Below are 62,988 nucleotides of genomic sequence, written 5' to 3' on the forward strand. Positions count from 1 at the left end.
GCTTCCTGTCCCTCTCCCTCTCTTGACCCACCTGAGGATGGCTGGCCCTTGGGAGGAACAGGAGTCGGGCGACCTGGATCCTGCAGGGCTGGCAAGCTCTCTAGTCCTGTTCTCCCTGAAATAAAAAAAAGGTCTTATATATATAATAAGAAATGTTCATAACTGCATATATAAACCACATGTCTGAAACCCCACAGAAAAGGTCCTGAAACCATTTTGTCCCTCCCAAATTGACCTCAAATATTTCTCTGCAAGGTCAAAGGAAAATGGAAAAGCCTCCCCATTGTCTTTTCCTTCACAAATCCTGTCTTAAGGGTATGTCTGTGTATGAATAGGGTGTGAGCCTGTGACCTGGCTCAGGAACTAAGTATTTATCATTACAAAAGACTGGCCAGGCTCCCCAGGTAATCCAATCAAGGGACCATTAACAGGTAACCTGCCAGACGAGATAAACAACACACTCAGATTTCTGTTGTAGATTATCCTTTCTGTGATGTAGGTATGATGTATCTGGGGGTGGTCTTGGATTCCAGGGTGGGCAATTAAAAATGTCTATATAAGGCCTTGCGCGCCATCGTTTGAGGTCCTCCTCCTTTCCTGCATGTGAAGGGGGCACCCTGTTGCAACAGATCAATAAAGATCAGACTTCTTAGCCGCTTTGCTTCTCAATATTCTCTGGTTGGCCTCTGTTCTTTTCTCCTACCAATGGGGAACCCACGTAAGGACTCTATACAGGCTCTTGTGTCCCCCATAAGGGAAAAGGGCAGATTTTTGTTTATTACACCCCAATGACTGATCCCTCCTGAACTGAGGGCCCAGAGCTGCTGTTCTTGGTGCTGGGGAATCAGCCCTATGTTGGCAAAGGGGTTTCCTCTTTCTGCATTCCTCTCTCCAGGGGCTTCTTGGACCCCACAGAACCATCGGCGTGGCTCTGGGCCTGGCTATGCAGAGAGGGTGGGGGCTCCAGTTGTGCGTGCAAGCAGGTCGGGGGGCGGGGAGGGAGGCAGCCCGCTCCCTCCCAGCTTTTCCAGATCTGCTTGCAGGATGATCTCAAGGTGTTTCCTGCCTCTCGGTGGTTATTGATAGCCTTGGTCCACTGGGTCACCAGTGGGGTGGGGGGCATTCTGCAGATCAGGTGGGGGGAGGCCAAAGCCTGCAGACAGGGCCAGGGGGAGGGGCAACCCCAGAGGGAGACAGAGCAGGCTTCTTGCACCTTCCCTGCCTGGAAGTCCTCCATTCTCTTAGGACACCCCCTCAAGCCCCCACAATCTGTATTCCTCAAGGGAGCCTGGATGCAGGTCCCTCCCCGCAGGAACCAGCAGGAATTCTCACAAGACGGCATCAGTTACGTACAGTGGACGCTCAGGTTGCGAATGTGATCCGTGCGGGGTGCACGTTTGCATCCCGCAGCATTCACAACCTGCGTCTGCACGTCTGTGCACGTGTGGGTTGTGAGTTGGCGCTTCTGCCCATGCGTGACTGTTGAAACCCAGAAATAATCCATTCCGGTACTTCTGGGTTTCGGCAGTCCGCAACCTGAAAAAACGCAACCTGAAGCAGATGCAACATGAGGTATGACTGTACTGAGCTTGGATCCTAGAACAATTTTGCACTACTTTCCATGGTAAAGTGCACCTTGGTTTTGGAGTGCTTTGGTTTTGGAACGGCCTTGCAGAGCAGAGTAAATTTGAGAACCAAGGTATCACTGTATCCTGAAGACAGCGTAGTCTCTGCTAACCCTCATTCCAAGGAAACCAATCTCTGGGCCAGGATTGGGACCCTGGGCTCCTCTCCCTGCTTGGAGATTGGGGTGGCTCACCTCAATACGGAACCCAACCTTCCCCAGGAAGAACGTCCCGAATGGGAACACAGCGTGGGCACATGCTGCGGGGTGCAGGAGGGAGAACAGCGACAGGACAGGCATCTCTGGCAGGTGCCTGGAGGTCTCAGGAGAAGAAGGGCTCAGGGCTGAGTGAGCGGGGTTGAGCTTAACCCCTTGGCCTCCTGCCTTCTTGCGGCTCACCACTCCATTCAGGTGCCCTCCTCCCTCCCTCCCTCCCTCCCATCGGCAACAGATCCCACTCACGTTCCCACGCCTCAGAGCTCCTGCTAGGCCAGGCGAGAAATCGTTTCTCTCACTGCAAGTTTATTAACACTCTTCCCCTGGGGAAGCAGGGCTGGCAGCCCCCAGAAATGATTACAGTGGCTGGAGCTGACTGGGATGGGGGCAGAGAAGTCCAGTTGGAGCCCAGTGTGCCCTGGAACATAGGAATGTGGGCAACTGCCTTACGCAGAGTCAGACCTGTGGGAATGCTGTGGATAGCAGGAGAGGATATATTGATGGAATATTATCCTTCCTCACTCACGCTAGTGAGCTGGTAGCACAGCACGTCCCCTGTGTATCGCAGGAAGCTAGTTGAATCTCTTGAGTTAAGCAATCCAGTCTGGCTTGTCCAGATTGGATTGTTCCTGGTAAATTCCCCTTCATTCCCTATTAAAACCAGCAAAGACCCAACAGTCTTCTCTTAAAAGTAATAAGAGGTTTACTTACATTCAGTTCACAGTATGATCCCAAAGGCAGGCTTTAGCTTCTAGTTACAGAAGAGAGTGTGGATTCATCCCATATGGGAATGAGCCCATGTGCTGCTGGCTGAGAGCCAGCAGAGAGCAAAAGCATCAAGAGGGAATAAAACCAGGAGTAAGCATGGATTTCTGGGACGCGGGTGGCACTGTGGTCTAAACCACTGAGCCTAGGACTTGCTGATCAGAAGGTCGGTGGTTCGAATCCCCGCGATGGGGTGAGCTCCCGTTGCTCGGTCCCTGCTCCTGCCCACCTAGCAGTTTGAAAGCACGTCAAAGTGCAAGTAGATAAATAGGTACCGCTCTGGCGGGAAGGTAAAAGGCATTTCCGTGCGCTGCTCTGGTTCGCCAGAAGCGGCTTAGTCCTGCTGGCCACATGACCCAGAAGCTGTACGCTGGCTCCCTTGGCCTGTAAAGCGAGATGAGCGCTGCAACCCCAGAGTCGGCCATGACTGGACCTAATGGTCAGGGGTCCCTTTACCTTTTTAAGCATGGAGCAATAGTACCAAATAGTATGGGAAACATCCTTACTAGAAAAATTAATCAATCAACTGAAACTGACATGGGGACAAATAGAAGAAGACGCCTTCACCCCGGTATGGCTCCCCTTTATCACATACACAGCCCAACAAGACAATGACAAAAATCCACCAACAGCATACAGATTATTATGGCTAACCTGATCCCAAACACGCACTCACACATGAAAACAAAGACCACGACAGCCAACCACAAATGAACAGCCACACCCCAGGCCAACCCCAACCTCTCTCACCACCAAAGGAACACAAGCGAACAGCAAAGAACCTGCACAAGCAACGCTGACCCCAAACCCCACATATATTAAGTAAAATAGAAACATTGCCACCTGACCCCACCCCCATCTCCCCCCCTTTCCCCCTTTTCTTCCTAAGGTCTCAACAAATGAAACCAATTTGTAAAAAAATGTTACATGGGGGGGGGATACGAAAGGGAGACATTGCACATACCTTTGTAAATCCAGAAAATCTTTAATGAAAATACATTTAAAGAAGGAATAAAACGAAGAAGACGGGAAGGTGGCTGCGTGACCAGCCCTTTCATGGGGTCTCCTGGGGTCACGTCCATCTACCTGGTCCACGCAGGGGGAGGATGCTCCAGCCCAGGTGTGACAGGAAGTCCTCCTGGCTGGAGTAACACCCCCCGCTGTGTCCACTCTGGGCAGACAGGAAGTGGTGCACTTGACTGCTTACATGATGTTACATCCCACAAGACCATTGGTCCATTTTGCTCTGTGCTGTCGACACTGGCTGGTAGCAACGGCACTCCAGGATTTCAGGCATGAAGGAGCCTCTCTGAGTCCTACCTGCAGGTGCCAGTGAGGAATGAAGCACCTGCAGTGCTCTGCCACTGAGCAACGGCTCTTGCCGTCTGCAGAGATGATGGGGGGGGGGGCACAGGACTGCTCTTCTCCAACCCAGATCCCTGGATTCTTTCCTGCAGGCAGCTGTGATCTCCCCTGCTGTGCCATCTTCATAATTTAATTAAAGAGGATTGATATACTGCTCAATCATCAAGACCTCTAAGCAACCTCTATTTTAAAAAATCTGATTAATAGGTGTAGTAGTAAAAGAGTGCCTCTGAGCATATGCAGAGTGTGTTTGCACCTGTTGCATTCCTGCACACTGAGGCTGCCCTGGTGCGTTTTCCTGGAAATTCCCCATGGCGCAGCTGATTTCTGCAGGCTCTGTTGCATGACCAGGGAAGGTAAGGACATCATCATGTAAGGCGACCCCTGGTGGATCAGGCCCATGGCCCATCTAGGCCAGCAACCCGTTCTCACCATGGCCAATCAGATGGCCCAAAAGGAAACCAGCAAGCAGGATTTCAGCACCAAGGCAGCGCTCTGTCTCCCTGCCTGTGGATTCCAGAGACTGGTGTTCGGAAGCATGAATTTATCCGTCCAATGAATTCATCTCATCCTCTTTTCAATCACTTTTGTGTGCCTCCTCTGCAAGAGGTGTCTGGAAGGCGGCAACACGAGGAAGGGCCTTTTCTGTGGTGGCTCCCTGCTGGTGAGATGCTTCCCCAGAGAGGCCCAGCTGGTGCCTTCTCTACGTATCTTTAGCCACCAAGCAAAAACCTTGCTCTATAACCAGACCTTTGGCTGATTAACGTTCTATGCCCTTTAAAATGTATTTATGAGAGGTGGGGGTTACTAGCTTCTTTTTGTTTTTATTACGTATTTTGGGTTCTCGTTACGTATTTTTATGTTGCGAACTGCCCTGTGATCTTCAGATGAAGGGTGGTATAATAATAATAATAATAATAATAATAATAATAATAATAATAATAATAATATATTTTTTAAGCCATCCGACTGGATGCCAGCACTGCCTCCTGTGTGAGTCATTGCCATGGTTTAGCAATGCACAAAGAGGAACTTTATTTTATTTGTCTCGAAGGTTCTCCCTCCGCCAGGACCCTCTTCCTGTCTCTCCTCCTCCTCCTCCTCCTCCGCCTCTGCCTGCTGCTGGAGCTCATGAAATCTGCGCTCCGCGCGGCCTCATTTATCTCTGCCTCTTTTCCCAGGGGCAGGAGGAGTTAATAACAATAAAAGTGGCCCCCTCTCGCTGTCTGCAGATTTACTGTTATTTAATCATGACCTTTTGTGGGGAGCCAAGGCCGGAAGGCACATCGGGGGTTAAGCATCAGGCGCCAAAGGTCAAAGGCTCCTTTCATCCTTCAAGTCCCACAGGGCGGGGGGGGGGGGAGCCAGAGGAGGGAAATAATCTGTGCCGTGAATCTGTGCCCACTCCCGAGGGGGCAGACTCTGCCCAGGCTGGAGAGCAGGCAGAATGTCCTCAGTGCAAGCTTTATTCTCTCACACAAATCCTCAACGTTGTCTAAGAACGTGGCAGCTGCCTGATTCAAAGGAAAGGTGGGTCCTTCTCCTCCAGAATCTGGTTCAGCTGCCTCTGGGCAGCCCACAAGCAGAGCACAAAAGCAACAAAAGGCATGGAATAAGAGAGTTGCAGAGTCGGAAGGGACCCGAGGGTCATCTAGTCCAACCCCCTGCAGCGCAGGAATAAGAACGAGAGAATTTTCTACAGAAACATCACTACTTCTGTTTGTGGAGGCAGAAAGCAGAGCCTTCCTGCCTGGCAGCCACCCAGGATGTTTCCAAGCACAATTCAAAGTGTTGGTGCTGAACTTTAAACCCTAAATGGCCTCAAAGGCCCAGTATCCCTGAAGGAGCATCTCCACCCCCATCATTCTGCCCAGACACTGAGGTCCAGCTCCGAGGGCCTTCTGGCGGTTCCCTCACTGCGAGAAGTGAGGTTACAGGGAACCAGGCAGAGGGCCTTCTCGGTGGTGGCACCCGCCCTGTGGAACACCCTCCCACCAGATGTCAAAGAGAAAAACAACTACCTGACATTTAGAAGACACCTGAAGGCAGCCCTGTTCAGGGAAGTTTTTAATGTTTGATGTTTCATTCTGTTTTTAATCTGTTGGGAGCCGCCCAGAGTGGCTGGGGAAACCCAGCCAGATGGACAGGATATAAATATTATTATTATTATTATTAATTATTATTATTATTATTATATCCTTTCCTCTGGCATGAGTTTGTCTAATTCTCTTTTAAAGCCATCCAAGCTGGTGGCCATCCTGTGGGAGGGAGTTCCATAGATTAACTACACCAAGAACCCCTTCCTTTCATGGAAACAGCCTCTGTTGCCTAATGCTTGACAAGCTGAGGAATGGATGGGGGAGGAGGGTGGAAATTCAGCCCCCTTGGTTCTCCTGGACCTCTCCGTGGTCGCGGCATGGCCTGATTATCTGGACTGGACTGGAGAGGCTCTATCTGGAGGAGGAGGTTCTCATCCTGTGTCCTTTGGCCTTTGAAGTACCTCAAGCCTCCATCTTGCTGGGGGGGGGCTTGTTTTTAGCACCCACATGAAAGGGTCCCGTTTGTGCTGAGCAGGTGATGCTCCTCCTAGTTCCATCTACTGACTAATCCCAGGGAGGGGGCAGAATCTCTCTGGGGAGGTTGAGGCCAGTCCAGGATCCAGCAGCCAAGGCATGCTGGGGAAGGAGCGCCCCCTACAGACCCCACAGGGAAGGAGGCCAGGCTTGAGTGTGTATTTTCACACACACACAGAGTTCTATTGTATTTCAGTGTCCTACAGCAACTTTAAAATGTTCAACATTGGAAACCATCCCCTGAAAAACCTTCAAATCCTGTAAGTTATAACCTGTTTATTATTGTATAATTAGATTATTGCAGATTTTATCTTTAAAGAGTTTTTTTACTGATAATTTTATTGTTTTATTCTCTTTGCAAACTGCATTGATGTTTGTTTGTTTTCAATCAAGTGGTGTGTAATTTTTTGAATCAATTAATAATAAAATATTTATTTATAGCTTGACTTTCCCCCTCCGTCAGGGACTCAATGTTCTTTATGAATCTTCTTCTTCTTCTTCTTCTTCTTCTTCTTCTTCTTCTTCTTCGGCAATCACTCGTAGCTGAGTAAGATTGTCTTCCATGAACACAGTCTTAACAGTGAGTCCGTAAGTGACTGTGGAGGCCAATTCTGGATCCACACGTTCTTCCATAGTGGGGACACAGGTTTCTAGATGGGAGTTGATCACAGTGAGGGTTTGCCAATCTTGCCTTCCTCTTAGCACGTTTCTCCCTTGCATCCTGAGTTCGAGTGTCTTCAAAGCCCATGACACCTTTGGTAAAGGCTGTTCTCCAACTGGAGCACTCGCAGGCCAATGTTTCCCAGTTGTCACTGTTTATACTACATTTTCAAAGACTTGCCTTGAAAGAGTCTTTGAACCTCTTTTGTTGACCACCAGCATTACACTTTCCATTTTTAAGTTCGGAATTGAGTAGTTGCTTTGGAAGACGGTAATCAAGCATCTGCACAACATGACTAGTCCAACGAAGTTGATATTGAAGAATCATTGCTTCAACACTGGTGATCTTTGCTTCTTCCAGTACACTGATACTAGTTCACCTGTCTTCCCAAGTGATGTGTAAGATTTTTCAGAGACACCGTTGATGGAATCTTTCAAGAAGTTGGAGATGGCGTTTGTAAGTGGTCCATGTTTCACAAGCAGACAGCAAGGTTGGTAGTACAATAGCTTTGTAAACAATCATTTTGGTTTCCCTCGAATGTTCCAGTCCTCAAACACTCTGCACTTCAATCAGGAGAAAGCCACACTCGCAGAGCTCAGGTAATGCTGGATTTCGGCACCAATGTTGGCCCTTGTGGAAAGATAACTGCCTAGGTAGGAGAAGTGATTAACATTTTCTAATGTTACACCACTGAGTTGGATTTGTGGCGCTGCAGAGGCGTTGTTTGGTGCTTGTTTGTGAAGCACTTTGGTTTTTTGGATGTTGAGCAACAGGCCAAGCTTTTCGTAAGCTTCTGCAAAGATATTTAGGATGGTTTGGAGGTCATCCTCTGAGCGTGCGCACACTACGTTGTCATCAGCATACTGAAGCTCCATGACGGAAGTTATGGTAACCTTACTCTTTGCTTTCAGCCTGCTCAGATTGAAGAGCTTTCCATCTGTTTGATATATAATAGGAACAGCTAAAAACACCGGGGGTGTCATTTAAAAATAATCAAACTTTTATAGAATTAAAACTACATCTAAATATAAAAGATTTGCTAAAAGCATACAGATAATTACAACAAATAATGCCAGCCCTTTAATTAAAAGCAGCCAGTTGGAATAAGGCCTGTTGGAATAAGAAGGTCTTCACCGGCTGGTGGAAGGACAACCAGGAGGAAGCCGGTCTAATTTCTCTAGGGAGGGATTTCCAAAATTGTCTGGGGGGAGCCACCACTGAGAAGGCCCTCTCCTGCTTCCCCCACCAAGCGTGCCTGGGAGGGTGCCAGGACTGAGAAAAGTGCCTTCCCTGGAGATCTTAGAGCCTGGGCAGGTTCATATGAGCTTTCAGATAGCTTGAACCTCAGCTGTAATGTAAATACTGACAAAAAAAAATTACAAAAACATTGTAGAGAACAGAGCAGTCTCTCTGTGCTTACCATTTCCAAATGCTGCATCTTAATAGTGTCCCCAAAACTCACCAACATCTCCCCTCCATTCAGCTCTGGAGACAAGAGTGGCTGTGTCCCAGATCTCTTTTGCAGCGCCAAGTGCACAGCTGGTGCACAAGGAGCGCCTGTGGAACTCACTGTCGCAGGAGGCAGCAACGGCCACCAACTTGGCCAGCTTTAGAAGAAGACTGGAGAAATTCACGGAGGGAAATAGGCAGGGCCGGATTGAGGTTTGATGAGGCCGTCAGCTACTGGCCGCCAGCCAGGGTGGCTTTCCTCTGCCTCGGCAGTCGGAGGCGGGGACGCTTTTCCATGCCACAGTTCCTGCCCAGCACTCAGGGAAGAAGAGAATCCAGGGAAGGGATTGGGAGTGCCTGATGCAGCTTCTCCTGGTGCTAAATCACAGAATGCAGAATCGTACAGCTGCCAGGAAGAAATCCTTCTGCAGCTGCAGAGCTGAAGACCAGAAGCAGCTGCAAGCGGGAGCTCTCAGGTGCGGGCGCGCAGCTGCCCCGTGTGGGGAGAGGCGGAACTGCCGGCTAGAGCATCTTTCCATAGAAGGCCGTTTCTGCTCCCTCTTGTGATGGCCAGAGAAGTCTCAGTCCGCACCGGATCCTTTGCCTCAGGCATCACCTGAACCAAGTCTGGGGCCTGATCCTGAAGAGTCCCAGTCTGCACAGCTTCCCCTGCAACAAGCACCAGCTGGGCCAAGTCAGGGGCCTGAGCCTGCCCTGGCTCCAGATGCGGGGATGACCTCGTTGCCTTCAGCTGGGCCATCATTTACAGCTGCTCCACTACTGGTTGGGTCAGGGGAGGCTGAGGCGGCCCCTGGGTCTAGTCACCCACCGATGTCTCCCGAGCTGCAGAGACTGAGGTCTGAGAGAAGGAGAGACCTGAGTACTCGCAGGAGGAGTGCTTGCCTTTGGGCGAAACAGGGAGGTGAGTTGCTGGGAGATCAGGACCGGCCGTTATCCCCCGTCAGAGATAAAAGGCTGTCCAACCCTGCCCCAGGTTGCGGGAGCAACATTGCTGCTTGCTGGAACCTGCCTGTTACCCTGTGCCTGTCCTTGCCTGGTTTCCTGCCTTGGCCCTGTAGGACTGACTCCTCGCGGAACTCTTGGATTCGGGACCGGACCTGCACCGCGTTACTCGGGTTACCCCCAGGCCCAGCACACCTCCCCAGGCTAGTCCCTCTTGGGCAGGCTGGGCTGCAAAGGCGCTTCTTGCCTGAGCTTGCCTGGAGTGCTCCTGAGGGTGCTCTGGCCTTCCACCTGCTCCTGACCTCGCCCTTGGCTCTGACTAGTGGACGCGCACCACAATGCCGTCCTTCCTTGGCTTTGACCTCCTGGCTCAGAGGCAACATGGAGCCTGAGGAGAGCCTGGCTGCTGGATCAGGCCCGAGGCCCATGCAGCCCACCATCCTGTCCCCCAAAGGACCAGCCAGATGCCTCTGGGGAGCCCACAAGCAGGACTGGAGAGGAACCGCATTTGCAACGCTTGCGATTCCCAACACCCACAAAGAATGTCAGGAAAGCTCTGCTGAACCAAGGCAAAGGCCCATATTAAAATGATCCTTAAAAAGCAGTTAAAACAATAAAAAACTTTTAAAATATAAGGAGTAGGAGAGACATCATCCATTGCTGCCACGTGGACGATGGAGTCAGTTTGTTTTCTGCAGCTCCAAAGGGTAAAACCCAAGCAGATGGATTCAAAGGACAAGAAAGGAGATTCTGAATAAACCTCAGGAAGAACTTTCTGACACAACAGACTGTGGGATGCGGCCCATGAGAGGCAGTCAAGTACAACATTCCTTGTACTGCTAGAGAAAACATGCAAGGGAATGTTTGGTCCAGCCAGTCAAAACTTCCTGTTCCTCCTGGCTGGAGCATGCTTCCTTTGCAGGTGACTTAAGGTGGGTGTGACCTTACCTGTCCAGGTAACAAAGGGACGAGTCACTCAGCACACCTCTCTCTTTTTAGAATCATAGAATCATAGAGTTGGAAGAGACCACAAGGGCCATCGAGTCCAACCCCCTGCCAAGCAGGAAACACCATCAGAGCGCTCCTGACATATGGTTGTCAAGCCTCTGCTTAAAGACCTCCAAAGAAGGAGACTCCACCACACTCCTTGGCAGCAAATTCCACTGTCCAACAGCTCTTACTGTCAGGAAGTTCTTCCTAATGTTTAGGTGGAATCTTCTTTCTTGTAGTTTGGATCCATTGCTCCGTGTCCGCTTCTCTGGAGCAGCAGAAAACAACCTTTCTCCCTCCTCTATGTGACATCCTTTTATATATTTGAACATGGCTATCATATCACCCCTTAGCCTCCTCTTCTCCAGGCTAAACATGCCCAGCTCCCTTAGCCGTTCCTCATAAGGCATCGTTTCCAGGCCTTTGACCATTTTGGTTGCCCTCCTCTGGACACGTTCCAGTTTGTCAGTGTCCTTCTTGAACTGTGGTGCCCAGTTTGATTTCCTTCTTCATCTGACCAGCTTTTAGTTAGGACTGCTCTGCTAGCTCTCAGCTAGAAGCAGCACTGGGATTATTCCCCCATATGGAGTAGATCCACATGTACATATTTGTAACTAAGTCTGCCTTCAGGAATCCAACTGTGGAATGATGTAAGTAAACTTTCTTTTTATTGCTTATGAATAAGACTGTGGTGTCTTTATTCTTTTAAGAGGGATTCAAGGGAACTTACCAGGAATGTACAATTCAATCTGAGACAGAATGGTACAATAGTGAGAGGCTCACACGAGCCTGCAACCAGCTGTCTGCTGTATGCACTCTGCTAGCAAGTAAAGGAACTTGCTAGCACAAGGTAGGAAGGATATTAATAAACAATATATCCTCTCCTGCCACCCTGAACATTCCCACACAGACTCCTTTGGAAGGTGCAAACTCTCATTTCTTAGAGGTTTTAAATGAAGCAGCGTTTGGCTGGCCATCCGTCAGGGATGCTTTAGCTGAGATTCCTGCATTGGGCGAATTCCTGTGGTTCTTTGACTCTGAACCGAGGAGAGAAAGGGCATCTTTCCAGTTGGGCCAGGCTAGTTACGGCCACACCTGGGCAGTGAGCCTGCGCATAGTTTTTGATGGGTGCTGCGTCTGCCCCCCCCAGCAGCGACACCCCAACCTCTTCCTTCCCACAGGCCAGACTGCGGCAACCTGGGAGGTGGGCTGCCGGCCTGTGTCGGCCATCCCGGTGGGCCCAGGGCTGGCTCGTTAGGCTGCTTGCTCTGCCACCCGCTTCCACAAGGGTCTCCCCTCCCTCTCGGGAGGAGCCAGCACCGCAGGGCCGGCGGGGAGCGCTGCCTTTCCAGCGGCGTCGCGTCTGGCGGGGAGCGGAGCCTCGAAGGGAGAGTATTGATCCGGCTGTACGGCGGGTCAGCGATATCATTAACCCCAACAAGGCTGCTGGGCCGCGACACGCAGAGGTTAATTAAAAATAAAAGTTCAGCCAAATACACCGGCCCGTCGCCCAGGCGGCTGGTGCTTGGCAGGGACGCGGGTGGGTGCGGACGCGGCGATTCCCACCAGCCAGCGATGCCCCAGGGCGGCGGATCGATCCTGTCTCCCTCCCTCCCTCCCTCCCTCCATCTCGCTGCCTGGCTGAGCTGCCAGAGAGCGATGGGCTGGTCCCAGTCCTGGCACTGGGGAAGTCTGGCTGGCGGGAGACGTGGCTGCAAGGAGAGGCTGCAGCCGGGCCTGCTCTGCTCCCTGCGCGGAGGGAAGGCGCTCTGCACATGGCCAGAGGGCGGCTCCCCGAACATTTCTTCTCGGCCCCCCCGGGGTTGGGACTGTTTCCTCGTGAGGAAGCCCAGCCTTTCATAGAAGCAGGGCGGGTGAGTCTCTGTGGTGCTTTGGCATGAACCAAATCTCTGCCCTTCCTCTTTCTTTATGCCAGGCAAAGTTGTACTTCCCCACAAGGGCCAGTGAGGCTTCTGGGCCGCAGGGTGGGCGGGCGGGTGCTTTTGCTGGTGGCTTTTAATCACAGAATTGTAGAGTTGGAAGGGACTCTGAGGGTCATCTAGTCCAGCCCCCTGTAAGGCAGGAAGATGCACCTGTTTCGACTCTGCAACCTTGGCATTCTCAGCATCACGCTCTAAACACCTGAGCTATCCAGGAACTTCATGTTGCCTCCTTGATTGGCCAGTCCTGCACTTTTCTTGCTCTTTGTGTTGGAGAAATGTACTTCAGCTGTTATTTTCATATGTGTGCAGCTTTGAATGCTATTTATTTATTTAAGATAAATATCTATTTGGCCTTTTTGTTTCATAGAACCGTACAGCTCAGGCGGCTTCAGTTATTTACCTATAAGACCCCCCCACCCACAGATACAGGTAATCCCACCACCCACTTTGGGAACCCCTCAACTAGCGTAGCCAGGGGGCAGCTGCCCTCCCAAATCAATATAAATACATCACTAAGCTTCTTCCCTCCCCAACCAAAGGCCTGCCCCCCTCTAACAAAAACCCTTGCTATGCCCACGGTCCAGCAGTTTCCTTCCATGTCCCCCAGTTTGATTCTCTGAACACCTGAAGGGTCCAGGGCTGAGTCTGAGCTATGGGGCTGTGGGGGTGTCCAGCTCATGTGGCTGCAGGCCTTCCCAGCCCCTGTGGCACCTCCCTGCAGGAGTCAGGTAGTGAGGGAAAAGAAGGGAACTTGGGAGTGGGCTTGGGGCTCTGTACCTGATTGCCAGCCCCCACCTCAACTCCTGTCCAGTCAAAATTACTCCCTCCCTCTCCCGGGAGATGTCCCTGCGTGCCCCTCCCCCTGTCGCTGATTGACAGGAGTGCTGTGAATTATTCATTGTGACGATATGAGTCTCTTTCCAAGGCATCCTAGGCAATTAGCTCCCAGGCTGGGAAGGAGCCTCTGCAATAAAGGGGGGAATTGATTTAAGGGGTGCCTGAGGAATTGACTTGGTGGGGAAGCAGAGCTAGGGATGGGGCCTCCCCAGGTGGGGCTGCTCCTGCGCCGGGGGGGGGCAGACAGGAGGCTTCCTACCCCAGGCCACTGGCACCCTCCACCCAGCATGCCAACAATGCCAGCCCCCTAGAGAACTGTGCAGAAATGCCTCTGCCCAGGGCTGTCTTACCCACAGGCCCTAGGGGTGCGAGGCCCCTAGGTGTCGGCCTCTCAGGGGCGCCAGGCCAAGAGTCCGGGGAAGAGCCCGTCTGTTGGTGGGGGTCCACGGTGGGCTCTTCTGCTGTGGGCGGCTCTGCGCTGCGAGTTCGGGGGCAAACAAGCCAGTGAGATGCTGAGGCGTCTGGCCAGCTCTGCCCACCTGCGTGGCTGGGACTGGGCAACCGGCGGATCTTTGCACCCCAGTGCCGCATATGCTTAAGCCAGCCCTGCCCACTGGGATGGGGGCAAAGTGGGGCTGTTGACCATTCACAGGCTATGAGGTAGCCCCTAAATGGTGGCATGTCAACTGGCAGGGACAGAACCCCCTGACCCCCATTGCAGGAGAAGCCCTTTCCTTTACTTCCTCTTCCTTGGTTTCTGGAAGACCTTTTGGCAAACCATGAAACGGTTTCCTGCTCCCCCCCCCAGGGAAGAAGGGGCGAGCGAAGATCTACAGCAGGAACTAGCAGGGAATAAAGATCGACCCTGGATCTTCTGCCCCTGTGATCCCTGCTCTGCTTCCACAGTCGGAGGCAGCAATGCTTCTGAATGCCAGTAGCAGGAAGTCACAGGAGGGGAGAGTTGCTCTTGTGTTCGAATCCTGCTTTTGGGTTTCCCATGAGGGCATCTGGTTGTCCACTGTGAGAACAGAATACTGGACTAGATGAGCCATTGGGAAGATACAGCGCCACCAATCTGACTCAATGGTGTAAAGTTGGAAAATGTCAATGACTTCTCCTACCTGGGCAGTTATCTTTCCACAAGGGCCGACATTAATGCCAAAATCCAGCATCGGCTGAGCTCTGTGAGTGCTGCTTTCTCCAGAATGAAGTGCAGAGTGTTTGAGGACTGGGACATTTGCAGGGAAACCAAAATGCTTGTTTACAAAGCTATTGTACTACCATGCCTTCTGTATGCTTGTGAAACGTGGACCACTTATAAATGCCATCTCCAGCTCCTCAAAAGATTCCATCAGCGGTGTTTCCGAAAAAAAAATTATACATCACCTGGGAAGACAGGTGTACTGGAAGAAGCAAAGATCAGTGTTGAAGCAATGATTCTTCAACATCAACTTCGTTGGACTGGTCATGTTGTGTGGATGCCTGATGATCGTCTTCCAAAGCAACTACTCTATTCCAAACTTAAAAATGGAAAGTGTAATGCTGGTGGTCAACAAAAGAGGTTCAAAGACTCTCTCAAGGCATATCTGAAAAAATGTAGTATAAACACCCACAACTGGGAAACACTGGCCTGCAAGCGCTCCAGTTGGAGAACAGCCTTTACCAAAGGTGTCCTGGGCTTTGAAGACACTGGAACTCAGGACGCAAGGGAGAAACGTGCTAAGAGGAAGGCACACTTGGCAAAGCCTCACCATGATCTACTCCCATCCAGAAACCTCTGTCCCCACTGTGGAAGGAGGTGTGGATCCAGAATTGGCCTCCACAGTCACTTATGGACTCACTGTTAAGACCGTGTTCATGGAAGAACATCTTACTCGGCTATGAGGGATCGCCAGAGAAGAAGACAGCAGGGTCTTCTCACGTTCTTATGTCCATCCTACACCAGGGCCCAAAATGTTGATTCCACCAGTACCAGGAAAGGGGTGCATTATCTGAGTCCCAGGTGGGATGCAGGAGGGCTGCACCAGTCCTAGCAGTTGGGTCCTCTCTGCCTCAGTCGCCCCACTCCCTCCCCAGAAGTGGGAGAGGAGCCAGCAAGGATGCAGACAGACTTTCCCTGCCAAGAATAGCTCCAACGACGGAAGACGGGGCTTCTTCCTCCGCCAGATCTCTGCTTCCTTCTCCGCTTCTGACCCAGCCAGGCCCAGACAAGTTGGCCAGGGAACTGCTGAGTTAGCCTCTTGCCTCCAGCCGGAATCGCAGCCCAGCCCCAGGGAGGAAGCGGCCGGCTGGAGCCCCTGTCCTCTTCTGCCTTCCTCCTCCTCCTCCTCCTGGGCTGGCAAGTCGCTGCCATGTGCAAAAGTGGCAACTCGAGTCAAAAGGCAGCTGTGGTTTGGCCCAAGCAGCGGTTTGACCACATGCACTCATGCAGACGGTATTGCGGGTCTCTGAACTTCAAAGTACAGAGATAAGAGCGTGAGAAGGCGCTGCTGGATCAGGCCAAAGGGGGCCAGTCTAGCCCAGCATCCTGTTCTCACAGGGGCCAAGCAGATGCTCCTTCTGGGAAACCTGGAAGCAGGAGTCAAGCACAACCACAACCACAACATGTTGTTGTTGTTATTTATCCCCCGCCCAGTGGGCTGGGTTTCCCCAGCCACTCTGGGAGGCTCCCCACAGAATATCAAAAGCACGATAAAACATCAAACATTAAAAACTTCCCTAAACAGGGCTGCCTTCTAAAAGCTGGATAGTTGTTTATTTCCTTGACATCTGAAGGGAGGGCGTTCCACAGGGTGGGCACCACCACCGAGAAGGCCCTCTGCCTGGTTCCCTGTAACTTGGCTTCTTGCATCATGGGAACTGCCAGCCTCAGTGCTGGACCTCAGTGTCCGGGCAGAACGATGGGGGTGGAGACGCTCCTTCAGGTCTACTGGGCCGAGGCCATTTGGGGCTTTCAAGGTCATTACCAACACTTTGAATTGTGCTCGGAAATGTAAAATGTAAAGGGTAAAGGGACCCCTGACCATTAGATCCAGTCATGGCCGACTCTGGGGTTGCGGCGCTCATCTCGTTTTATTGGCCGAGGGAGCCGGCGTGCAGCTTCCGGGTCATGTGGCCAGCATGACTAAGCTGCTTCTGGCAAACCAGAGCAGCGCACGGAAACACTGTTTACCTTTCCGCCAGAGTGGTACCTATTTATCTACTTGCACTTTGACGTGCTTCCAAACTGCTAGGTGGGCAGGAGCAGGGACAGAGCAATGGGAGCTTATCCCGTTGTGGGGATTTGAACCGCCGACCTTCTGATCGGCAAGCCCTGGGCTCTGTGGTTTAACCCACAGCGCCACCTGCAATGTAGGTCTTTCAGGACTGGTGTTACGTGGTCTCAGTGGCGACTCTGAGCAACTCTCTCCTCCTGCCCTTTCCTGCTCTGGGATTCAGAAGCACCGCTGCCTCTGACTGTGGAGGCAGAACCTTCTCCTCCCCATGAATGTAATTTAACCCTTTTTAAAAGCCATCCAAGTCAGTGGCCATCACTGCTTCCTGCATAAATGAGTCCCATAGATTAACTCCGCGCTACATGAAGGGCCTTCTTTCCTGTTACATGCGCTGGTGGGAATGGGGTGGTGACTCCTGGCAACTGAATTCTCTGCCCTCTTATCTATCGTTCTTCCTTACCTTTCTCTTGGTCCAGATTGTGGGAAAGACCTTGGACCACTGCTCAACTCGAGAAGGGAGTTCTGAGCTCTTTCCCTTTCTCTTAACCCTCCAACCAGCCGCACCAACTGAGAGCCCGAAAATAAGATGGAGAGGACCGGCTTAAAAACCCACCTCTCTGCAACGGGTGTCCTATTGAAAGCAAGGGGCTGGAAGGACTGTCTTGCTACTCTATCCAGGGGTCGCCTGAGCTGGCACCGCACTGCGCGGGCGTCCAGTAGGGTCCCTTTCTTGAGGTTGCAACGATGGGTAGGAGGTTGCCAGGAGGGATAGCCTAGCAGGAGCTGGGGGGACACAGCAGTGGAAAGGAAGCACCCACGGAATACAGAATAGGGAAGGGCGAGTGCCGAAGGTCTGGGGAGGAAACCAGATAGCTCAGGACTCGGGGCCAACCCTGTGAAAGGTCAGTCCATGGAAAAGGCCCCAGACGAGTGGTTGGGACTCGCGGATAGTTTTCAGGATCCTTGTAATTTGCTTTTCCTCTAAGTTTTCATTATCCTAGGCAGCTGCCGAAAGTGGGCCCTAAAAAAGCAAGGTGTTCTGAATCTTCCAGTGGTGACCTTCCCTGGACATCCACGAGTTCTAGTGTGAGTGTGACATTGGATGCCTGGTGTGATGCATCACCTGCCCCCCTCCCTGTAACCAGCACCCCCCCCCAGTCCCCTCGCACTGTGTCTTCTCTGTGACAGAGTCCACATTGCTCTGGGCTGTGGATGCTGAAGCCCAGGCAGGATGCGTCCCGTTCCCCCCACCCCGCCAGCCCTGCCTTATTCCCTGGTCCTTGGGCAGGGGCTGCCCCCCCTCCAGGCCACCTCAGGCCTTCTCTGCAGTCTGGACATGAAGGAACAATGGGCAGGGGCCGAGGGGGTGGTGCTGTGCCAACATTCGTGACTGGCGGCATCCTGGAAGCGGGCAGGAAGCCCGACACTTGGCGCTTCCCGTCCTGGCAGTGCCTGGCTCCCCTGAGAGGGCTGGGAAAGTGGGGAGCGCCGCGGAATGATTCACGGACAGGGCCCCCCCTCACTGGAAATGGAGAGCCAGCGGCTTGAAGCCAACGCAGCCCTCAAGCAGGACCTCTGCCCTAAGACAAGGCTGGCCACAGTTACTCCATCTTAAAGAAGCAGCATTCTGCACATGCTCAGGAACAGCCTGACTTGTATTGCCAGGTGTCCAGGACTGAGGTCACAGGTGTCTGGGGCCCGGTCAAGTTGCAATAATAATAATAATAATAATAATAATAATAATAATAATAATAATAATAATAATAATTTATTATTTATACCCCACCCATCTGGCTGGGCTTCCCCAGCCACTCTGGGCAGTTTCCAAAGAAATATTAAAATACTATAATACATCAAACATTAAAAGCTTCCCTAAAGAGGGCTGCCTTCAGATGTCTTCTAAAAGTCTGGTAGTTGTTCTTCTCTTTGACATCTGGTGGGAGGGTGTTCCACAGGGCGGGCGCCACCACCGAGAAGGCCCTCTGCCTGGTTCCCTGTAACTTGGCTTCTCGCAATGAGGGAACCACCAGAAGGCCCTCGGAGCTGGACCTCAGTGTCCAGGCTGGACAATGGGGGTGGAGAAGAAGAAGAAGAGTTTGGATTTGATATCCCGCCTTCCACTCCCCTTCAGGAGTCTCAAAGCGGCTGACATTCTCCTTTCCCTTCCTCCCCCACAACAAACACTCTGTGAGGTGAGTGGGGCTGAGAGACTTCAGAGAAGTGTGACTGGCCCAAGGTCACCCAGCAGCTGCAGGTGGAGGAGCGGAGACGCAAACCCGGTTCCCCAGATTACGAGACTACCGCTGTTAACCACTACACCACACTGGCTCCACACTGTAGAAGCTCCTTCAGGTCTACTGGACCGTTTAGGGCTTTAAAGGTCAGCACCAACACTTTGAATTGTGCTCAGAAACATACTGGGAACCAATGTAGGTCCTTCAGGACCGGCGTTATGTGGTCCCAGCAGCCACTCCCAGTCACCAGTCTAGCTGCCGCATTCTGGATTAGTTGTAGTTTCCGGGTCACCTTCAAAGGGAGCCCCACGTAGAGCGCATTGCAGTAGTCCAAGCGGGAGATAATCAGAGCATGCACCACTCAGCATTAAGAACATCAGTGCCGCTGGATCAGGCCAATGGCCCTTCCAGGCCAGCATCCTGTTCTCACCAAGGTCAACTAGATGCCCCAATGGGAAGAAGCAGGCAGGATTCGCACACAGGTGCAACATTTCCCCGCCAGCAACTGGTATTCAGAAGCAGCCTCTGGCGGTGGAGGGAGGACAGAGCCATCCTGGCTGGGGGCCTCTGAAAGCTCTCTCCTCCTCCCTGAATTTGCCAAACCTTCTTTTCAAGCAATCTAGCTTGGTGGCCATCGCTGCCTCCAGTGGGAGGGAGTTCCGCAGTTTAACTCTGCGCTGTGTGCAGAAGGCCTTTCTGTGTTGCACTGACAGGTAAGGAATCCTGAGCCTTAAGGCCCAGCCTGGCTAGCCCAGTGTGGATGCTGGACCCCCCCCCCTGGCTCACAGAGGCCCCTTAGACTTGGCTCCCTCTCCCTGCGCAGCCAGCCATGCCTGGGCCGGGACCGAGTCAGGCAAGTTGACAGGCTCCCCTCCCCTGGGCGTGTGTGTGTGTGTGTCTGTGTGAGCGGATCTGGCTGTGCAGTCCTTGAATGCCAATCGGGCACCAGCGGTTGCAAAATTGCCTTTGGATTTTTCTCATTAGCTTCGTCTCCCGTGAGCTCGTTATGCGGAGCCTCTCTTCTGCCTGCGCTGACAGCTCATTCCCGCTCTGACAGCCATATGGCAGGAGCAGCGCTCTGTGGGGGGGAGGGGGGAGTGGTGCAAGGAGGGGGGCACAACTGGCGTCCAAGCAGGAAGGGCAGCAAAAGTGCCCTGGGGCACCTGCAGAGAGCCTTTTCCGCCTCACCTGGGAGGAGTCCAGCCAGCGGCATACAAATCTCCAGGGCACCCAGCCAAAGCAGCAGCTGCCCCAAGGCAGGGGACAGAAATCTCTCCCCCCCCCCGGAGAAAAAGCCAGCAAGAGATGGTACCTTGCTTCTCAAACACCTGGGAACTCAAACACTGCAAACCTGGAAGTGTTCCGGTTTGCGGACTTTTTTCAGAAGCCGAACGTGCTCCGTTTTGAGTGCTTCCGATTTGAGGGCCACACTTCCATTCTGAGCAGGGGTCAGCAATTCATGTTCAATTGCTGCTTTAGGGGTTGTTTTAAAAAGTCTGGAACGGATTAACCCATCTTTCATTACTTTCTATGGGAAAGGGTGCCTTGGTTTTGGAGCGCTTTGGTTCTGGAACGGATTTCCGGAATGTTTGAGAAATCAAGTTTGAGAAACAAGGGACCGCTGTACTTAGAGCCTGTCCTTCAGACAAGCTGGGAGTCAAGGACCCTCTGATGCTATGAGGGATGCCTGGGGGGGCTGGAGGGCCTGTCCTGGCCGCGCTCCTTGCTGCCCCTTTGCCCTCCTCACAGCCCAATTGGCTGGACAGAGGAAGCTGCCTCCCGCCAGGCCTGTAGGGCTTAACTAGCGGACCCTTGGGAAACTCTGCAGTTCTGTTATCCTAGGCTGGCCCCCTTGCGCATCTAGTCTGGGACAGCTCCAGGCAGCTGCGGCTGGGGAAGGAGCCTCGGGGCTGATGCGCGCAGAGCCTCTGGTGCTCTGGCCCTTGCACACACCCAGCCTTCTTGTGGCAGTGAGTTCCAGAGTCCCAGCCTCCCACTGAGCCGAGTCTTGTCTAGGTGGCGCTCAGAGGCAGCCTGGCGCTCCGGGAAGAAGCAGCAGGCCTGGTGGGTGCTTAGAGGGGAGACTGCGCACCAGACACTGACTGTGCGTGTTGCAGACAGCCCAGGGGCCTCTTCCTCACGGCCAGCCCCACCCACTTTGCTGCAACGCAGGAACTTGAGCTCCCCCCTCCCCCCCATTAACTGCTTGCAGGGGGGAGGGGAAGGGGGGCTCAGGTTTCCCCCTCCCTGCAGTTTGGAGCCTGCGGCCATTAGCAGTGCCCAGAGCATGACCAGGGAGGGGGCGATATCAAAGGGCTTCCACGCCTCTCGTCTCCCCCACCCTCCCTCCCTCCATTAGTCATGTTCCATAAAAGCTGCTTTCTCCTGGAGAGTAAAAGGTCTCAGGAAAGAATTCTCAACCGTGCTGGGAATGAAAAGCGGGGGGACTCCTGGGCACGTGCAGAGTGCATTTCCCTCACCACAGCCATAAAAGCAATGGCAACAAAGGGTGTGTGTGGGTGTGTGTGTCAAAATTCAACATGGGCTTTGAGGGTCTCTCCGACAACCTTAAAGAAGCTGGATGAATTCTCATGGGAAGCTGCTTCTCGCTTCCTTAACGTCAGCCGGGCAACCCCTTCCCCAACTCCTAAGAAAGGCCAAGTTGGTTCCTGGACTCTGGGAGGGGCTGTGGGAAGAGGACCTCTTCCCCACCTCCATCCCTCCACCTCATCAAGGAAATGGGCGCAGCGAAAGTGAAACTTTGGAACTCGCTGCCACCAAGTTGGACGGCTTTCAGAGAGAACTGGACAAATTCATGGAGGAGACTCTAAATTAAAGTTTCTAGCCAGGACAGCTCTGCTCTGCCTCCAGAATCAGAGGCAGCAAGGCCTCTGGAAACCCCAGGAGGAGAGACTGCTGACTGCTTGTTCTGGCTCAGCTTCTGGGCTTCCCTTTGGGGGCATCTGGACTAGATGGGCCATGGGCCTGATCCAGCCGCCAGGCCTTTCTGATGTTCTTAGTTTCTCCACTCAGATGTGGAGCACCCCAATAGTTGGTGTAAACAATGGGGGGGTGAAGAGAAACTCTGGAAGCCGCTCAAGGGCTGACAAAACCCCCAGGCCTGGCCCAAAGGGTTAACGTCTGGAGAATTTTTCTTTTTTGGAGTGGATGTTTTGCAATGTCTGTAAAATGGGCACAATGAGGCGGCAGCAGCCTCCCCTTTCAAGGACCCTGCTGCCTTTGCAAGTTCTCTTGGCGTCAGCTCATTTTGAGTCGTGGGGATTAGCAAGGGACAGCTGAGCCCATCCTTGCAAGTACTTAGTGCTGGCCCAGGGTCCTGCAGCCTGATGGTTTTGATCCCTGACCCTCCGACCTGCGTTTCACCAGGTACTTAGCAAGCCCCGGGTCTTCCAAACAGGGGTAGGGGGCGGTGTGACCCCGGCCCATCTCCCTGATGCTGCCAGCGCTGCTGCAGACGGGTGAGAAATCGCCAACAGCTGGTCTGGGTGGGAAGGGCCAGCCCAGGGTAACTGGATCTCCCCTCTCCCTCCCCGGCGGGGGCGTTTGGGGCGGGGGCTCAGGGTCAGCAGCAGCAGCCCTCGCTCAGGGGTTAAGCGCAGGGCAAGAGGAGGGTTAACTACCAGCCAGTGCCCTGTAAATCATTTCACTTGGGGAGGAAACAGCCCGACAAAGCCAGGGCGAGGAGAGACCCAGGAGGCGAGGGTGGCAAAGGCAGAACTCCAGAAGGGGCAGGTTTAGCCTGGAGAAGATGAACTCTACAGCTCTAGGTGGGCCTGGGGGGGGGGGCGGAAGTGGACCTGCTCCCCAAATTGAAAAAATGTTTAATTACTGTTGAAAATGATATGTTAAAAAACTAACAAAAATTTATAAATATGGAAATGCCCAGGAAAACAGCAGGAACTGGGTGACCCCCAGGAAAGACGTGGGGCAGAAAAAGGCAGCAGCCACTGAAGCCAAAGGGGGTCTCATCTGCCGAGACCCCAGGGCCACAGAATCACAGGACTGCAGAGTGGGAAGGGACCCCGTAGGTCATCTAGTCCAACCTCCAGAAATGCAGGAATCACAACGAAAGGATCCCGGTGAGCCAGTGGATAAGGAATGGGGAGGGGGCTGCAAGCTGGCCGGGCTTGGCTCCGTGGGATGAAGGCCTCCTGAATAAAGGAACTGGCCATCTGAAGCAGTTGGCCTACGGAACTCCCTCCCACAGGAGGCAGGGCTGGCTTCAGAAGAAGATGAAACACCTCTATGTGGGACAGGGCTGTCCAAACCTTCTGGGCACGATGGCTCTGCCTGGCCTCCACATCTGGAGGCAGCGATGCTTCTGAACAGCAGGTGCCAGAAACCACAGGAGGAGAGAGGGACCTGGTCTGATCTGCTGCCCCTCTCAATTCTAGAGTCCCAGAGCCGGATGGAGCTTAGATCCCGAAAGCTCCCAAATTCAAGGCTGGAGGAGAAGAGCCGCCACGTCTGGCAGGAATCCCGCCCCCCAGGACTGTGCAATCCCTGAGAAGGGAGGTGGAGCCCCTGAGAGGGTGGGCTCTGCCACTGTCCATTCAAGGCCCCCTGGACCAGAGAGATGGCCAAGACAGCAGGCGCTGAAGGCTGGAGCCTGAACCCCAGAGACCTCGCTCCTCAAATCTTTCTCTTCCCACCATAACTGGAAAACAACTCCTGCCAGGGGAAGGGCAGCGTGGCAGAGCGGTTCGTGTTGGGCTAGGACCCAGAAGGGACCCGGGTTCAAATCCTCCCTCGGCCACGAAGCTCACTGGCTGTGCCTCGGCCCGGCCCCCCTCGCAGGACGGCTGTGGGGATGAAAAGGGGAGATCCCCGGGAGGGAAGGCTGGGATATAAACGCAATGAGTAAATGAAGGGGGAAAGGCTCACTCCAGAGGAAGACATCTCCAAAAAAGCTGCAGGGCCAAGAGGAATTGGCGATGGGATGGAGCCCCCCCACTTGGAGGGCCGGCTCCAGCTGTGGGCCTGAGGCCGGAGCTCAGGGGCACCTGTTACGTTTCCAGGAATCAAAGTGGGCAGGCGGAGGGGGGGGCTGGTTCACAGCCCAGGCTGCATGTGCACAAACGCCCCCCTCCCCAGAAATCCCAAGGACTCTGGGCGGGGATCTTGCTACACGCCCTCCCCCCTCCCGTTTTCTGACAGCTGCCCAGATGGCCCCCCTATTGGCCGCAACAACAGCTCCTAATTGGCTGCGAGCCAGGGGGGCGCCCGTCTCCCCCCCCAAGCAATCAGGAGCTCATGACTGCATTATCGCCCATTATCTCTGGCGGAGGGAGGGGGGGGGCTGAATGGGGATCATTATTTGCTCATCACTCCTCATTGGAATTCTGACACCCAAAAGGGGGGGGCAGAGAGAAGGGGGGGGGCTGACGGAGATTAATCTCCCCAGCCAGCGCAGCAACTGCCGCTTGGTAAACGCGCCTGAGCTGGCGGCGCATTAAATCACTGCACAGGAATGGGGAGGGGGGGTGGGCTGGGCTCCCTCCCTCCCTGCAGGGATTCCAACCTCAAGCCCCCCCCAAAGGCTGAAAACGGGAGCGTCGCTGCCACCCGCTGGCCGATCTGAGAACTGCCACTTCTCTGAGTGGCGCTAGGAGACCCCCCTTCCTGCCCAATTCCCACTGTTTGGGGGGGGGGGGCACATGAGGACAACATGAGAATATTATTTCCTGCTCTCCCAGGAAAACGCTGCTCAGCTCTGGTAGGAGGGACCAACGGGGCGTGTGGTTTTTCAGCGCTTTTATTCCAAAAAATAGACTCGTCTTGAAGAGCAGGCAGGGCTTAAGTTAAAAGGCGGGAGGGAGGGCAGGCGGGGGGGGGGCAGGTGGGGGGCGATGCTGGGGCTGCAGCCCGTCCGACGGCCCCCCTACCTCCTCTTCTCCTTCACGCTGTAGTTGAGCAGCAGAGGCGCCGGCTGCAAAGGGAAGAGAGGGGCGGAGGGTGAGTGTCTCTGATTTTCTGGGGAGAGGGGGGTCACCCCCCACAACCCACCCCCCACGTACCTTGCCAAACCAGCGAGAAAGCCAGAGCTGCTTCAGGGTCATGTGGTCGGGGAGCACCTCGTTGTTGAAGAGGATCTGCACCTGGAGGGGGCGGAGTCCTGTCAGCACCTGCCAGGCGGACCCCCGGCTGCCTCCCCACAACTGGGCGGGGGGCCTCGCCTTCCCCTTTCCTTGCAGGGAGACCACCTGCCCACCCGCCCACCCCGGGGCTGCCAACCTTTTTCGCATTTCAGGTTTTGAGAGGGGGCAGTCACAAAACAGCTGCCATGGGGGGGGGGTTGCAGAGACCAGGCAATGCTGATTTCAGAATCTTGGGGTTCCAGAGCTGAAAGGGACCCAAAGGGTCATCCACCCCAAGCCCCAGCCATGTACCCCCCCCAACAGCCACAGGGAGCAATTCCTCCGTGTTCGGGGAGGGGAATGCAAGGGGGTCACACCCCACATCTCACATAAATCACTTAGGGGGTTCCGGAACCTTTAGCCCCATAACTGTCTTCCAAGGAAGACGAGATGTTGACCGTTTTTTGGTGGTCCTGTAGAAAAGTAAAAGACTTCTGGGAAATGATATATAATGAATTGAAAAAGAGGTTTATGATACCTTTCCCCCAAAAAAACCAGAGGCCTTTTTACTTGGATTAACAGGGGAGGGAAGACCTAGGGACCTGAAAAGCTTATTTATGCATGTGACAACAGCCGCAAGGATGTTGCCGGCCCAGGATTGGAAACAGGAGAAGATATCAACAAAAGAAGAATGGAAAATTAAGAGGAGGGACTATGGCAAAGATGAGAAAAAGTTGGAGTAGGAATGGAAGAGATTTATAGATTATTTAAAAGACCGCTGTAAATATATTAAAACGTTAGCAGGCTTGATGTAACATTCATGTAAGCAAATAATTGGAAATTAAGATAAGCAAGAGGGAAAAACAAAGAATTTGGAGATAAAATGAGGTGCAATAAATTTTGTAATCCAGGGGAGGGTGGGAGGAAGTCTATATTGTTCGTTGTTTTTTGTGATTGATTGGAAAAACATTGAATTTTTGAATTAATGTGATTATAAAATTTGAAAATAAAATATTTTTTTTAAAAAAGAGAGAGGTTGGCTGTTTTTTGGGGGTGGGGCTCAGTGTTGGAGCACCTGTCCAGGATTAGCAACAAAGGTCTTTGCAGCCCGCAGAAGCCAGACTGGCAACCCCTCCCCAACCCTTACTCACGTGTTGTAGCGCCACCTCTAATCGGCAGCACAGAACCCGGCGGAGGTGGCGGATCTGGGCCCGTACCGAGCAGCGAACGTATTTGTGCTGGGGGAGGGAAGGAAAATTGAAAAGGGGGTGAAGGGAGAGGCAGCCCCCTCCCCTCCACCCCGGGGGTGTTTTCTCTCACACAAATCCCCCCCCCCCAGGTCTCCATCTCAAGGAACGGCAGAGACGGTGCCAAGAGAAGGGAGGGCATGTGCCCCCCCCACGCTCTGGCCATCAGCTGCCAGCCTCTCACTGCAGGATCAAGGGGCGGGGGGCGTGCTGAGGGCAGGGCTGTCTTTACCCAGGGGCACAAGGGGTGTGGTGCACCTGGGCGTCAAATTCTGGGGGGAGCCAAATGTATTGGGGGGGAAATGTATACCAGACACTCTCAATTGGTGGCAGTGAAAAGCAATGGAGCGAAAGTGTCCCCCACCCCCCGGTCAAATATTCCCAACGAGTCAGGAAATAAAAGCGGTCATTTCTGCTACGCCGTTGTTACAGGTGAGCGATTTTCCTCCCCCCAAAAGGTCAACAACTTTGAGTTGGCCCCCCCAAAAAAATCTGGGGGCGGCTAAACTAAATTTGGGGGTGCCGGGCGGATCTTTGCACCCCGGCGGTGCATATGCCAAAGATGGCGCTGGCCGAGGGGGAGATGGGAGAGTCGGAGTGGGCCTGGGGGGCCGGAGGTCCGAGGGGGCTCTTATGTTGTATTCTATGCTGTTTTATGCTGTTTTTAAGTTGCATTTTAATCAATGTTTTATATTTGCTGTTAGCCGCCCTGAGCCCGGTTTTTAAACCGGGAAGGGCAGGGTATAAATAAAAAAATTATTATTATTATTATTATTATTATTATTATTATTATTATTATTATTATCCTCCTCCTCCTCCTCCTCCTCCCACCTGGCCAGGTCTCCAGGCCCCCTTGTGCCGCAGCAAGAGCCCCCCCCCACATCCCGGCCTCCTCACCTGCAGGATGTGCTTGTTCTTCTCTTTCCCAGAACTGCAGAAAGAAAGAAAGAAAGAAAGAAAGAAAGAAAGGGAATGAGAGCCACGCCAGCAAGCCATCTCCATGCTCTCTGCCCCACCAGGGGATATGCAAAGGGGGCGACCCACAAGACCCCTTCCTCCTCCCCACGGGAAGTGGGGAAGAGGGAGGAAACCTCCTTTCCTGACAAACCCTGTGTTGCAAAAGAGAACGTCCACCATGTTTGGGCAACACGATGACCCTATACCTACGTAATAGACAATCTTTATAGAATTCTTTCTAACAATAACAAGTTCAAAATGAAATCTTAAGACTCAAAGCCTCTGAAAATCTTTAAATGAAGCGAGGTACCAAACTTTGTATGATGAAAGATAAGCTGTGACGCTTTGTGTATTCCGCAAACATAATGTCCAACATTGAGCAGAGATTCCGGATATTGACTGCTGTTTTGTAGATCTTTGTCAGCGCGGTGGGAGGATATAGAATTGTTTCAGGTAATAATGCAATCACTGTAATGATGTCGTCACATGAGCACTGCTCCACAGCAATTGATATTTTCATTCACATAGATTCATTCGAAATAAGATGGGTTTATGGAACAATTCTATATTCTTTCAGAGACTTTGAGTCTAAGATTTCATTTTGAACTTGTTATTGTTTGAAAGAATCCTACAAAGATTGTCTATTACGCAGGTATATGGTCATCGTGTTGCCCAATCATTGTTGATGCCCTCCTTTCCTGGGCGCCCCCCCCAGCTGGAGAAGAGCCCCTGCCATTTCCCAAGGGGCCCAGCTCTTGCTCTGCGCCCCCCCCCCCAGAAAGGCCGGTGACTCCTTGCCTTGGTTGTGGAGGAAGCGCCAGAGCGCCCCCTAGTGCTATCCTGGGGCACCGCAGCCTGTCCTGGAGGGGAGAGAGGGAAGTGCCTCCCCCCCACTGGCAGGCGAGTTGTGGGGCGCTGGGGGCTCACTTCTCGGCTTCTAGAGGGGCACAAGAAGCCAGGAGCTGGGAAGACCCACCGCCCATCTCTTGCAACCCCCCCAGTGGGAAAACGCCCCCCCAGCAGCCGCAAGAGCCTTGAGCTGAAGACCAGGCAGGGCTGGGGGGCGCATGCCCACTTGGCCGGAAGGCTCACTGGACGGCTGCCCTTCAAAGGATGCCAACAGGCAGGTGGCAAACTCCCTCTTGCCGCCCAGAAGGGTCTCCCCCCCACCAAGGGAGGGGCCTGTGGAGTCGGCAACTCTGGGTAACTCAAGCAAGCGAGTCAAGCCACGTGCTACAGGGAAGGCAAACTTTCACTGCCCCCCCATCCTGCTGCCTCAAGTTTCCCTGGGACCCTGCAGGCCAGTCCAGTGCTATGTCCAGGGCCGGATTGAGGTTGGATGAGGCCCTCAGCTCCTGAAGGTAATGGGACCCTTTATATGTCCAGCTGTCCTTTGTCCAATAACAAATTGTCACACTTTTTTGTGTTGAATACCGTATTTTTCGCTCCATAAGGCGCACCTGACCATAAGAAGCACCTAGTTTTTAGAGGGGGAATGCAAGAAAAAAAATATTTTTAAAGGGAGCGCTGAGCAGAGCCTGTATGCATCCCAGGCTCTGCTCAGCGCTCCTTTTCACGAGCCGCGCGGAGCGTGTGTGCGGCGCTTGGGGGCTTTCCCCGCCTGCCTCCCGCCTGCATTCGCTCCATAAGACGCACACACATTTCCCCTTACTTTTTAGGAGGGAAAAAGTGTGTCTTATGGAGCGAAAAATACGGTTGATGGACCTAAGAGGTATCTCAAGCCATTTGCACATTACAAAACATGTATTTTATCAAATTGTTATATTAACAGTGAAATACAATTAAGAAGTATATTAATAGTGAAATAATTATTAAGCTCTAACCTAAAAATATTTTTTACATTTTAGGGAGCAGGCTAGCAGGCAGGGCCCATGACTTACATCACAGGAGCCTACATAACACAAAACACTGTTGCTGTGTGTAGGTTTTATTTGCTTTTTATCTTGTATTTTGGAAATGTACGTTCAGTGTGTTTTTTTTCCTTTAAATTTTTTGGGGGCCCCAAAAAGAGAGTAGGGCCCTAAGCTACGGCTTGTTTAGCTTATATGTAAATCCGGAACTGGCTGTGTCCCTGAGACCACCTCCTGCCGCTGCCCCCCAGAGACTGCCTGGAGGTGCAAAGGCACAGTTCTGGGCCCCCCAGCAGCTGCACCACTGGAGACAGGGCTGGGCGAGGACTGGAACCTGCCCCAGGTCTGCCTGTGAGAGCCCCCCTCCTTTGAGAGCACTCCCCCCGGCCTCCCCCTCCCCCGTCGCCATCCTCACCTCTGTTTCTCCAGGCACAGCAAGACGTGCTCGTCAAAGCGGTAATAATGGGCCCGCGAGTGGTCAAAGGTGGTGTAGGGCAGGCCCACACGGTCAGAGGCTGAGTCTGGGGGGGGGGCGAGGAAGCAGTCAGGACCCCTGTGTCCCCTCCCTTTCCGCAAAGGAGGCCTGCCAACCCACCCCTCCTCTTCCTCCTCCTCCTGCCCCACACCCCCCAATTCAGGCTCCTTTGCTCTGTTCCCTGCTGGTGCAGGACGGGGGGGGGGGAGGTCAAAAAGAAAGCGCCCCCACCTTCGTTGCTGGGTTGGCTGACACGCTCCAGGCCGCGGGATTGGTAGAACTCACGGATCCTCTTCTCCTCGCCTGTGGGGGGGGAGAGGGGGGCAGAAGAGAGCCGGCCGTCACTGGAGTCAGGGGGCAAATCTCGGCCAGCTTGCACTGACCCTCCAAAAGGGGGGAGAAGGATGGGGGGGGCTTGTCTCTTTCCTATGCTCAGGTAGAGGCCCCTCCCAGGGTGGAGCCCCCCTGCAAGTGGAGGTTTGTGGCCCTCCCGGCCTGGCCCCCCAAGGCACCAGGGGCAGCAGGCAATGTCCCTCTTCGCCTCAGAGGCTGCTGCCCTGACACCTGCCCTGGGGGGGCCCAGAGGAGGCCGGAGGGCCCCCCCGCTCCCTCCCCGCACTTACTCTCCTGCAGGCCCGGCACCAGCTTATAGACGATGTCCTGCATGACGCGGTCCAGCTTGAGGTTGAGCAGGGGCTGCGTCTCGTGGATCTTGGTGCTGCACATGGGGCAGTACTTGCTGGTCTGCAGGTACTTCACAATGCAGCTCTTGCAGACTGGGAGAGAGGGAGGGGGCGCCATGAGCCGTACTGGGGGGGGGGGTCCCGCCCGGGCAACGCTCCAAAAGGCGGCCCGCCCATACTCAGCCACAGGAATGACCAGGAGAGGAAACTCCATTGATCTTTCAGCTTCAGAGGTTCCCAAAATTTTCCGGGTCCCCTTCCCAGAGCCGGGTGATCTTGCGCCCCTGGCAGAACCGTCCAGATTGTGCCCCCCCCCAAGCCACAGACAAATGAGCTCTTCTTCCCGTCTCTCCTCCACCCCCCCTTCCAGCCATTCAATTCACCCTCTATTTAAAACCATTTCTAATGAGGCAATAATCAATATTTATATTTGCGGACATACTTTTAGCCAACTTTGCACCCCCGCCCATCGGATGCGGCCCTGGCGGGGGCCCCCCTCACCGCTCCCAAGCCATGGCCCTGCCCCTCGCCCTTGGTTCCACAGGCTCATCCCCAATGCCCCCCACCCTATGAAAAGTGTCTTTCGAAACAGCGGTTTGCAAGACCCACCAAACAAGATAATACAGTAAAACCCAAAAGAGTTACAATTAGTTGAACCTTTCTTCAAAATCCAGCTGAAGCTATTTAGATTAATTCAATGAAACTGATGAATGTGTGGACCAGTGATACCAGTCTAGCGGTTATTTAAACCCCCAGCACCCCCCCCCCGGTTGCCTCCTTGTCTCTTAGCCCCCCCCTCAGCACCCAAGGGTGCTACCACCTACTTTGGGAACCACTGGTCTCGCCCTCAGATGGCTGTTAACCAGAAGGTTGTGGGTCTGAGCCCCCCAGAGATGGCTTTGGGGCTAGATGACCCTTGGGATCCCTTACACTCTGGAAGGGAACCCCCCCTTCCTGCTTGCGCATGTCAGATACACCCCCCACCTCTGCTTTCCAACGTTTCCCTCCAGGCAAGGAGGGGGAGCACCCCTTTCGCGGTTTCCGTGTGAGAGAGGAAGAGTTTGGGGCGGTCTTAACTTCAGAGCAACAACCTCCACCTCCACTGCCTCCCCGCTGGCTAACTCTGGCCCCCCTACTGCTGGCATGTGGCCCCTGGCAGATTTCCTCCCAAGGGAAGGTGGCCCTCATCGGCAAAAGGCTGCTCCTTCTGGTCTGCCCCGCGGAGGACCTTAAGGTCCTCAAATGACAAAAAGCCGCAAGGTGGTTAGATTGGTCTCAACGAGGGCCAGGGCCTTTTCAGTACTGGCCCCGACTTGGTGGAACGCTCTGCCACAAGAGACTAGGGCCCTGACATCTTTCCGCAGGGCCTGCAAGACAGAGCTGCTCCGCCTGGCCTTTGGTCTGGACTCAGTCTGACCCTTATATTTCCCTCTCCTTATGGTCTTGATTTATCGGCTACTTTTAAAATGAGGCTGCATTTTAACCTGTCTTTTAAATTGGTATTTTCCCCCTTCCCCCTATTATGTTTTTACTGTGATTTTATTGGTGTTAGTCACCCTGAGCCTAGCTCTGCCTGGGGTGGGCAGGGTATAAATAAAATTTATTGTTATTTATTATTAACACACCTCTCTTTGGTCAGGAACATGTCTCCCCCCCCCGGTCCCGCCCCCCCCCGCTTTCCCTGGTGCTACTCACAGGTGTGCAGGCATTCGGTGATGGTCGTGGCATCGATAAAGTATCCGGCGCAAAGGAAGCAGACAATGTGCTCGTTCAGCTCCTTCATCTTCACCCTCACCTCCTCCTGGAGAGGAGTCAGACCATAGTTAGACCACAGCTAGACCATGGGTGGGCAAACTGAGGCCCGGGGGCCGGATCCGGCCCAATCGCCTTCTCAATCCGGCCTGCGGATGGTGTGTTTTTACATGAGCAGAACGTGTGCTTTTATTTAAAATGCATCTCTGGGTTATTTGTGGGGCATAGGAATTCATTAATTTCCCCCCCTTCAAAATATAGTCTGGTCCCCCACAAGGTCTGAGGGACAGTGGACCGGTCCCCTGCTGAGAAAGTTTGCTGACCCCTGGATTAAACAGATTGGGGAGAGGGAGCGCCTCAGCCCCTCCCTCCCAGCCAGCCAAGAGAGCTGCTCCTCTACCGTCTCTCTCTCTCTCTCTCTCTCTCTCTCTCTCTCTCTCTCTCTATAGAATCGTAGTTTGAGAAGGGACCCCCAAAGTCATCTAGTCCAGCCCCCTCCATTGCAGCCCAGGGCCCACTGGTCAAAGCCTTAGCCCCCCGTTTGAAAGAGGGGTCCCAGGAGGCCCCCACCAGCCTGCTGGAGGGGCAGCTTGACCCACCCCCTTGTCCCGATGCACAAGTCCAGATCTAAAAGGCCCGAGTTCCAAACCCGCCTCTGCCATGGCCTCTTTTTCTAGTCTTGGTCCAATCTCCCTCTCTCCTTTAGACACCCCCCCCACCACAGAACAAGCCTCCCCAAATGAAGACGGGCACCGTGAACATCCCTTTGCCCCTGCTGATCGTGTCCCGCCTCAATTCCTTTTTTTTCTGCATCTCCTCTGAATACGGTATTGGGTTGAATTGATGCCGTTCCCAGAATGTCTGTTCTTGTGCCCTTGTGCCCATTTAAACCATCCCCACATCAGGGATCCACCGGATACCCCAAAGGGGTAGGATCCGAGCACAAGAGCAGCCCTCTCCCCTCAAAGCTGGTGGCCATGACTGCCTCTTGTGGCAGTGAGTTCCACCGTTTAACTATGCGCGGTGGAAAGACGGACTTTCTTCCTCCGAGGTACGAGAGAGGGAGGGATGCCAAAGTCTGGACCTGCCTGGCAACAGGTGAGCGGTTCGCCTGCCTTTGCCGTGAGAGGCTTCAAGCGCCCAATTCTCCCTCCAGTGGGCGCCTGGCTCAACAAACTACAACTCCCATCATTCCTGGCCATTGGCTGGGCTTGCTTGAAGTTGGAGTTCTGCAACACCTGGAGGCCAAAGATTCCTCCCAGCCGGCTCTGAAATCAAGAGCTGCCCTTTGGCCAGGAAATGGCCTGAGGTGAGTCAGTTTGCCTGCCTGAGAAATGGGGCCAGCAACACCTTGCTCTTCTCAGGACAAAGCCTTGCGGCACCTGAAAGACCAGCATGTTTAGTCCATAAATGTCACTTCAACAGGCAGCCCCTGATGATGCCCAAGAAATTCACAGGGTCGTTGTGGTAAAATGGAGGAGCGGAGAACCAAGAGCTCCTTGTGGGGAGGTGGGGAAGGTGGCATTTAAAAATAGGAAACAAAATGAAATATCTGTAGGAAGCGCTTCTGTCTGCGGCTAATCTGCCACAAGACTCTTTTTATGGCATCCAACCCATAATGCCACACTTTGAGGTGGCCAGGAAGGTGGAACGCTTTAGGTGCTAAGGCAGGAACAGATTTAGGTTTGATGTGGCCCTCAGCTCCTGAAGGTAATGGGGCCCTTTCTATGTCCAGCTGTCCTTTGTCAGCAACAAATTGTTGCTGTTTTTTGTGTTGAATAGATGCTAGATGGTCATTTATGGGCCTCATAGGTATCTCAAGCCATTTGCACAGCATCTTAAAAAGCAGAGACATCACCTTGGCAACAAAGGTCCGTATAGTTAAAGCCATGGTTTTCCCAGTCGTGATGTATGGAAGTGAGAGCTGGACCATCAAGAAGGCTGATTGCCGAAGAATTGATGCTTTTGAATTCTGGTGCTGGAGGAGACTCTTGAGAGTCCCATGGACTGAAAGAAGACCAAACCTCTCCATTCTGGAGGAAATCAGCCCTGGGTGCTCACTGGAAGGACAGATCCTGAAGCTGAGGCTCCAAGACTTTGGCCACCTCATGAGAAGAGAAGACTCCCTGGAGAAGACACTGATGCTGGGAAAGATGGAGGGCACAAGGAGAAGGGGAGGACAGAGGACAAGATGGTTGGGCAGTGTTCTCGAAGCTACCAGTATGAGGGAGGCAGTGGAAGACAGGAGGGCCTGGCGTGCTCTGGCCCAGGGGGTCACGGAGAGTTGGACATGACTAAACAACTCAACAACAACAAAACCATACAACCAGTCCATGCCAAATGTCAGCACCCTATATATAGAAAGGAACAAACCAGTGATATTTTAGGGAGCAGACTAGCAGGTGGGGCCCAGGACTTACATCATAGGAGCCTACACAACACAAAACACTGTTGCTGTAGGTAGGTTGTATTTCATTTATTTTTTATCTTATATTTTGGAAATGGACATCCAGGTTTTTCCTCCATTAATTTTTTGGGGGCCGCAAAAGAGTGGGCCCCCAAGCTTGTTGAGCTTATACGTAAATGCGGCACTAGGTTAAGGCAACGTCCTCAGAAACGCACGACCCCCGCTTGGTGGTGGCAAGTGGCACCCGAGAGAAGGAAGGGGCCTGCACTGCAGGGGGCTGGACTAGATGTCCCTTGGGGTTCCCTCCCAACTCTCCCATGCTGGGATTCTATGGCCCCCAACAGGAGTGCGGCTCCTGCGCCTTTAACAGGGAAGGGACCCCACGGGGTCATCCAGACCGACCCCAGAACTCCAGTCGGCGCCCTCGACCAATCAGGGGCTCAGAAGCCGAGGGGACTCTCCTTAGCTCCGCCCCTGAGCGCGAGGGGCGGGGCCACGCCTTTCCCCGCCCCCTCTGCGCACGCTGCCGCGGCTCCCCTACTACGCATGCGCCCCGGCCCCTGGCGCCCCCGCGCGGCCCCCGCTTCCCGTCCCGGTCCCGCGGGGGCCTCACCTCGTTGCGGAGCGGGTCCATCTTGTAGACGGCCTGGAGCTGGTTGCGGAGCCGCATCGCGATGGCCATCGGGCCCCCCTGAGGAGGAGACGCCATCTTGGAGCCGCCTCGCCCACTTCCGGGTTGGCCGGGGGCGGGGCCTGTCGCCGCGGCAACGGCAGCCGGCGTCACGCCGAGGGGAGCGCGCGGGGCACGCCGGGAGTTGTAGTTGGCGGCCGGGAGAAAGAGAGGGCGCCTCTCGCCCCGCCCTCGTTAACCCCTCCTGCGCCGGGCAGAGGAGCGGCCGCCTGCAGTTCCCGCTCTGGCCACCAGGGGGCAGCAGCAATCCTCGACGGGGCGGGCGGGCGGGCGAGAGCCGGAGGATCCCCGTAGGATCCGGCCGAAGGAGACGCGGATCTCCGGCCAGGGAAGCCCGCGAGCCAGACGCGTCCAGCCCGGAGGAGAGGGAGCGGGAGAGCCCCGAAGGGCCGCCCCGTCGAAGAAGGCCCCAGCCTGTTCCCCGCTGCTCCAGGGGCGAGACCCGAACGGAAGGATCCCAACGAGAAGAAATTATGTACCGTCTAATTAAATTAAAAAATTGTCCAGTAGCACCTTGAAGGTAAAGGTAAAGGGACCCCTGACCATTAGGTCCAATCACGGACGACTCTGGGGTTGTGGCGCTCATCTCGCTTTACTGGCCGAGGGAGGCAGCGTACAGCTTCCGGGTCATGTGGCCAGCAGGACTAAGCTGCTTCTGGCGAACCAGAGCAGCGCATGGAAACACTGTTTACCTTCCCGCCGGAGTGGTACCTATTGATCTACTTGCACTGGTGTGCTTTCGAACTGCTAGGTTGGCAGGAGCAGGGACCAAGCAACGGGAGCTCACCCCGTCGCTGGGATTTGAACCGCCGAACTTCTGATCGGCAAGTCCTAGGCTCTGTGGTTTAACCCACAGCGCCACCCACATCCCTTAGTAGCATCTTAGAGACCAACTAAGTTTGTTCTGGGTATAAGCTTTCTTATACCTGAAGAAGTGTGCATGCACACAAAAGCTTATGAGATTAAGAGTAATAGTAATAATAATAATAATAATAATAATAATAATAATAATAATAATAAATTATTTATACCCCGCTCATCTGGCTGGGTTTCCCCAACCACTCTGGGCGGCTCCCAACCAAATATTAAAAACACAATACAGCATTAATCATTAAAAACTTCCCTAAACAGGGCTGCCTTCAGATGTCTTTTAAAAGTAAGATAGTTGCTTATTTCCTTGACATCTGATGGGAGGGCATTCCACAGGGCGGGCGCCACCACCGAGAAGGCCCTTTGCCTGGTTCCCTGTAACTTGGCTTCTCGCAGCGAGGGAACCGCCAGAAGGCCCTCAGAGCTGGATCTCAATGTCCGGGCAGAACGATGGGGGTGGAGACACTCCTTCAGGGATACTGGGCCTTTGAGGCCATTTAGGGCTTTAAAGGTCAGCACCAACACTTTGAATTGTGTTCAGAAACGTACTGGGAGCCAGTGTAGGTCTTTCTCCCAGTCACCAGTCTAGCTGCCGCATTCTGGGTTAGTTGTAGTTTCCGGGTCACCTTCAAAGGTAGCCCCACATAGAGCGCATTGCAGTAGTCCAAGCGAGAGATAACCAGAGCATGCACCACTCTGGCCAGACAGTCCGCAGGCAGGTAGGGCCTCATCCTGCGTACCAGATGGAGCTGGGAGACAGCTGCTCTGGACACAGAACTGACCTGCGCCTCCATGGACAGCTGTGAGTCCAGAATGACTCCAAGGCTGTGCACCTGGTCCTTCAGGGGCACAGTGACCCCATGCAGGACCAGGGAGTCCCCCACACCCACCTGCCCCCTGTAGAGTCTCGTGCTCAACCATCTGAGCTATCCTGAAGAGGGAGGCTGGCATTGAGTGGTGGGTGCCCTCACAGGGGAAGCCAAGGCCTCGCCTGGCACGTGGTGCCGCTGGGAATTGAGGACCGCCTGCTGGGTGACCACCCTGGCATCTGCTTGAAGATGCCAAGCTCTGGCTCCTCCTTGGCACCCTATTGCTGAAGCCTTCTCTCTCTCAGGCCTGGCTGCCTCTGCCCTCTGCCCTCCTCCTCCTCGCTGGGGGCTCCCCAGGCGGCACTTGAGACCCGGATTGCAGCGCTTAGCCAGCCCCCCGCTAAGGAGCCCCCGCCAGCCAGGCAGCGCTCCTGCTTTGCATTAGTCGGCCCTGATCAAATCAGCCCCATTAGCCTGGCTCCAGGCAGCGGAGCTGGCAGTGCCACGGGGCGTGGGGAGGGGGTCTGTCTCATCTCTCCTCCCCACTCCTGGCCCAACTCAGCCCTGGGGGAGGGGGCTGCTCCTCTCCCTCCCACCAGACCCAAGCAGAGTCTCTCTGCCCGCCTCTCCCCCAACCCAGGGCTTCCTCTTGCCAGCCTCCAGTGCCCTCCAAGGCAACACTTGGGGGCACCTTCCTCTTCGGCCTCCATGCCAATGTGAAGATGGAGCCGCTGGAGATCACCGAGGAAATCTTTTTAATTTAATTAACCATCTTTTTAGGCTGCCTTTCTGGGCAAATGCCAACCCAAACCTGGATGAAATGCCCATCCAAAGCGCCATAAAACAGAAGACAAAACAGCATCAATTTAAAAAGGGCCAAGCACTTAAATATTGTTTATGAGTAAAAAGTTGTATCTCTCTTTAAAAAAATACCAAAGTGGTTTGCAATAATATCTCTCTATATATAAAAAAGAACATACTAACTTAAAATCGGAGAAGATCAGCTATTGTGGAACGATGTTTTCTTAATTGCCTCTATAATCCTGGCAGCGTAGAAAAGATTTCAGAATGTGCTTCAAGGTTGAGACAAAAGGCTGGATCTCCTTTGGCAGAGTTTTCCACAGTGACGGGGCTCAGGACGACCCTAAATGCTCTATTTCATGTTGAAATGAAATGAAATTTATTACGGTCCCAGACCAGCTTCACATACTGTACCAAGCGAACATAAAACACAATAGAATTAAGTTTGAATTAACAATCAAATGTAACAATAAACAATACGAATATGACAGCCATTAGAAATGTGGTTTAGGTCTTGGTCTCTAAAATATGATCTAGAGTTTGCATCTGAGGCCCAAGTCTTTGTAATAGCACAGCTTGTTCTCTGAGTTTTATGGCAGCCGCACAAAATTTGGCCTCCCTTAGCGTGATCTCTGGATCCTTATCCTCCCTCAGGGATTTTTGATGTCAAATGAGCCTCACTCTGCACACGACCCACAGGCCTGGAGGGCCAGCTGGGAAAGAGACCGTCTTCAGGGCCTTGGGGGAAAGGCTGCTGTGCAGAGAGTTGGCATAGGTCCAGTAGCAGGGAGTTCCATAGCCCCAGGGGCCACCACAGAAGAGGACTTCTCTCTCATGGCCATCCACCTGACCAGCCTAGCAGAGGGTCGCACCAGCAGAGCCTCTGAAGCAAATTGCCCAGTGTGGGCAGCCCAGTAAAGAGCTGGGGAGCAAATTGCTTAGGGCTGTAACAGTCAATGCTTGGAACCGGGCCTAGAAACAGACTCGTAACTCGTGCAGCTGCTTTTTTCTAGAACAATAAAAATATACATTTGAATATATTGTGCAATTATTTCCCAGTTCCTGATTGCCTGACATGGCTTGGTTTGAAAGAGTTGGGCATTGAAGAACTCTGACCGAGAGCAGCTTGTATTTATTGTGGGTTTAGAGAAGCCCTACCAGACATGGGGGGGGCGGGTTCTTGTTTGAAGTATTTATTTATTATTCTGTATTTTTACCCTGTGAACCGCCCTGAGATTTTTGGGTGAAGGGCAATGTATAAATTTAATTAATAAAAAGTAATAATAATAATTTATATGAAAATAAAATAAATAAGTACGTTTCCGAGCACAATTCAAAGTGCTGGTGCTGACCTTTAAAGCCCTAAACGGCCTCAGCCCAGTATACCTGAAGGAGCGTCTCCACCCCCATCGTTCTACCCAGACACTGAGGTCCAGCACCGAGGGCCTTATGGCGGTTCCCTCATTGCGAGAAGCCAAGTTACAGGGAACCAGGCAGAGGGCCTTCTCGGTAGTGGCGCCCGCCCTGTGGAACGCCCTCCCATCAGATGTCAAAGAGAGAAACAACTACCTGACATTCAGAAGACATCTTAAGGCAGCCCTGTTCGGGGAAGTTTTTAATCTGTGATATTTTACTGTATTTTTGGTTTTTATGGAAGCCGCCCAGAGTGGCTGGGGAAATCCAGCCAGATGGGCGGGGTACAAATAATAAATTTATTATTATTATTATTATTATTATTATTATTATTATTATTAAATAAGTGTTTATACTACATTTTTTTAGAATTGCCTTGAGAGAGTCTTTAAACCTCTTTTGTTGACCACCAGCATTACGCTTTCCATTTTTAAGTTCAGACTAGAGTAGTTGCTTTGGAAGACGATCATCAGGCATCCGCACAACATGACCAGTCCAACGAAGTTGATGTTCAAGAATCATTGCTTCAACACTGGGGATCTTTGCTTCTTCCAGTACACTGGCATTAGTTCGCCTGTCTTTCCAAGTGATGTGTAAAAATTTTCGGAGACACCGTTGATGGAATCTTTCGAGGAGTTGGAGATGGCCTTTGTAAGTGGTCCATGTTTCAGGGGTTTGTACTAATTAACTAACTAACTGGGATGCGGGTGGCGCTGTAGGTTAAACCGCGGAGCCTAGGACTTGCCAATCAGAAGATCGCCGGTTTGAATCCCCATGACGGGGTGAGCTCCCATTGCTCAGTCCCAGCTCCTGCCAACCTAGCAGTTCAAAAGCACATCAAAGTGCAAGTAAATCAATAGGTCCCGCTCTGGCGGGAAGGTAAACGGCATTTCCGTGTGCTGCTCTGGTTCGCCAGAAGTGGTTTAGTCATGCTGGCCCCATGACCTGGAAGCTGTACGCCGGCTCCCTTGGCTAATAAAGCGAGATGAGCGCTGCAACCCCAGAGTCGGCCACGACTGGACCTAATGGTCAGGGGTCCCTTTACCTTTTTAACTAACTAACTAAGTTCCGCAGGATCCAAATCAGTAGATTCAAATGAGAAGAAAGGAAATTCCATCTCAACATGTGTTCAGCAGCAGAATGGACTCCTTCAAAAGGTGGTGGACTCTCCTCCACTGGAGGCCTTTGACCAGAGCTTGGCTGGCCCTCTGTCATGGAGCTTCAGCTGAGATTCCTGCATTGCAGAGGGTTGGACTGGATGATCCTTGGTAGCCCCTTCCAACCCAACAATTCTATGATTCTTGACGCACATTCCCAGCCTCTGCCATGGGCTGTGAGCTTGGGCGGAATGTGTTGGGGGCTCCCCTAGAGCTTCTCTCCTGCCTCCTCCTCTCCCCGCAGCTCCCATGCCCATCTCCTGCTGACATGCCCCCCCCCCGCTGGGCCTGACACCCGCCTGCCTGACAGGTAATAATGCTGCGGCCCCCAGCGGCCCCCTTAAGAAGCCCATCCCAGTGATGGCCTGTCAGTCTCCTGTCTGTGGCTGCCCCCCAAGAAACTCATTAAAGAGCTGCAGATGGAAGAAGCCCAGCCCAGGAGAGGCCGGAGGGGCTTCCGGGGGGGGGGGGGGAGCTTGGCTTGGGCCCACTCAGCTGGCTGTGCCCAGCGCAGGACGCAGGAGAGAGCAAAACCCAACGGCCAGGAAATATCTTCGTGGAGCTGAGGAAAGTGGGAAGTCAGCAAGGCAGGATTTTCACTTTGGAAGCAGCTGGTGATCAAACTGGAAGGGGGAAAAATCACTTTGAGGAGGTTTTCAAATTTTTTTTACAAGTGTATAAATTTTAAGAAAGAAATAAAGAAAATAAGAAAGGAGATGGTTAGACATCTGTTCACTTTGCATGCCTCCCCCTCCCCGCCCCCCACTACCTTAGGCCTCAGCAAATACCAGCCTTTCATCACCATCATCATCCTCATTTATTATTTCTGCCCTGCCCCATCTGACAGGGTTTCCCTCAGCCACTCTGAGAAGCTCTCAACAGAACATTAAAAACACGATAAAAGGTCAAACATTAAAAGCTTCCCTAAACAGGGCTGCATTCAGATGTCTTCTAAAAGTCAGAGAGTTGTTTATTTCCTTGACATCTGATGGGAGGGCATTCCACAGGGCAGGTGCCACCACCGAGAAGGCCCTCTGCTCTTTTCATAGCTTCATAACTTTGGGGAGGAGGCTATTTTGTGATCCCCCCCCCAGATATGCCCTCCTGGTGTGTTTTGAGGGAGGCGCTTGAAATGGTCAGTCGTTTCCATTCACTGAGGACTGGCATTAGTTGAGCACTTTGTGTGTGGAAAGTTCTAGCATCAATCCCTGGTGGCATCTCCATTTTATCACCATCATCATTTTATCTGTATGCCACCTTTCCATAGCTGAAACCATGCTTAAGGTGGCTTATGACATGACAAGGTTTACACAATTACAAGCATAACAAAAGTCATAAACATTAAATAAAACACACCAAAAAGTTCACAGCCAAGTGGAAACAATTTTCACATAAATCATAAAATTTAAAACGGAACTTCAGGCATGGGACAGGTGAGGGTGACTTGGGGAAGACTCAGAAGGGCACTGCCAGCCAAATATCATATGGGCCCACAGTCTGACTTGGTCCGAGGTTCCTTCCTTCCTGGTTCAGGCCATGCACAGCCCTCCTTCAGAAGCCCCCATCATCTGGGGAGGGGAGAACTAGGCCTTCCCTCCTGATGCAGAGCCTTCCCCATAAGGACCCCCCCATGCCTGCAACAAGGCATCCCAGCATCCCTGATACAACCAGGGGAGTGACCTGGGGAGGGAGGGGGTCTCCTCTGGAGCCAGTGTTGAGTGCAAGGCACCAAACTGGCCTGAGGTGGCGCTGCATCGCTGGATGGGCTGCAGGGCTGCCTGTTCCTTCTTCCTGCAGCCCCTGGTTCTCCCAGGCTCTCCTTCTTGCTGCACCTTCAAAGGGAAGCTGGAATAAGAAGCTGCAGGCCTGGAATTCATAAGGACAACAACCAGGGGTGCCAACCTGAATAAAATATGGGGAGGGCAGGTAAGCCCCACCCTGCATAACTGATCACATGATGCAACACACATACACCATTTGAATGACAATGCTCATTAATTTGGGGCAAGGCTGGCCCCCTCAAATATTTTATTGGGGCTTGCCAATCAGAAGGTCGGTGGTTCGAATCCCCACGACGGGGTGAGCTCCCGTTGCTCGGTCCCTGCTCCTGCCAACCTAGCCGTTCGAAAGCACATCAAAGTGCAAGTAGATAAATAGGTACCACTCAGGCGGGAAGGTAAACGGCATTTCCGTGCACTGCTCTGGTTCGCCAGAAGCGGCTTAGTCCTGCTGGCCACATGACCCAGAAGCTGTATGCCGGCTTCCTCGGCCAGTAAAACGAGATGAGCGCCGCAACCCCAGAGTCGGTCATGACTGGACCTAATGGTCAGGGGTCCCTTTACCTTTTACTGCTTTCTGGTGGGACCCAGTGTAGCGCCTGGCTTGCGATTGTGCCCAGGCTTATACCCCAAAGCTGGAAGGGCCTTACCCTGGCTTGACCTATAAACCAGTCACTTTGAGGAGGGACCAGTGTGGTTAGAGTGCTGGACTAGGACCTGGGAGACAAAGGTTCAAATCCCCCCATTCATCCATGAAACGCGCTGTGAGGCTTTGGGTCAGCCACTCACTCTCAGCCTAGCAGCCCACCTCACAGGGCTGTGGGGGGGGGGGTTAAATGGGAAGGAGCAGAAGCAGGTCTGCCACCTAGAGGCAGTATAAAAATGCAAGAGATATACAGTGGTACCTCTGGTTACAAACTTAATTTGTTCCGGAGGTCCGTTCTTAACCTGAAACTATTCTTAACCTGAGGTACCACTTTAAGCTAATTGGGGCCTCCCACTGCCACCGCTATGCAATTTCTGTTCTCATCCTGAAGCAAAGTTCTTAACCCAAGGTACTACTTCCGGGTTAGCGGAGTCTGTAACCCAGGGGTCAGCAAACTTTTTCAGCAGGGGGCCGGCCCACGGTCCCTCAGACCTTGTGGGGGCCGGACTATATTTTGGAAGGAAAAAAAAGAACGAATTCCTATGCCCCACAAATAACCCAGAGATGCATTTTAAATAAAAGGACACATTCTACTCATGTAAAAACATGCTGATTCCCAGACTGTCCGTGGGCTGGATTTAGAAGGCAATTGGGCCAGATCTGGCCCCCGGGCCTTAGTTTGTCTGCCCATCCTGTAACCTGAAATGTTTGTAACCCAAGGTACCACTGTATTTAGGGATTCTTATGACAGGGGAGCAGAATCACCTGCATGCCAGCTGGGTGTGGACTTATGGCCCCCACTGAGCCCTCCCTGGCACCCTGCTGGAGCTGGCGAGGGAGCCACCTTCGTCCGCCAGGCAACAGGCATGGTCCTCCCTTGGCAGAAGGCTCTGGGCTGGCCATTTGTAGTTGCCACAAGTGGAGATCCTGGATTCCTGGCTCAGGGCTGAGGTCAATGTGCGGGCAGCTCATCTGTCAGGGAGGGGGCTGCAGCCCCCCCTCACAGAGATAGATGGGCTTCGCCTTGCCCAGAGGCTAGGAAGGCACACAGCTGGCTGGAAGTCCAGGTTGGAGTGGAGCTGGGGCTACGCGGTGGATCTAACCCTCCTCTCCTGCAAGGAAAGGAGACCAGTTTAGAGCGGGAGGCAGAAGGCGGCTGAAGATATGGACTTTCCTCTCAAGAACTGGGCCCAATAAGTGAGTGGCAGACTCATTTTCCTTGGGGGAGGGAACTGGCTGCCCTCTTAAATCTGAAGAAGGTCCCACATGAAGCTGCTGCCTTTGGCCATGGCTGGCCCACCCAAGAGACAAGGTGGGCAATCTGCCTTGGATGGCAAGATCCACAGGGGCAGCAGATCTTGCCTCCAGTGGGTGCATTGCCTTGCAGGCCAGATCTGCCTCCTCACCCCCCCCCCAGTGCCACCTCTACAGCAGCCTTGTTCCTGGCGTGGATCTTCACTCGCCCCTTCTTCCCTGGCAGGGTGCGGGTGTGCCATTCTGCATTCACCTCAGGTGCCCAAATGCACTGGGCCAGCCCTGCCTGCTGCAATGCAGGGGGCTGGACTAGATGACCCCTGGCATCCCCGCCAACAATCCTTCTCTAGCTCCCCGCCCTCCCTCCGAAGGCTTTTGGTCTTCATCTTGTGGGCCCACAAGCCTCCCCCCCTTCCCTCCTCCTTGCAGACAGAGCCTCATTTTGCCTGGCACCAGCTTGTGCTCATAAAGGCCTGGTAGCCTCGGGGTAGTCAAGCTGCCCAGCAGCCGCTCTCGTCATCTGGAGGTGGAGGCTGGACTTGGAAAGCTTTTTTCCTTTTCTGCTGAAGCTCTGAGCTCCCCCATCGCCGCCCCCATCGCCAGCCAGCCCTGGCAGATGGTGCGTGCTCCCCCCCCCCCATTGCAAACTGGGATCCACCAGTGGCTGCAATGTGGTTTGGGCCTCAGAAGCTCCTGCTCAGTGATTTTAGTGGTTTTGCAACAGAACAGAACAGAAGAGCCCACCGTCATATTTTGCAAAGATTTCAAACCCTTTACGCCTTTCGATGTGAGGGGGCTGTTGATGGTCATTCAAATCTAAAGCAGAATAAGGCCCCCTGGCCCTGTCCTGATTTGTGTCCTTTGTCTTAAGAGATAAGAAGTATGCCAAGTGTTGAGTTTATGAAATACATACACACATAATCCCATATGTATGTTTAAGTTCTAATTTCTGCATTGCCTCTGTTTGATCCCTCATACCATGAGGTTGTTCATTCTTCTTTTCCTTCTTAGGTAAAGGTAAAGGGACCCCTGACCATTAGGTCCAGTCGCGGATGATTCTGGGGCTGCAGCGCTCATCTCTCTTTACTGGCCAAGGGAGCCGGTGTGCAGCTTCCGGGTCATGTGGCCAGCAGGACTAAGCCGCTTCTGGCGAACCAGAGCAGTGCACAGAAACACCATTTACCTTCCCGCCGGAGCGGTACCTATTTATCTACTTGCACTTGACGTGCTTTCAAACTGCTAGGTGGGCAGGAGCAGGGACCGAGCAATGGGAGCTCACCCCGTCATGGGGATTTGAACCGCTGACCTTCTGATTGGCAAGCCCTAGGCTCTGTGGTTTAACCCACAGTGCCACCCGCATCCCTTCTTAGTTGGTTTATATAATGTTAGTTATTTCATAAAATTTATATACTGCTTGATTGTAGAACACCTCAAGGCAGTTTACAAAATATGCATAAGGGTGTTAAAAGAAATACAAATTGATTGATTGATTGAGCAAGCCTCTGGGTGATACTAACCTGCATGCAGAATCATTTGAAGAGTGGAGGCAGATTCGGGCTCCTTTGCTACTCAGTCAGGCTCCTTATTCATGTCCCCTTTAGACAGTCCACTTACCTGCAACAGAATGTCACAATTGCCCTCCCTGCCTCCTTGCAGAGCTCTTTGCTTGGGACCCGGAAGGTGGCTATTTCTGCAGGAGTGCCCCTTCCGGTGCCTCAGGAACAGCACTTGGGGCATAGTAAGACGCACCCCTAAAATGTCACTACCCAAGTGTCCTTCCCCCTAGCTCCCCAGATTGTTGCCACGGACCAATATCTTTGCTTGGCTTGCCATTAAGTGAACCTGCTCTCAGCCCCGTACCAAAGGTGCTGAACTGCTTCTGCTTCTGCATCTTCCTTCCAGTTCCTTTGACACTTTCAGTCTCCTGGTCCTTACAGCCAAGTAATACCTCACCTGTGTCTTTATCACCTGCAAAGTCGGGCCCTGTCAGGTGTGCTTGATCTGCTGCTCTTTGATCCCTTCCGGATGATCAGGAATTGGTTCAGGCTGAAGGACGACCTCAGGAACCAGGGCAAAAGAAGAAGATGATGAAAAAAGGAGTCATGCCCCATCGTAGATAGCAATCATTAACCAAAAGCAAACATCAGTAGCTGGAAATTCATTGACTGGAAATGGCAGAGGAAAAAAGAGATGGAATTTTCAGCTGGTAGCAAAGTGGCTCAGAGGCTGCAGCTGCAAGAAAGGCAAGCCTGATCTGGGGAGGGAGCGTGAGATGGGCCACATCAGGAGGTATAAGGAGGTACCAATGTGTGGGAATGTTGAGGATAGTAGGAGAAGATATATTGATTAAATATTATCCTTCCTCACTCACGCTAGTGAGCTTGTAGCAGAGGACATTCCCTTGTACATAGCAGAAAGCTGGTTGATGGATTCCTTAGAACCATTTGAGTTAAACAATCCAGTCTGCCTTGTCCAGATTGGAGTGTTCCTGGTAAATCCCCTTTAAAGGTAAAGGACCCCTGACAGTTAAGTCCAGTTGCAGACAACTCTGTGAGGAGAACCTGAGCTTACAGGGTTAAACAGCTCAGAGTGTACGCCCTGCCTACAAATTTGGGAGGGGGGGAGATTCTGCGTCATTTCCGAGAGTCTCCAGCCTTTGTTCTTTTTCTCTACTTTCGCTTTTGAGGAGAGTGGACGTGTTTTCACGATGCTGTTCGACAATGGATAGTCTGCTGTAAATAAAAACTGCTTTTAGCTGCTAAGATCCTGAGTGGACTTTATTTAAGCACACTGAAGAAAGCACTTGAGTTTGCAGCTTTCTCTGACCGCTGCTTATCTCTGCGTTTGCTCAGAGCCTTTGGAATGTGGCCTTTGAAGTCTGGAGGCCTGGCTGGTAGCTGCTCAGCCGAAGCGGGCTGGACGCCAAGGCTTATCTGAGCAATAAATATTCTTCAGGTTATGGACGACAGTAACTGCAATTAGAGGAAGCTGCTTTGAAGCCTGCTTTGAAGTGCTGTGTGCTTTAAAAGGCTGTGAAAGTTGAGAAGCTGTTGTTTTTGCTGCCGGAAGAAAAAAGTCCTGCTTTGAGGCTTTGCCTGGGAGAAAGCAGGGAAACTGGCTGAAATGCTGTGTGCTGCAAAGAGCCACTGGAGGCCTCTCCTTTGAAGCTGGCTGGTACGCGTGAGTACTTCAAAGCCCCAATGGGAGCACTGGGGGAGGAGATGGCTGAGCTCCAGGACTTTTATGATGTCCCATTTGAAAAGCTCACAACCCAGTCCTGGGATATCTGGGTTAGGAGAGTAAGGGGGTGGTTTTTGGCCACAGGGCTCTGGAGTATAGCCCAGAAGGAGCCGGCCCCACCCATGCCAGTTGCTGCTGAAGATGGCGCAGCAGACCTGGAGGCTGCTTTGCTGGAAGATAGAGAGCAGAGAATGCAAAGAGAGCTCTGCATGTTGAGAGCAAGTGTGGATGCTTTGCTGTTGCCCCACCTGGAGGGTGTTGAGTCGGCTCAGGCCGCCTGGCAGGTGCTGAGGAGTCTGTGTGAAAGCTCAGCAGGAGCCCAGGGCCGGGAGAAAGCCGAGAGCAGGGAGGAAGCCGAGAGCCCAGTGGGGGCTGCTGGCCATGTTCCTGAAGTTACAGCTGGGAGTAGCTGCTTTGTCTCCGAGGGGCTGTGTGATGTAGAGGCCCGCAACCAGAGTGCTGGGGAGCGTGCAGGCCCAGGCTGTGCACCCAAAGGTGGGGGTGCTGGGAACGCAGAAATGGCTGAAGAGGGAGCTGTGAGAGCTGTTGCTACGCGTCGCCGCTGTTATCGCTGTGGCTCCCCCTCCCATCTGGTGAGAGAATGTCCAGTGGAGGCACAGGAACAGCCGAAGGCCGTTTCCCGTAGCAACCAGATAAAGGGCTCTTCTTCAAAGCGTGGGAAAGGCAAGCCGAAGGCAGCTGGCAGAGACACTGAACATAAACATTTGGCAGGCTCTATGGCTGCAGTCAAGAGTTGTCAACAGGATGCTGTGCTGGCTTTTGTAATAGACAGTGGAGCGTCCCATCATCTAGTGCCATCTGCAGGATTCCTGGAGAGCTGCACCTCTGAAACTTCTGGGAAGACTGTCTGTTTAGCAGATGGGACTCGACACCCACTCACGCAGACTGGCTCACTGTTTTGTTCTTTCTTACAGGATTCAATCCAGGCTTTTGTTGTTCCAGGACTGTCCTGCGCGTTGCTGTCTGTCAGCACCCTTCTTGCTGAGAACTACAGAGTGTGTTTTGAGAACAATAAGTGTTCTATTTCTAAGAATGGACAGCAACTAGTCAGTGTTGAATGTAAAGACAGGTTGTTTGTGATAGATGCTTTTTTTGTAGGTACAGGTGACACGGAGGTGGCTCGAGCACAGTGTGCCAACGTTCCAGTTCATGATGCGTGTGCTCACTTGTGGCACCGACGCATGGGTCACGTGTCCTGGGGGTCAGTGAAGAAGATCCCAGAGTGTATGCAAGGGTGCAAAATGAAACCATGTGCTAAGTTTCTAGATTGCAGAGCGTGTGTCAGGGAATCAGGAGCAGGAGCACTGGGGAGAGAGGATTGGGAGAGCGAAGGGGAAGAATCTGAGGGCAGCGTAGGGGAGTATGACAGTGGCCCGAGAGATTCCATGAGCTTCTCCAGCGAATCAGAATATTCCCAGAAGGGGGCGCCGATGGTCAGGGCAAGGGGGGTCCCAGGGGGGACGCACCAGAAACAAGGAGCCAGAGGGGAACCCCAAAGCAGCAGTGGAGGATCGGGACCAGTTTCCCCACCAGAGCATAGTGGGGGGGAGGAGTCACATGTGTCAGGGCCAGCGTCTCCTCCAGAGAGGGAGTCAGGGCTGACCACGCCTCCATCGGAGAGTGGGGGAACGGAAGGGAGGTCAGTTGCAGCTAGCCCCCCCGAAGGGGGAAGCAGTGGCAGCAGCAGTGAAACGGTCAGGAGGAAAGCTGCTGGCTGGGCGCGCGCGCCAAGTTCAAATGTGCAGGCGCGCGGAACAGCAGGAGACCCGGATGGGGAACCAGCTCCTAAAGACCGCCGGAGGGAGGGAGAAGGCTCAGGGGAATCAGCGGGAGAAGAGGCTAGAAAGGGCGGAACCCTGGCGGGCAGGCGGACCCAGAGGAGGAAGGAGCAGCGGAGAAGGTGGAGCAAGGCTAGGATCTTAAATTGGTGTCAGGGGGGAGGAGACTCAGACGGAGCATCAGTGGTCTGACACTTTAGACGTGGGGCTGCGCGCTGCGGCTCTGGAAGTGAAACTGAACTTCAATAAAGACTTTTATACTTAACAACGAAGCAGCGTTGGTCCTTTGTGAGCTGGGACCTAGGGCAGCCCTGACAGTATGCTCCGTCTCTGATAAAAACCTCGCAGCGTGAGTTGGTGCAGCGAGGGGCAAGACTTGGTGTTTTGCGAGCTCACGAAGATAGGCAAAGATGACTACAGAGAGCCAGGTGAAAGAACTGCAAGAAGCAGTCACGACGCTTTACGCAGAAGTAGCAGCATCCAGGAAAAGAGAAGAAGAAGCAGTAGCGCTCTGCCGGGATCTGCAGGCCAGGTGGGACCGTTGGGGGAAAGAGGGGCTGCCAGGACCCAAACCGGAGGGAGTTGGCCTCGGGAAGAGGGGGGGCAGCTTAGTAGCCCACTTTGATGGGAACCTGCAGCAATACCCTAACTTCAGAGCTGACGTGGTTTACGCGCTCAATTTGCTTCGGAAAGACTTTAGAGATGAGGAAGAGAAGGTGGGCTTCATAATCACTCATTTGCATGGGGAAGCAAAAGCGTGGCTGCGGAATTTGTGGCGCGAAAAAGACCCCGCCCTCAAAGATTCCGATGCATTTATCAAAGCTATGGACGCTTGCTTTAAATCTACGGTAGATGTAGATATTGCTCGGAGGGAAATGCATGGACTACAGCAAGGGAAAGCGACGGTGAGGCAATATCACTCGCGCTTTTTTGCCTTACTGAACGTGCTGGGCTGGGAGAAGGACTCTATTGCTGTCAGAGACCTGTTCTGGGAGGGGCTAAGTGGAGAGGTGAAAGATGAGCTGGCAAGAGGGGAACGGCCCCAAAGTACCCAAGAAGTTGCCCAAAGAGCGTTGGCGATTGGTGTGCGCCTGGAAGGACGCCCTTGGAGCAGGGAGGAAGGACGTAAGGCAAGCACCCCAGCCAGGACAACCCCTTTCTTTCCCAGAGAGGCGGGGCGGGCGCTGTCCATGCCTCCTTTGGGAAGGGGAGAAGAGCCGATGGAGATTGGTGGTGCCAGGGCTCAGACTGCCAGCAGAGCCCAAACACCGGGAGCAGTCAAGGGGAAGGCTCCTAGAGGGACCAGGAAGTGTTACATCTGCGACAGTGCACAGCACATGGCCAAAGAGTGTCCCCAGAGGCTCCAGAAGCACACTGCAGCCTCAGCAACAGTAAAGGGAACAGGTGAGCAGCCGAAACAGCTGCAGGGGGAAGAAGAAGCCTGGTTGGAAACAGAGCCACTGGGGCCCAACCAGGCAAGTCAGTGAAGCAGTCCCCAGAGATTTTACAGCCCACAGACCCCCTCCCACCCAAACCAGTGGTGCAACTCACCGCATCGCTCCAGTTGCCCAATGGGCACACCATGCAAGTACCAATAACCATTGACTCTGGGAGCAACGCAGACTTTATTGGAGTGGACTTTATCAAGCAACATCGCATAGCACTCATGCCAGCCACGATGCCCCTAAACGTCGTCACGGTCGATGGCAGGAAGCTACTGGGAGGAGAGGTGGTACAGCAAACACCACCGATGGTGATGCAAATTGGAAACCACCGCGAAGTCATCAGCTTCAACGTCACCCACCTGTCGGACACGCCCATAGTGTTGGGTATGAGTTGGCTGGATAGGCACAGCCCGGCATTAGCATGGTACCAGCGGCAGTTGACCTTCTGCTCCTCCTACTGCGCAGAACACTGCATCCAGACCCGCCAGGAGTAGGAGGGGCAAGAGGATGAACCGCAGCTACACCTAGGCATGGTGCAAGCGGTACCCAACACGTACAAGGAGTTTTTGGAGGTCTTCTGCGAGAGGGAAGCGGATAAGCTGCCTCCCCACAGGCCTTACGACTGCAAGATTGACCTCCTGCCGGGAGCGACGCTGCCGACTGGGAAACTGTATTCCATGTCTGAAGATGAACTGCAAGAACTCAGGGAGTTCATAGATCACAACTTGAAGCGGGGGTTCATCCAAGAATCTAAAGCAGTGGGGGGCAGTCCCGTGTTTTTCGTGAAGAAGAAGGACACGCCCCAACGGAGACTCATAGTTGATTATAGGACCATAAATTCCAAAACAAAGCCCGCAGCATTCCCCATGCCCAAGATCGACGACCTGCTCGCGACGGTGAGGAAGGGACGGATCTTCACCAAGTTGGATCTACGAGGGGCGTACAACCTTATACGCATGCGGGAGGGCGATGAGTGGAAGACAGCCATGTTTACACCTTTAGGCACCTATGAATATCGCGTAATGCCTTTTGGTCTGCAAAATGGCTCCCATACCTTCCAAGCTTTCATGCATCACGTGTTAGCGGGACTCCTCTACAAGAAGTGCGTCTGCTTCCTGGACGACATCCTGATCTTCTCGGAATCGCAGGAGGCTCACGAGAGGGACGTCAAGGAGGTCCTGCAGAGGCTACGGGAGCACAGACTTTACGCCAAATTAGAGAAGTGCCAGTTCGACGTGACGGAGGTGGATTTTCTGGGCTACAAGCTGTCCGACAAGGGACTCGCCATGGACAGCGCCAAGGTCCGCGCGGTGTTGGACTGGAAGAGCCCGCGCAATCGGAAGGAGGTCCAGAGGTTCGTCGGCTTCGCCAACTTTTATCGCAAGTTCATCAAAGGGTTCGCGAAGGAGACGGCGGCCATCACGGACACCCTCAGCTCCAAGAAGAAGAAGTTCACCTGGACGGACCAGGCGGAGCAGTCCTTTCGGAGACTCAAGCGTCTCTTCGCGTCCGAAGAACAGCTGCTACATGTAAACCCCAGCAGACCAATGAGGGTTGAGACGGACGCCTCAGACAGAGCGGTGGGGGCCGTCCTGTTGCAGCAAGATCCGCAAGGGGAATGGAGGCCGTGCGCATTCTACTCCAGGAAACTCAGCAAGGCGGAACAGAACTACACCATCTGGGACAGGGAGTTGCTGGCCATTCATGCAGCTTTCAAGGCGTGGCGGCACTTCCTCGTTGGAGCCAGACACACAGTGCAAGTCCGCACGGACCATAAGAACCTGGAGTACTGGCGCACGGCGCGGTTCCTGAACCAGAGACACATCCGCTGGGCGGAGTTCTTTGCGGATTTCGATTTCCGGATAGAATACATCCCGGGAGACAACAACGTCATGGCGGATGCACTATCCAGGAAGCCGCAGTATCTCGAGGAAGCGGCGCCGGTGGCGGCCAAGCACATTTTCGCACCGAAAGCGTGGGCGTGCGCTTCAGCTGCCGTGGACCTGGACGCGGTGCGTCGCGCGCTGCAGACGGATTCGTTCGCACAATCCAAGATGAAGGAGGTGCGAAAAGGCACAGCGAAGGACAACGAGTTCCAGATACGAGACGGACTGCTCATCCGCAAAGGGGCTCTCTACGTGCCCGGAGACGACCTCCGCGCGAAAGTCTTGCAGCAGCTACACGACGCGCCCAGCGCTGGGCACTTCGGCAAGGACAAAACGGCGGAATTAGTAACCAGAGACTTTTGGTGGCCCAAGGTGAGGGGAGAAGTCGCGGATTACGTCTCCAGGTGTGACACCTGCCAAAGGGCCAAGCCAGTACACAGGAAGCCGGCGGGTCTACTAGAACCCCTACAGACGCCGCTCGAACCGTGGGAGAGAGTGGCCCTGGACTTTGTCACAGATCTGCCCAGCTCGCGAGGCAAAACAGCGGTGCTCGTGGTCGTAGACATGTTCACCAAGATGGCGCACTTTATTCCGTGCGCGAAGGTGGCCACAGCGGAACAGACCGCCAAGCTGTTCATAGACCACGTGTTCAAAGCTCACGGCTTGCCGCGGTCCATCCTGTCCGACCGGGGTCGCCAATTCGTCTCGAGCTTCTGGCAGAAGCTGCTGGGCATCCTGAACGTCAAGATCAACTTAGCGTCGGCACGACACCCGCAGACCAACGGACAAGCGGAGAGGGTCAACGCCATCATGCAGCAGTACCTGCGATGCTACGCCAATCAACAACCCTCGACCTGGGTGGACTACCTACCGCTGGCCGAGTTTGCCTACAACAACACGAAGCACGGGTCTACGGGAGTGACACCGTTCTTCGCCAATAATGGGTGGCATCCCAGAACTTTCCCGGGGTTAGAGACGAAGGGGGAGGGGGAGCCAAGGGGAGCAGAGCACTTAGCAGCAGAGTTACAGGAGGTCCACGAGCAACTCCGAAGGCAATTGGAACTGGCGAAACACGCCTACAAAATGCAGGCAGACAAGCACAGGAGGGTCGGGGAGGACATCCAGGTGGGGGACTGGGTCTGGTTAGCAGCCCAGGCAGTGCCGGCCAGGACGCTAGCTAAGAGGAAGCTCAAGCACAAGCAGCTGGGACCTTACCAGGTCGCGGCACAAATCAATCCAGTGGCCTTCCGGTTGACACTCCCGGAGGGCTCCAGAATGCACCCAGTCTTTCATAGGTCAGTGCTTACACCCTACAGGGAACCCCACAGGTTTCAGGCGACAGGGAACGCGCCAGACACACTTAGTGAATCTCCGAAGAGGGAGGGGTCACGGAGGGCGACGCCACTCAACGAGGTCACGGAGATTTTGGACTCGAGGTGGGGGGAAGAGGGGGTGGAATACCTCCTCGCCAGGGAAGGTACCCCAGCCAGTGCCAACAGGTGGGTACCGTGCTATGCCGTGGAGGAGCACTATCTTAAAGACGAGTTCCATGCACTCTTCCCACACAGACCTATGCCGGCAGAGTTTTTCGACGACTGGCTCTTCACACCCACACTGTCAGCCAGTACGTTCCAGGGTTTTTCATCAGCTGTAGAGATGACGCCGGACACTAGCTCCTCGGAGGGGTCTCTCTCGGGGTTTGCCACAGACCGCTCCTATTGGTGGGACACTCAACCGGAGGTGGGGTGGCACAGGGAGCTGCTGCGGGGACCTTTGCAAGCAGTTTCACCAGAGGTACCCGGGGGAGGGGAGGACATGGACGTGTTGGGGGAGGATCCTGGATTCGAGCACATCAGCAGAGAGATGGAAGCAGAGGAAATCGACGTCGACGAGCCCGTTGCGGTTGGGCCGGATCCAGTGGACCGGCTGCACACCAGGGGGGAAGAATGGTATCCCGCACTCACACCCACAGGACTGGAGCACCCGGAACCCACACCCGAAGAGGGGGAGGGGGGAAGGGGGGGCTTCGAGGGGGGGATGGATGTCAGGGAATCAGGAGCAGGAGCACTGGGGAGAGAGGATTGGGAGAGCGAAGGGGAAGAATCTGAGGGCAGCGTAGGGGAGTATGACAGTGGCCCGAGAGATTCCATGAGCTTCTCCAGCGAATCAGAATATTCCCAGAAGGGGGCGCCGATGGTCAGGGCAAGGGGGGTCCCAGGGGGGACGCACCAGAAACAAGGAGCCAGAGGGGAACCCCAAAGCAGCAGTGGAGGATCGGGACCAGTTTCCCCACCAGAGCATAGTGGGGGGGAGGAGTCACATGTGTCAGGGCCAGCGTCTCCTCCAGAGAGGGAGTCAGGGCTGACCACGCCTCCATCGGAGAGTGGGGGAACGGAAGGGAGGTCAGTTGCAGCTAGCCCCCCCGAAGGGGGAAGCAGTGGCAGCAGCAGTGAAACGGTCAGGAGGAAAGCTGCTGGCTGGGCGCGCGCGCCAAGTTCAAATGTGCAGGCGCGCGGAACAGCAGGAGACCCGGATGGGGAACCAGCTCCTAAAGCCCGCCGGAGGGAGGGAGAAGGCTCAGGGGAATCAGCGGGAGAAGAGGCTAGAAAGGGCGGAACCCCGGCGGGCAGGCGGACCCAGAGGAGGAAGGAGCAGCGGAGAAGGTGGAGCAAGGCTAGGATCTTAAATTGGTGTCAGGGGGGAGGAGACTCAGGCGGAGCATCAGTGGTCTGACACTTTAGACGTGGGGCTGCGCGCTGCGGCTCTGGAAGTGAAACTGAACTTCAATAAAGACTTTTATACTTAACAACGAAGCAGCGTTGGTCCTTTGTGAGCTGGGACCTAGGGTAGCCCTGACAGCGTGCAAGTCCGCAAAGGTGAAAACGTGCACATACCCAAGGTCTGAGAGGGTGTGGGATTTTCAGTTAATTCATGCAGATTTGTGTGGTCCGATGTCTGTGACCAGTATGGGCGGAGCCAAATATGCGATGGTTCTGATTGATGACCATACACACAACTCCTGGACCTTCATGATCCAACACAAAAATGAAGCTGCGCCGCTAATCAAAGACTGGATTGCGGCTGTGAAACTGCAGTTTTCCACACGGGTGCAAAACTTTAAGAGTGATCGCGGTGGGGAGTTCACCGGGTCTGCACTGCAAAGTTTCTTCCGCAAAAAGGGGATTCAACACAGATTGTCCTCTCCACACAGTCCCCAACAGAACGGGATTGCGGAAAGACAGAACAGGACTCTAGGGGAGATGTCCGCAGCTCTTTTGTTTGATGCCGGGCTCCCACAGCTCTTTTGGGGGGAGGCTTGGCGAACGGCCAACTTTATTCTGAACAGGTCGTTCAATTCAGTGGTAGGTGACACACCGTACTTCTTGCTGCACGGAAAGAAGCCGAAAGTGCACTACTTCCGCGTTTTTGGCTGTGAGGCTTGGGTCCTCATACCAAAGGCCAAACACAAGAAAGGTGAACCCAGGTCCCAAAAGATGATTTTTTGTGGGTATGAGCCAGGGACCAAGGGGTGGAGGTTTGCTTATCCGTCAGGGAATCAGTCCAGGATTCTGCTCAGCAACAGTGCTGAATTCTGTGAGCAGAGTAGCTGGGCAAGGATACATGGGAACCCTGACATCCTGTCAGAGAGTCTGCTTGACTCTGCCGATGAAGGAGAGGAAGAGGTTGAACCTGCTACTGAGGCTCAGAGTTCAGACCCAGTGCAGGCAGAGGGGAGAACTTCTCCCAGGGCTGTGAAGATTGAGCAACGCAGTGCTCCATCTTCCCTCACAGGTTCGGCTGAGAAGTCCAGAAGGCGCAGTAAGTCAGAGGGGGAGCTCTCTGATGCCAAGGACATTCTGGCTGGCCCCAGCGGGTCAGAAGGGGTTCCTGAAGTAGTGCTGCGCCGTTCAGCTCGGACGACCAAGGGGAAACCTCCTGAAAGGTTTGCCGTCACTAGCGTGTGGGTCGGAATGGCACAGTGTGAACCCAAGAGTTTTGAGGATGTTCAGAAACTGCCTCAGGAAGAAGCCAGGAAATGGCATGAGGCGATGCAGAAGGAAATGAACTCAATGGAGTCTCTAGGTGTGTTCTCCCTCACGAAGTTGCCGGTGGGAAACCAGGCCATGGGTAGCCGCTGGGTTTACCGTCTTAAGCCCACAGCGACAGGAGAACCACAGTATAAGGCCAGATTAGTGGCGAGAGGATTCACGCAGCGCAGGGGGGTTGCATTATACGGAAGTTTATGCTCCCACCTGTAGGAGTGAATCTCTACGTTTGCTCTTGGCCATTGCTGCACAAAGAGGGTTGCTGGTGCATAATTTTGATGTGGACATTGCTTACTTGAACTCAGACCTCCAGGAGGATCTGTACATGCTTCCTCCTCCAGGGTTTGAGGGCAATGAGCAAGGTACTGTGTGGAAACTTCACAAGTCAATTTACGGTCTGAAGCAATTGGCCAGGAATTGGAACTTGTGCCTGAATGAAGCTTTGGAGAAGCTAGGTTTCAGGAAGAGTCTTGATGACAGTTGCCTGTTCCTTAGAGGATCAGGAGACTCACAGGAAATGGTGTTATTTTACGTTGATGACATCATCCACATTGGAAAGGCAGACAAACAGGTGCAGAAGTTTGCCAAAGAGCTTGGGAAACGGTTTCAGCTCAAGAACCTGGGTGCAGTAAGGATCTACCTGGGCGTGCAGATAGCGAGAACTGAGGATGGTAGCTTCTTGCTCAGTCAGAAAGGCAAGATTGAGCAGTTGCTTGAGAAGTTCAGAATGTCCGATTGTGCAGGAGTTCGGACACCCATGGAGACGAACTTCGTGAAAGAGAGCCAGCAAGCAGAAAGTGCCGAATTTGAGAATGCTGAGCTCTTTCAGTCAGCTCTAGGTAGTCTGTTGTATCTGTCCCAATGGAGCAGACCAGACATTGCCTTTGCTGCCAACCTGCTAAGTAGGGAAGCGTCAAAGCCCAGTGTGAGTGCTTGGCACGGTATCAAGCGGGTACTGCGCTACCTGCAGCATACCAAAGACTTCTGTCTTAAGCTGCCAGCTGAAGGTGAGGCGAAGCTCACATGCTATGCGGACAGTGACTGGGCGAATTTGCAGGACCGCAAGTCTGTGTCTGGGTTAGTGGTAAAGTTTGGGAAGTCACTAATTGGGTGGAAGTCCCGGAAGCAAAGTCTCATTGCGCTGTCTTCTACTGAGGCTGAATTCAGCGCACTGTCAGATTTGTGCCGGGAACTAGAGTTCTATAGATGCTTGGTGCAAGAGATCTATGGGGATTGTAGCTTGCCCATCACGGTTTGGGAGGACAATCAACCTTGTTTGAAATTGGCTGAATCTGCGCAATTTAAGGCCAGAACCAAGCATCTGGACATATGTTTCCAAAATGTGTGTCAGAGTGTTCAGTCAGGTTTGATTCGGCTGAAGTATTGTGCCAGTCACATTAACTTGGCCGATGGATTTACCAAACCTTTAAGCTTCCAGCGTCATGGGGAGTTTTGTGGTGGTTTGGAGTTGGGGGTAAGTTCTGTACATACTTTCCCCACAGTAGCGCAGGGTGAGAGGGGGTGTGAGGAGAACCTGAGCTTACAGGGTTAAACAGCTCAGAGTGTACGCCCTGCCTACAAATTTGGGAGGGGGGAGATTCTGCGTCATTTCTGAGAGTCTCCAGCCTTTGTTCTTTTTCTCTACTTTCGCTTTTGAGGAGAGTGGACGTGTTTTCACGATGCTGTTCGACAATGGATAGTCTGCTGTAAATAAAAACTGCTTTTAGCTGCTAAGATCCTGAGTGGACTTTATTTAAGCACACTGAAGAAAGCACTTGAGTTTGCAGCTTTCTCTGACCGCTGCTTATCTCTGCATTTGCTCAGAGCCTTTGGAATGTGGCCTTTGAAGTCCGGAGGCCTGGCTGGTAGCTGCTCAGCCGAAGCGGGCTGGACGCCAAGGCTTATCTGAGCAATAAATATTCTTCAAACTCTGGGGTTGTGGCGCTCATCTCACTTTACAAGCCGAGGGAGCCGGCGTTTGTCCACAGTTTTTCCGGGTCATGTGGCCAGCATGACTAAGCCGCTTCTGGCGAACCAGAGAAGTGCACAGAGACGCCATTTACCTTCCCACCGGAGTGGTACCTATTTATCTACTTGCACTTTTTTTGGTGTGCTTTCGAACTGCTAGGTTGGCAGGAATTGGGACCAAGCAAAGGGAGCTCGCCCTGTCATGGGGATTCAAACCGTTGACCTTCTGATCAGCAAGCCCAGGAGGCTCAGTGGTTTAGACCACAGCGCCACTTTAGTTCCCTCTTAAAAACAATGACACAACAGTCTTTTAAAAGTAATGATAAGGTTTACTTGCATTCAGTTCACAGTATGAAGGCAGGCTTGAGCTTGTAGTTACAGTTACAGAGAAAAGTGTGGGTTCATCCTCTGTGAGGGATGAGTCCATGTGCCTCTGGCTGAGAGCCAGCACACAGCAAAAGGCATCAAGAATAAGGCGAAAAGGGGGGAAATGGAAGATGGCTGCGTGACCAGCCCTTTTATGGGGTCTTCCAGGGTCATGCCCATCTACCTGGTCACACGCAGGGGGAGGATGCTTCAGACCAGGTGTGACAGGAAGTCACATTCCCCTGCGTTTCCACTCGGGGCAAACAGGAAGTGTTGTATTTGACTGCTTACGTGATGTTACTGAAGAATGTTAATTGCTCAGATAAGCCTTGGCATCCAGCCCACTTCGGCTGCGCTGCTACCAGCCAGGCCTCCGGACTTCAAAGGCCACATTCCAAAGGCTCTGAGCAAACGCAGAGATAAGCAGCGGCCAGAGAAAGCTGCAAGCTCAAATGCGTTCTTCAGTGTGCTTAAATAAAATCCACTCAGGATCTTAGCAGCTAGAAGCAGTTTTTATTTACAGCAGACTATCCATTGTCTATCACAGCGAACAGCATCGTGAAAACACGTCCACTCTCCTCAAAAGCGAAAGTAGAGAAAAAGAACAAAGGCTGGAGACTCTCGGATATGACGAATCTCCCCCCTCCTCCCAATTTGTAGGCAGGGCGAACACTCTGAGCTGTTTAACCCTGTAAGCTCAGGTTCTCCTCACAGTTACATCCCACATAATGTCGCTGTGCAAGCACAGGCCAGCTCTTGTTATGTGCAAACATGAATCTGGATTCTGTGTGGAGAAAGGGCAGGTGCTAGGAAGGGCATCAACATGGGCGTAGCCAGGATTTTTGTTGGGGGACAGGCTTCATGTTGGGGGGCGCAGAACCTTAGTTAAGTCTTTTTCTTGATTTACTTGACTCAGCTGCCTTTCTGCCTTGCCCCCTTGGCTATGCCCATGGTAGCAAGGACCAGTGGAGGGGAAATAAGACCACGAGGCCGCAGTGCTGCCTCTGTTAGTATTTCATGCCTCCAATGCTGCAGATGAAATTGTTGTAAATCACATGCCTGTCTGAGAAGAGCCTGAGAAACGGAAGACAGTTTTATTTCTTCTGCTGTAATGTAGCATAACAGAGGACGCTTGCAGGCACCCCCAGGGCATTTTCCCAACAGCCTCACCTTAAGCAGAGGACAGTGGAGGTGGTGAATAATAATAATAATAATAATAATAATAATAATAATAATAATAATAATTTATACCCCGCCCATCTGGCTGAGTCTCCCCAGCCACTCTGGGCAGCTCCCAATCAAATGTTAAAAACAGTACAGCATACTGAAGGAGGGTCTGCCCAGGGGGGGCAGGGAGGTGGAATGGATCATGGGGTGCGAGTGTGTATGTAACTGGGGTAAGGTTGTGCATGAGGCATAGAATCAGAGAATTGAGAGTTGGAAGGGACTCTGAGTCCACAGAGCTGTATTGGTGATAGGCAGATACTTAGACCGTAGAAAACGTAATTGGTAGATAGGGCTCTGTGTGATGTCATTTCCTCAAGGAGCTTATAGTGCTTCCTCTCCCCCCCCCCTCTCTTCCTGTGACCAGCCATGCTGGCAGACTCGTCCCTGCTTGCTCCAGCTCAGACAGATGCTTGGAGGTGGGAATACTTGTAAACGTATTTTGCCTGCAAAGGTTTTACTGCTGCTATTGCTGTGAACCGTGCAGGATTATAAAGTAAGTAAATCATGTTTTAAACTTACTTCCCAAGTTGTTGTCTGATTCTTTAAGTAGGGCAAGAAAGGAAGAGCCAGGCGACTTCATAGCTGGACTTGCTTAAAACAAGGTTTTAGAGCCTAATTCCTCTGCTTTTAATTTTGCTGCCTTGGATGGGATTTTGAAATTCTGTTCAGTGCACACAAGTGGGTGCCTGGAGGGGTCAATTGCAGTTAATATACCCTTTCCTACCCATTCAAATCCATCCCACATTGAGGTTGTGCAGGTTTCCCAAGAGAGTCTTCTGTTTGACCAGGGGAGAGGCGCTGGCCTAGATGGGCCTGATTCAGCAACTGCTTTGAGTATTACTGTGCTCAAAGGTGGGTGAGGATGCTGATGGTGCCCCCCATATGCTTAGGCAGCCTTCATCTTTCAGCCCCTCTGCCCCTCCGGGGTGAATGTTTCAGTGGGTCGGGCGGGGGCTTTTGCTTCTGCCCCCTCCCCGCTGCTGCCCCCTCGAGGGAAATTATCTCCCTGGGAAGTCCAACCCAGCCAAGCCCCGGTAGAGAGTCCAGTCTGCTGCCCCCTTCCTTACCAGGCCAGCTGCCCCCTTTGCCCTGTCTTCCTAGACGAAGCCCCCCCCCTCTCTCCCCTCCCAGCCAGGCCTCCTTAATTTGCTCAAGAGGGCACCGGTGTCGGCGGAAGGCAGGCAGCTGCGTGGCATCGAGGGGGCGGGCGGGAGGTGAATGGATCAGGCAGGGAGGGCGGGTGGTGGCTCCGTCGGACCCCGGGAGCTGCTCTTCAGCTTCCTGTGCTGGGGAGGAGACAGGACAGGGCCCCCGGTGGCCGCCTGGAAGGGGGGGGTCCGAGGAGCGCTTCATGCGGTTACGACGTGTCTGATTGAGGCAGGAGGCGCCAGCCGCTCCCCCGGGAGCGCAAGGACCCGGCGCACGGCCGGCCTAATGCAATCTGCGGCCGCCGCAATCCAATTAGCCCAGAATTAACCCAGCCGAGAGATGAGGGGGCGGCTGTTCCGCGCTTGCCCTGCGGGAGCCAAGGAAGTGGGTGGGGGGCGAGGAGATGGCCAGGCAGGCCGCGGCGCGCTCGGGGTGCGGCTCGTTGGCAGGGCGGCCAGCAGCTGCCGCAGGTGGGCGCCCCATCGCCCAGAGACGGGGGGTGGGGAGTGGGCCGGCACCAGGTCCCCTCCCAGCCTCTTCAGCCATACCTGAAAGGGACAAGCGGCAGCGGGGGGCGGGTTGCGCGTGGCAAGCCCGCGCCTCAGTTTCCCAAATGTGAAATAAGGGGATCGGGCGCTGCCCCTTGGGGTCCTTCGAAGGACACGCGCCTGTGGAATGCAGTCGGAAGAAGCGCCTTTCAGGCTGAAGTTGCCTTGAGGGTGTGAGTCCGAATGGATGGCCTCCAGGACCCCCCTGCCAGAATCAGATTCGAGCTACGGCCGCCGGGGTCCCTGCCTTCATATGTCACCTTGGTCCCTTCGGGTATCCTCCCATTTTCAGGTAGCTTTGACTGGACGTCCTGCCAGAAGAAGAACTATGAGGGACCCGAAAGTGGGGAGGTTTTTCTTGGCCCTAATAAAGAAAGAAGGCCCCATGTGGTGCAATGGTTAGAGCGCAGGGCTGCTGAGGCCTCGCTTAGCCACGAAGCTTCGAGGCCAGTCACCATCTCTCAGCCTAACCTACCTCACAGGGATGTCGTGAGGATTAAAAGGGGGTGGGGAGCCATGCGCTCCAACTTGATACCCTTGGAGGAAAATGTGGTTTATAAATGTAATAAGTATTCGTTGGCATCAGTCAAATTATTATTTGTATACCGCTCTTCATCCGAAGACCACAGGGACGGTTTACAATATAAAAACACAGAAAGACATCTCCTAAAAACACACACAATATTCCCCCTAACTAAATGAAGGCTTTGGCCTTGGGTGTTCTCCTAAAGTGCTGCGGCGGCAACCTGCGGCTGAGGACTAGCCTTGACTCGCTGCCTCTGTTTTCGCGTCCCGGTGCTTCTCTCCGGCGCTCGCCCCACAAGACGCGCAACACCACCCAGCACAAACGTTCTCCTCTGGCCTTCGTGAGAACGGGCGAGGGATTCTCTCTGGTCTGGCTCAGGCGGGCAAACCTGATCAGCGGCGGAGCGAGGAGAACAGGCTGGGGCGAAGGGGGCGCGTGTGCAAGGCTCACATTTGGCAGAAGGGGCGAAAGAGCGACGGAGAGAGAAGGGATTCAGCGCCAGCCGGGACAGGTTCCTCCTTCGCCAATGAATCTACTACAGTGGTACCTCGGGTTAAGTACTTAATTCGTTCCGGAGGTCCGTACTTAACCTGAAACTGTTCTTAACCTGAAGCACCACTTTAGCTAATGGGGCCTCCTGCTGCTGCCGCGCCGCCGGAGCACGATTTCTGTTCTCATCCTGAAGCAAAGTTCTTAACCCGAGGTACTATTTCTGGGTTAGCGGAGTCTGTAACCTGAAGCGTATGTAACCTGAAGCGTATGTAACCCGAGGTACCACTGTACAGGCCATTTCTGGAGCCTAGCCGCCTCAGCCCCCTCCTCGCTACGCGCCCATCCGGAGCTAGGCTAGATGGGTGCCTTCTGTTGGTTTTTGGTGCTAAAATGCTCAGCAGAAGTTGAACTTAAGACCCTGTTGGAGGTGCGCCCTGGACCCTTGATATAATCCTCGGAGACTCTGAGTTAAAGAAAACTAAGGAAGCCACGTGACGCCTGCTCCAACAAAACGCCTGATTGACAGGCGGCGTCCCTCGTTCTATCGAGCTG

The 62,988-nt window shown here is 53.4% G+C and overlaps 1 protein-coding gene across 2 annotated transcripts; it reads right to left on the minus strand.

The window, feature by feature from the left end:
• Positions 1-24,593: 24,593 nt before the first annotated feature.
• PCGF1 (polycomb group ring finger 1) lies at positions 24,594-35,082 on the minus strand. Of its 2 annotated transcripts, XM_053402284.1 has the most exons (9): positions 34,939-35,081; positions 31,862-31,967; positions 30,107-30,259; positions 29,715-29,786; positions 29,424-29,529; positions 27,078-27,111; positions 26,085-26,171; positions 24,874-24,954; positions 24,594-24,785 (listed from the first exon to the last, which is right to left on the minus strand). In XM_053402284.1, the coding sequence occupies exons 1-9, from the start codon at positions 35,032-35,034 to the stop codon at positions 24,738-24,740; spliced, it is 783 nt and encodes a 260-aa protein (XP_053258259.1). In that variant the 5' UTR covers positions 35,035-35,081; the 3' UTR covers positions 24,594-24,737. The 2 variants fall into 2 exon arrangements, with proteins under 2 accessions (XP_053258259.1, XP_053258260.1); XM_053402285.1 differs by lacking the exon at positions 30,107-30,259 and having other exon boundaries at positions 34,939-35,082.
• Positions 35,083-62,988: the final 27,906 nt, after the last annotated feature.

The sequence above is a fragment of the Podarcis raffonei genome, chromosome 9 (assembly GCF_027172205.1).
Source record: "Podarcis raffonei isolate rPodRaf1 chromosome 9, rPodRaf1.pri, whole genome shotgun sequence".
NCBI lineage: Eukaryota > Metazoa > Chordata > Lepidosauria > Squamata > Lacertidae > Podarcis > Podarcis raffonei.

What these genes read in the sequence shown, in the direction of transcription:
- PCGF1 (XM_053402284.1), bottom strand. Translation starts at nt 35,034, where the DNA reads ATGGCGTCTCCTCCTCAGGGGGGCCCGATGGCCATCGCGATGCGGCTC. An exon ending in TGGACCCGCTCCGCAACGAG is followed by an intron (nt 31,968 to 34,938) that starts GTGAGGCCCCCG and finishes ACTCCTCTCCAG; the next exon opens with GAGGAGGTGAGGGTGAAGAT. An exon ending in CACCGAATGCCTGCACACCT is followed by an intron (nt 30,260 to 31,861) that starts GTGAGTAGCACC and finishes CCTCTCTCCCAG; the next exon opens with TCTGCAAGAGCTGCATTGTG.